Here is a 72089-nt window from a genome sequence, read left to right as displayed (position 1 = left end):
TACTGTGCATTTGATCTCTAGGACTTATTTGTCTACTAGTTGCAAGTTTGTACCCTTAAACATTTCTCCTATTGCCCTTACTCCCCACCTTCCCCACCCCATGCTAAAGCTTTACAGTAATCCTAGGGCAGCAAGAACAAGATGAAAGGGGAAGCGAGGCAGGAAAGGAGGGAGAACAGATACAAAGTGGTACCTCACCAAGAAAACATGGCTTAGTCACTTAGGACAGGGGACTTGGGGTATCTTCCAGATAGGTCTTGTAGAACCACTGTGCCTTGGAACAAAGTTTGGGAGAGTGTGCTGGAAAGGGGAGAAGGGAGAGGTATTTACTTTTACTTCCCATCATTCTCTAGATTCTTGGGGATCAAAGATCACCCCGTGGGGCATCAAGTTCCCCCACATTTTCAGGTTGTGTTACCTAGGTTTTCTAGAAAGTCAGATCCGAAACCTAGAAGTGTACATTGTTTGAGGGGGAGGGTGGAGGTAGCGGCCTCAGCTTTTGTGGATTGGATTGGTCTGGAATTGTGTGCTAACATTGCCATGGATCATTTGGGTTGCATCCTGGAGGCTCTGCAGAAGCCCAAAGTCAGGGCAAGCAGGAAGAGAGGCGCGGCGGTGCTGGACTGTCCCAGCGGCGGGGTGTCTGGGGCAGATGGCGGAAATCACCTGGGACTGAGCAGGTCTGGGGAGATTCTTAAACTGCATGAAAAGAAAACAAAATCGCCAATAATTATACTCGAAAAGAGAACAAAAGTACAGGAGGAAAAGCAAAATCAAACAAGCTGTTTTGTTGTTGCTGTTTTGACCTGTCGAATAAAAACCAAATCTGGACTTAGTAAGAGACTTTCTTTGGAAGTTATTGCAATGGAGGGAAAAGGACAGTTGCAATGCGGAGAGCTCTTGGATCATAAGGTCTGCAAAGGTGTCAGGAGTTAGGCAATAGGCTTTTCCTTTTATAGAGAGTGGGGGGAGGGTGGAACTAGGCTAGGAAGAATTGGGTGTGTGGACTTGGAATGAAAGGGAGCCACAAGATCAGAGTGTTTTATCCTGTGGCCAGTCTATTCTCAGGAGAAGCTGTTAAGGAGCGGCTGGCCGTTTGTTGGATGAGGCTGAGGATGGACCAAAGTTCAGGCACCTGGGGGAAAGATAGAATCTTAACCAACATTTGAACAAAACAAGCATTTCGTTCTGATTGATTCGTAGAGACTAGAAGTTCAGTTAATCATTTATGAGGCTAAGAATGGCCTTGTCATAGGTAAACAAGGGGGGGGGGCATCTATGAGTCTTATCTGTGTAAAAAACGGCTCAGGTAAAATTCAACATTGTCAGACATAAAAGACTGGGAATACGAGAAAGAATGATACTACACAGTGCTGACCAGGTAGGTATGTGGGAAAATGGATATTCTCTTACAGTGTGGCAGCTCTATAAATTGACACAGCCTTTCTGCAAACTTTTAAATGCAATGCACTAACTCTTCAGCCCATCAACTTCACCCTTAGAAATCTACAGTGAGGAAATGCTTGAACAAGTGTGCTGAAATGACTTATATCACAATATGATTTTAAATATCAAGCACTTGGGGGACTTCCCTGGTGGTCCAGTGGGTAAGACTCTGTGCTCCCAATGCAGGGGGTCCAGGTTCAATCACTGGTCAGGGAACTAGATCCTGCATGTATGCTGCAACTAAGAAGTCTGCATGCTGCAACTGAGACCTGGCGCAGCCTTAATTAATTAAAAAATTAAATATCAAGCACTTGGGAACAACATAAATATCTGTCAGTGGGATTCACTAAGGATATTTGCACACACACAACAGTGTTGCTTTATTAAAGATAATGGAGAGGCAGAACGTAGTGTGGTGATTAAGAGTATGCTCTTTGGAGTGAGGCTGCCTGGGTTCAAACCCCAGATCTTGCACTTATAGATGTGTAATCTTGGGCAACTCATTTACACTCTCTATGCCTCTGTTTTCTCACCTGGAAAATAAAGATGTATCCACCTCAAAGGATTGTTGGGAGGATGAAATGAATTAATACATGATAGCATGTAGTGCTCATATTGTAATATAAATATAATAGTATAGCTAGTATTACTAGGTTTATATTAGTGACATCAAAAGGTGTCTGCCATTTATTAAATACAAAAATCCATCTACAAAACGAAATATGTGTTATGATACCACTCTTGAAATACAGATATAGAGAGAAAAGGAGAGAAAGAAACAATAATATCTGGAAGAATATACATGCAGGTTTTAACTTTTTATTTCATATACTTCTGAGCTGTTCAGTTTTTTCTTTTATAAAAGTCCATTTCTCTAGAATGCAGTCTTTTTAAGTTTAAGTGTCAAACTATATTACAAAGTTACATTAATCAAAACAGAATGGTATTGCCATAAAAACAGACACATAACAGAATAGAGCCCAGAAATAAACTCATCCATATACGGTCAATTAATTTACAACAAAGGAATCAAGAATATACAATGAGGAAAGGATAGTCTCTTTAATAAATAGTGCTGGGAAAACTGCACAGCCACATGCAAAAGATTTAGTGTAAGACTTGAAACCATACAACATCTAGAAGAAAACATAGGGAGGCAAGTTCCTTGACATTAGCCTTGGCAATGACATTTTGGTCTTGACACACAAAACAAAGGCACCAAAAGCAAAAACAAACAAGCGGGACCACATCAAACAAAAAAAGCTTCCGTACAGCAAAGGAAACCGTCAATCAATACAACGAAAGGCAACTTATGGAATGGGAGAAAATACTTGCAAATCACGTATCTGATAAGGGGTTAATAACCAAAACATATAAAGAACTCATACAGCTCAATAGCAAGAAAATAATCCAATTAAAATATGGGCAGAAAACCTGAATACACATTTTTTTGATGAAGACATAAAGGTAATGATGCAGGTGCATGAAAAGGTGTTCACTACTCATCAGGGAAATGAAAATCACAATGAGATATCACCTCATACCTGTCAGAATGGCTATTATCAAAAAGACAAAAAAATAAGAAGTTTTGGGAAGGAGGTGGAGAAAAGGGAACTCGTGTGCATGGTTGGAGGGAATGTAAATGGGTGCATCCACTGTGGAAAACCATAGAGAGGTTTCTCAAAAAGATATCTGCACCCCCATGTTCATTGCAGCATTCTTTACAGTAACCTAAGTTTCTACCCACAGATGAATAGATAAGGAAACTGTGGTATATGTAGAGGATGGGATATTATTCAGCCATGAAAAAGAAGGAAACCCTGCCATTTGCGACAACATCCATGGACCTTGAGAGCATTATGCTAGGTAACATAAATCAGACAGAGAAAGACAAATACACTGTGATCTCACTTATATGTGGAATTCAAAAACAACAACAACCACGAAGCTCATAGTACAGAGAACAGATTGGTGGTTGCCAGAGGCAGGGCCAGGGGTGGCATGGCAGTTGGGCAAAGTGGGTGAAGGTGTCAAAAGGTACAAACTTCCAGTTGTAAAATAAAGTGCTAGAAATGTAATGTACAGTATGGTGACTATAGTTAACAATACTGTAATGCATATTTGAAAGTTCCTAAGAGACTAGATCTTAAAAGTTCTCATCACAGGAAAAAAAATTGTAACTTTGTGTGGTGATGGATGTTAACTAAACTTATTCTGGTAATTACTTTGCAATATATGCATACATCAAATCATTATGTTGTACACTTAAAACTAATAAAATAGTATATGTCAATTATATCTCAAGTTTAAAAATCTGGTGTTAGGCCTTCCCTGGTGGCACAGTGGTTGAGAGTACACCTGCCGATGCAGGGGACGCGGGTTCGTGCCCAGGTCCGGGAGGATCCCACATGCCGCAGAGCGGCTGGGCCCGTGAGCCATGGCCGCTGAGCCTGCGCGTCCGGAGCCTGTGCTCCGCAGCGGGAGAGGCCACAACAGTGAGAGGCCCGCGTACCAAAAAAAAAAAAAACTGGTGTTAATTAGAATGAAAGATTATTGAAGATTGTTAAAGAAAAAGTGTAAATGTTAAAAATATTGAAGAAATTCTTACAACAGTTAATCGGCTAATGTACAGTTTAGGAAATAATCAGCTGAGCCTTGGCTTCAAATATTCCTGGTCATGACCTTCAATTAGTATTCTCCTCAAAACTTGCTAAACCACTCCCCCTCCACGTTCTTTTTTCCTTCTTGAAGTCATCAATATAATTTTGGTGCCTCACTTTTCTCAAGCCAGTGAATTAAGGAGGTAGAGAAAAGGAGGGACTAAAAATCTGTCTTCGGATAGCTTACAGAAAGAGTAGAAGACAAAGACACAGGTTTGTCTGAATCCTACTTCTGCCACTTATTTTTCTGTGAATTTGGGTAAATTACTCGAAGTCTGTGTGCCTCAGTTTTCACATGTCAAGCAGAAATTATAATATTACCTCATACAGTTGCGATGATTAAATGAATTAACAATGTAAAACATTTGTGAGAGTACCTAGCACAGGGTAAGTGCTCAGCAAGTGTTAGCTCTCACTGTTGTCATGGCCAAGATATTCAGGAAGCATCTTGGGAGGAGGGGGTTTTTGTGACGCTGGGCTGTGAAAGAGGATGAGTTACTGAAATGTGGTGGTGGGATTAGGGAATCACTTGTCTTTCTCAGTCTCCCTCCATCTTTTCCTTTGTCTTTCTATCCTTTGCCTTTCACTCTATCTGTCTGTTGATCCCATCTCCTCTCATCTCACGTTATCTCATCCTATTTTTCCCTTTGGACCTTTCTTGGGTTTCACTAAAATGCCATGATCAATGATAAGATTAAACAAAAATGCGTTATAGATCTCTGTCTGATAGTTTATTGTGAATTATTAATGAAATACAATGAGCGGTTAGAACCTTACCTGTTTTGGGTGAAAGAGTAGCCAACTGTTCTTCCTAAGACATCTGGATCACATATATAAATAACACTGTAAAACACTGGGTGGGAGCTATTTGGAGTCAGTGAATGACATCTTGTGGTCAGTCATTCCACCTATTACAAACGCTGTCACGAGTGTAAAGTGTAAGCACACTGTCAAGTAAAAGTGAAAAACAGCCCCAGAAAGAGTCAAACATGTAGGTAACCACATGTATAAATCCACATTATATATACCCTGTCTTTTTCTCGTACAAATAACAAATTGAAACCCAGAGAGTTTGAAGATGTGTTCAGGGTCAGAGAAGTTAGAAACTTGAATGCAATCTGTCCTTACTAACTCACTTCAGAGTCTCTTTGACTGGAGAACTTTCTACAATAAATACCATCAACCTGGCTCTCCCAGGGTCCTTCCCTCACCTACTCCTTGTCCCCCTGAATACTCTTCTCTCTTTCCAGAGTTCTTATCTCAGGGTGCTGTAATTGTTTACTTGGCCTCTCCCAAACTAGACTATGAATAGGCTAGGGGTTGCGGCTTTTATCTGCACTCTTAGCACCTGGCATGGATGCCTGGCTCTAGAAGGATCTTAGCAAGTATGACTGGAATGTATGGGCTTGATTTTTCTGACTGAGTTTAGAGCACTTTCCTTTCTAACAGTGCTACTTCCCCTGTGGCAGTGTTTCTCAAAAAGTGTTCTGTGGAATGGCAGAATCATTTGGGGTGCTTGATTTAAAAAAGCACATTTCACCTCAGTCCTAGAGGTCGGAACTTCTGGGTGTAGGGCCTGGAAATCTTAAGCACCTCATGTGATTCTAATGAAGACAAGTTCAAAAACCTTTCTTTGACTTGTTTGTATAGAGGGGTAGCTTGGAAGGGAGAAAGTGGTTGGTCCCTAACTGGCATGCTTTCAAGGGGCTCGGCCTGGGCCTCATTTTGGGGAGGTGGTAGGGTGGTGACTCATTTCTGAACAGACACTTCCCTTCTGGGCTTTTACTTATCTTTTGTTTGGTCAGCCCAATATTGCTCAGAGTGACCGCTAAGGGGCAGCAAAGTACAGGGGAAAAATGAGAGGGTCATTAAAACAATGGAGACCTTTGAAATAGATCAGTAAGAAGGACCTGCCTAGAAAAAATGAGTTAAGATGCCCCGATCCCCTTCATACTTTTACTTACTATTTTAGGGATTTAATTTTCAAGCATCATCATTTATATTTTGTTAAGTAAATGATTACTCGATTATGGATAAAATTCCCTCAAAACCAAGAAAATAGTGTTTAGAAACAGTTTTTCTTAAAACCAAAGAGACTATCCCAAATGAAGATATGTTCTAACACTGATAAGAAGCGGAAATTTTAAAAATAGTTGTAAAAAACGTATTATATCATTTGAACTATGTGATGGAGCATATTGTATCCTAAGATTTTGATCAAGAAAGAATAATGGAAATTTCAGAACCATTATTATACCTAACTTGTTCCATGCATTATAAAACAAATCTAGCATCTTGGACAATTTTATTCATAGTCTGGAATTGTAAAGTCATTAATAACTCACATGTGATCTGAGAAAAGCAATTTTATCATGTTATAGTGGCACTTACTGGGTGCCTGACACACAGTGGATTTGTAATGAAGAATCATTCCCTCAACATTGTTAGTTCCCTGGGGGATTGATTATGATATATGATGATGGCCCCAAATAACTCCCTCTAGTCTTTTGAGTTCTACACAGATGTATCCATTAGTCCACTGGACAGTTCCCAACTTAACTGTCCTTAAACATCTCAGCTTCATCATGTCCCAACTGGAAATCCTCTCCCTTCTCCATGCCCTACCCACACTTTCTCCTCCATCTGGTATCTCAGCCTGAAAGCAAGTAATCATCCTGGAATCCTCATTGTTTCTCATTCACAACATTGAATCCATTTGTAGATTGTTTTATGAAGAAATTTAACTCACTAGAAAGATTTAGGGTAGGTCCCCAAACCTACAGAAAGGCAGGAGAACCATAATTGGGACATGCTTGAAGGACATGGGTTGGCAGGGAACTTGTGGGAAAACACGGTCTTTCTGGCCTGGAGATCCAGGGTAACTGTGGTGACTGGGAAGAGTGTGGGACTCTCAGAAAGAAAAGAGCCAGATTGGAGGATCCCTAAATTCTGTCCACCTACAGCTCTGGTTGACGCCTGAATGACACATGTGCCAAGCAGATTAAAACAGGTTAGATAAAGACAATGGGTCTGACATAAGAGGAGCTACCCCCCAGGAAACAGAGTCTACTAAAACCAAAGAGGTAATACTCACCAGAGAAAATAGCTCAGAGGGTTAAAGCCAAAAATAAATGGAGACCAGCCTTGAAAATTCCCCGAGCAGACAAAACCAGTTTAGTCATAGGAACAAAGCTTAATTTAGCTTAATTTGCAGCACTAACTTGACCTGGATCTTTCTTTCTTATGCCTCTAGGAAATCATAAGCAAGCAAAACTTGAACTATTTCCAAAATTCATATGAGGTAACCACTAACCAATTCCCCATCATTTAAGAAAATTCTAATACTATAACCAATCACTGTGAAGAATGAAGTCACTGCCTTCTGGACAGATAACTTTTGTTCTTTTTTTTTTTTTTTTTTTTTTGGTACGTGGGCCTCTCACTGTTGTGGCCTCTCCCATTGCGGAGCACAGGCTCCGGACGTGCAGGCTCAGCGGCCATGGCTCGCGGGCCCAGCCGCTCCGCGGCATGTGGGATCCTCCCGGACCGGGGCACGAACCTGTGTCCCCTGCATCGCGCGGGCGGACTCTCAACCACTGCGCCACCAGGGAAGCCCTGGATAGACAAGCTTTGTAACAATATACTCCTGAGCCTTATTCCAAGTTTTGGTTTGAGTGCTCCTGGCTCACAAACTGTCTTTTGACGTGGGCACAATAAACTTTTATTAATCACTACTTTCGTGATTTGTTGTTGCTTTTATTGATACTCCTGCTATTTCTGAACGTTTGAGGAGAGGCTCCAAAAGTTAATATTCACAGCGTCTGGAATACAACCCCAAATTATCCAACATACAAAAAACTAGGAAAATGGGACACATTGTTAAGAAAGAAGAAAATCAGTTGAGACCAACCCTGAGATGACAAACATGAACTAGGAGATAAGGAGGTCAAGGCAGTTGCTATAACTACCCTCAATGAAGTAAAACAAAATATGCTACCTATGAATGAAACACGGGAAATCTCAGCAGAGAACTGAAAGCAATAAAACACCAAATGAAAATTCTAGAACTGACAAAAATAAGTATTTGAAATAAAAGATTGCTAGAGGGGTTTAGCCAAAGGGAAGTTACAGAGAAAATAGTAGTGAAGTTGGAGATAGTTCATGAGATATTATCCAATATTAAGAAGAGAGAGGGAAAAAAAGATTGGAAAAAAGAATGTGGCTTCAGAGAATTGTTAGATAATATCCAGTGGTTTAACGTAGTGTTAACTGCAGCCCTAGAAAGACAGGAGCAAGATTACTGTCAGACAGGAGCAGAAACAAGTATGTGAAAAAATAACAGCCAAGTATTTCTCCCCATGCCACATTTAGGATTTCTGAATTTCTAAAAATTGAGGTTCTGAAAAATTAAGTACTACTATTTGAGTATGAGTTTTTCTAAACCTGAGGTCTGTGTTCTCCCCCCGCAGCCCCACCGAGGACTGTGTCCTTAATTACCCCACTATTCTGCCTTAATCATAGGTGCTCACTAAATTAAAAAATAAACTTTGAAAAGCAAAACAAAATAATCAATACTATTTTCAGGACAAAAAGTCCAGTTTTGCTAGACAAAATGACCTAAATAAAGTTTGTATGGTGAAACAGCTCTCGAAATTAAAGTGCTGTGATAGGTCTTTTTTGTTTTGTCCCTTTAGCATAGGCCTAATCTGCCCGATACAGTTGTAACTAGCCACATGTGGCTATTTTAACTTAAGTTCTTTAAAATTAAATTGAATTTAAAAAATCAGTTTCTCAATCGAGAAACCACATTTCAAGTGTTCAATAACCACATGTGAATAGTGGCTGTCATATTGGACAGTGCAGATTATAGAATGTTTCTTTCATCACAGAAAGTTTTATTGGATAGCTAGCTCTGGGCTAGACTATATGTGGTTCAACTCAATTAACTAACAAGAGCATTGAATCAACAAGGACATTAAACCTTGTTTCCTCTGATCTAAAGCCTCAAAACTTGTCCAAGAATATTTTAGGGAATCATTAAGACTCTTAAGCAAATGTTAAAAATCTAGGGTAACAATATGGACCTGATACTTGGCATATATTTTCTTTGGCATCCCTCCTTTTAGGGAAGCACTGTGTTCCTGTGTTGTCCTCTGACTGCTTTATGTTTTAGGGCCACCCAACAAACACTTCTTTTCTGAACCTTCTGTTGTACAATAAACATGTCCCGTTTCTCAGTCTCTATGCTAGGCAAGAATGGATTGTCTATGGATATAATGTGATACTAGATATGAAAAATGTTCTACTACATTGCCCCTCACAGTAAAATACACTTTCCAGAGAGCTCTTAAAGATGATGCTTTGCTAAGAATTTCCAGCACCATGGAGAGACAAAAAGACTTTAAAGGAGCTATTTATCACATCTCGCCGAGGAGGACTGGGGGTATTGCTGTGTCTGTGCTCTTCCTAATTAATCATTTATATCTGTAGAAAATAGTTCTGTTGCATCGGTTAAACTCTATTTCAAAATGCTTTTTCTAGACTCTCATCAAAATTCCCCTCCCCTCCCACCAGATTTAGCATCCATTGATGATTCTCTCTGAATCAATATTATTGTGATGGCTCCAAAATTATGATGCTCCAACTCCAGCACCCTCTCCATATGTATCAGTTGCACTTGGTATTCTACTATAATAAAGAGCCCTTCTTTATCTACCTGTGATCTATCTATCTGTCTACAATCATCTCTCTCTTTCTTTTTCTCTCTAATTAATATGGCGTCACAGTTTCTCATTTTTTTTAATGGTTTATAATTTGTTTTTACTCTCCCTAATTATTTTAGCACTCAAATTGTCCCTTATTTGGCCAGTGGGAACCCGTTCATGCTGTAACAGCGTCTTTATGAAAGTGCTCCAACATTAAAAAAGAAAAGTGATATAAAAATATGTTCCAGTTTCTTCATGTACTTTCCCGGTCCCATGGCTTGGATGAATCATTTCTTTGAGAAGCTCTAGTTCCTTTTACGGGCGTAAAATATTAAGCACCATGATGTGGGTCTGAGGAGTGCTCATCACTCCTCAAGTGTCTGCTTCTAGGGAAGGGTAAGATTTAAGACACTTTATAAGACTGAAGGCTGCTATTTTAGGGCCCAAGTGTAAAGACCTGAGGAAGGGGTCTCTCTCCTTTTGCACTACAGCAGCATTGCCAGTGAAGTGGGGAGCCTAAAGCTTGGGGAGATAGCAGCCTTTACGTAGACACTCAGACTCTAAGGCAGGACACCATCTATGGTGGCAGTGATGACATTTCTTTAGCCAGCTCTAGAATAAAACAAGAGATGTGGTGAACTTTATCTGGAGAGCTGGGACAGAAGAAGAAAATATGGGGGTGTCAAATGGTCTTTTTATGGGGTAAACTGACTTGTGAGCACATGCATGCACCCACCTTGGGAATCCCAGGAGTAACTGGGAGGTGCTCTCTAAGGAGGAGACTTAGACTTATGCCATTAAACCAGTGAGGGCTTAAGTAAGTATAAACTTGAAGAATAAAAGTAAAAATGAGGGTCTTCCCTGGTGGCGCAGTGGTTGAGAATCTACCTGCTAACGCAGGGGACACGAGTTCGAGCCCTAGTCTGGGAAGATTCCACATGCCGCTAGAGCAACTAGGCCCGTGCGCCACAGCTACTGAACCTGCGCGCGTCTGGAGCCCATGCTCCGCAACAAGAGAGGCCGCGACAATGAGAGGCCCACGCACCGCGATGAAGAGTGGCCCCTGCTCGCGGCAACTAGAGAAAGCCCTCGCACAGAAACGAAGACCCAACACAGCCAAAAATAAATTAATTAATTAATTAAAAAAAAAAAAGTAAAAATGAGTTGATTTAAAATTCATGGACTAGTAAATCCTGAAAGTACCACAGGTGTATATACACACATACCACACATACACAAACATATAAAATTCACAGATTAACAAAGCCTACTTACTAGAGAGTATAGATATATAGATAAAAGATACACGGGTGTGTTCACATAGCCTTTTTTTAAGAACCTGCAGTTTCAACAGAGGACAGAGCTCTGGTACGGGATAATGGCAATACAAGTAGTTTAGTCTCTAGTTCAGTTAAGATATAGATTCAAGGTTGTACATTTTCATGGTTAAATGAAGTAAAAAAATAATTAGTCACTATTGTTTGGTGAGCTCTGTAAAGTGTTTGAAGACTGTTTTCCTCAGTATAAAAACAAACAAAAACAAACACCAGGAGAAACCAACTTGGTCACTACTTGAATTTTAGAGGACTTAGCATGAATCCATTCCCACCAGAGACATGGCTAATCTAGAACCTCCCTACCCACCCTGCCCCAAGACCATTCCAGGTGTTGCCTACTCCTCTGTGGTAGGTTTAAAAATATACTGTTTTTTAAGGATGGGAAGGTAAGGGGCTAGGTGAGTTATTGCTTATTTTAATCAATCTTACTGATTTTAGACATCTAAAACTGGCTAGTAGCAGGGAAAATACTTACACACTGGTTATATATTAGTATCAATCTGGTAAGAATAGTTCTCCAAATCATCTTAAGCTATCAGACCATGAAGGAATACAAAAAGAAAAGAAAACCCCATAAACTCTGAAAATATAAGAAGAAATCTATTCCCCAAATAAGTTTAACAAGCTATTATGAGTAAATGTTTCCTCCGTCTTTACAGTCTATACTACAGGGATTTTTGAGGCTATAATTTGAAGAAGATGTAATTTATTTCTTCCTTCTTGAAAGAATGAAGTACAGTTTATCATTACTGCTGAAATGACTACTTAAGGGAGATAGCTTAGTAAATAAAACAGCCTTTGGTAGCTTAATTACTTCTCAGGTGGTCACAGGCAAGATTTCAAAAGGTAAAGTAACACAAAAAAGGGATTTTCTAGTGATTAGCTAATTACATTTTATAAAACATATCATTGGACTAAGTATGTTGACTATAATTTTAATGACTTTCTGCAACAAGTTTTCACTCTAAATATATTAAAAACTTGGGAATACTTTTTGGAAAGACCAAGAGGTTATAGTTAATATGCCCCTCAAAATGGGAGAAAAGTTACTAGCTTTCATTTTAACTAGAAATTTTTTCCTCTTACAGAAGCTTTTGAAATTGCCATCTCCTTCTTGTTTTAAACGGCTGAAATAGGGAAGTTGAGAACCTTGAAATCATTCAAACAAGAAGGCAATGGTGAACAATTTCTCCCAAGCTGAAGCTGTGGAACTCTGCTACAAGAACGTGAACAGGTCCTGTCGTAAGACTCCTTACTCACCAGGTCCTCGGGCAATTCTGTATGCAGTCCTCAGTTTTGGGGCCCTGCTGGCTGTGTTTGGAAACTTACTGGTCATTACTGCTATTCTTCACTTCAAACAGCTGCACACATCTACAAAGTTTCTGATCGCATCCCTGGCCTGTGCGGACTTCTTGGTGGGAGTGACTGTGATGCCCTTTAGCACAGTGAGGTCTCTGGAGAGCTGCTGGTACTTTGGGGAGAGTTACTGTAAATTTCATACATGTTTTGATAATTCTTTCTGTTTTGCTTCTTTATTTCATTTATGCTGTATCTCTGTTGACAGATATATTGCTTTACTGATCCTCTGACCTACCCAACCAAGTTTACTGACTTGGTTTCAGGAATATGCATTGTTCTCTCTTGGTTCTTTTCTGTCACATATAGTTTTTCTATCTTTCACACAGGGGTCAATGAGGAAGGGGTTGAGGACCTAGTAGTTGCTCTCACCTGTGTAGGAGGCTGTCCAGCTTCAATGAATCAAAATTGGGTTCTAATTTATTTTCTTCTATTCTTTATACCCACTGTTGCCATGGTGTTTGTTTATATACGGTAAGGTATTTTTGGTGGCTAAATATCAGGCCAGGAAGATGGAAAGTACAGCCAGCCAAGTTCAGTCCTCCTCAGAGAGTTATAAGGAAAGAGTGGCAAAGAGAGAGAGAAAAGCTGCTGAAACATTGGGTATTGCTATGGCAGCTTTTCTGGTCTCTTGGCTTCCATACATTATTGATGCTATAATTGACGCTCATATGAATTTTATAACTCCTCCTTATGTTTATGAGATTTTAGTGTGGTGTGTTTATTATAATTCAGCTATGAACCCCTTGATATACGCTTTCTTTTATCCATGGTTTCAGAAGGCAATAAAACTTATTGCAAGTAGCAAAGTCTTAAGAAGCGATTCATCAACAATTAATTTACTCTCTGAGGAAACAGACGGATATTGTTAAGATTACTGCAGGGACTTTAAAACTAATGTGAGGGCTTCCCTGGTGGCGCAGTGGTTGAGAGTCCGCCTGCCGACGCAGGGGACGTGGGTTCATGCTCCGGTCCGGGAAGATCCCACATGCCGCGGAGCCGCTGGGCCCGTGAGCCATGGCCTCTGAGCCTGCGGCTCCAGAGCCTGTGCTCCGCAACAGGAGAGGCCACAACAGTGAGAGGCTCGCGTACTGCAAAAAAAAAAAAAAAACTAATGTGGATTAAGGTCAAGTGCAAAATTAAACACTTGTATCTAGAGAGGCAAGTGTAATCATTTGCCGACTAGGAGGATATTAACATTCAACGGTTAGTTGTTCTAAAACATTTGTTCTCTTCATACATTTTGACATTTTTTAGCATTTAGAAATAAATGAATAGGATTTGCTGATTATTTTCCACTTCGTATTCTTTTATCCTTTTCTGATTCTCTACCTTTGCATCTGAAATTTCTCATTGTTTCTTCAAATAATTTGAATTTTGTAGATCCTTCTATCCTTGTTACCAATGTTTATTTGTCCAAAATGTATATAGGGGAAAAAAAAACTCTTGCCTAACTTGAAGGTAGATTTCGGGGGGACAAAAATCTTCCAAAGTATACTCTGAGAAGTAAATACAAGATTATAAATTGCTGAAACTTTTGTTAATCTACAAGGACTTTAGAAAAAGCTGCAATGGAAATTTCCCAGTGAATTAAACATTGAAAAACACTGAAGCTCTTGTGTTTTCCAAACCCTGGTGATGCCTCCTCTCCATTTTACAGACGCTGTGTTCATAGAACATGTACAGTGATTATATGATTAGACTGCATTTTACTTTTGGAGGACATAATTTATTATGGTCAAATGAGTATGTGGACAAAGAGATGGTTTCTGTGCTGCTTTTCTTTAGCAATTTGAAGTAAAATAAGAATTTTATTAAAAAGCTAATTCAAATTAACATTTGTTTCACTTTTGAGTTCGTTCTTTGTACTAGACACTGTATTTGGCATTGGAAATATAAAACCGAATGACCCGAATATAACCAAGAATTATTTCAAATTAGCAAGTACCCAAACTGGTATTGTAGACTCTAGGAAGAGCTTCGGTTTTCTCATCTGATAATTTCTTAGTCACATGAATTTTAATTCATTTTAATTAAACATATACATTGCGTGTTTAAGATAGAGTAAAAATTTGAAAAAAACTAAAAATAGGGTGATCTGCCTTTTCAAGTCTTTGAATCACAGCCTTAAATCTTTGTTTATGTAGCTAGCTGATTTTCACAGACTATTCTGTAGCAAACTTGTTTTTTTTTTTGGCCATGCTGCATGGCTTGTGGGATCTTAGATCCCTGACCAGGGATCAAACCCAGCCCATGGCAGCGAAAGCACCAAGTCCTAACCACTGGACCGCCAGGGAATTCCCTGTAACAAACTTGTTTTATGAAATGAGAAGAAGAGATAACTAAGTAAATAGAGTTACATAAACATTATGTGTTATATGTTTTATTAATGAACCAGTTTGGAAATACTTTACACAAGATTAAGCTGTTTCACATTTGTGCATTAATACCTTTCAAATAGAGCTGACAGTATTTAGGAGAAGAAAAGGTAAAGGTGAAGAGGATGAAAGGTATTTGCAGCAGAATACCTGTGTGGTTCACACCATAACGTCATGGAACAGGTCTACTGGTCACCTTTTTAAAAATTTTTTTGCGGTACGCAGGCCTCTCACTGTTGTGACCTCTCCCGTTGCGGAGCACAGGCTCCAGACGCGCCGCCTCAGCGACCATGGTTCACGGATCCAGCCGCTCCGCGGCATGTGGGATCCTCCCGGACCAAGGCACGAACCCGTGTCCCCTGTATCGGCAGGCGGACTCTCAACCACTGTGCCACTAGGGAAGCCCTAGATAAGTTTTTTTTCACTTCCCCCTTTGTGTTCTCAAGCGTGTTGCTGATAACTCGAGCGTGTCATTTGGAAACAATAAAGATTTTGCCATAAATACCAACCATAATAGAGCCAGGAGTAAAAAAAACATGTAGTGAACAGTACTGTCCCCCCAAATTTGTTGAAAGTAAGTGCACAGAAATTGAAGCAAGCAACGAGAATCTCATAGCTCTGCATACCAGAAGCATTGACCTTAGATAGAACTAAACCAAAAGAAGAAAACGTAGGGGCTGATCAACAAAGTGTCAACAGCTGCTTTATCATGGAGGTGGTCATTTTGGTTGTGTAGTGTAGGGGGTAACACACAGCATAAAATCGATCAATTGCCATGGAACAGAGGAGGAAAATGGAGGCCAGACTTAGCATCATGTCAAAGCTCGTGTGGAATTTGCAAAACCACCCCCAAAATACCAGCAGCTCTCCACTGATCACGCCATATTGCATGGCATAATGACCAAACCCAGCAGAAAGTCAGTGGTTGCCATGGAGAGGATCAGAAAATTTGTGGGAGAGTGAAGTTGCTTGAAATGCGATATGGAAATGATTATAACCGAGTTTCCAAAGATAGTGATAAACATGGCCCCAATCATAATTGAGTACATTATTCCTCGGACATGAAAATGGCAGCTGGTGGGAGGACAGCATTTATTTCCAAATTTTGGACAACTGGATAAGTCTTCAGGAATATAAGTTAGATCCATGGTGCTTTATGACTTCAAATTACTTTCAAGGAGGATAAGTTGGTGTTTCTTCTCTTCTTAAAATGATTCCAGTAAATTTCAGCCCCTGAGAGTACAATAAAGTCCCGTTATTAATTCATTTCAATTATATCTAAATATTTAAAATTATATCACTGGTGTTTACTTTCTGAGTTATTTGCTACATTTGAAAATGAAAAATCTCAACTGCTCACTCTTTCCTGTTTTAGTCTATTTTATTTCATCCATCTATATATTCATTCAAAATGGGTTTATCTATTGGTTGTTCTATTCCCTGTAATGTATTGGAAGCTTTTCAGTGGTTTGCTCCACTTATATGAGGCATCTAAAATAGTCAAACTTGTCCTGTGTACCGCAAAAAAAAAAAAAAAAAAAAAAAAGTCAAACTTATGAAGCAGAGAATACTATAGTGGTTATTGGGGGAACTGGGTAGTTGCTCAGTGTGTATAAAGTTTCAGTTATGCTAGATGAATACGTTCTGGAAGTCTGCTGTACAACATAATGCCTATAATTAATAAGATGGTGTTGTGCACTTCAAAATTCATTAAGATGGTAGACCTCATGTTAAGTGTTTGTACCACAAAGAAACAAACAAAACAAAGGGACAGAAGGAAAACCTGGGAGGTGTTGGATATGCCTAGTACCTTGATTTTGGTGATGGTATCACAGGTGTTTGCATATTTCCAAACTCATCAAATCCTGCAGCTCACGGTATATCAATTATACCTCAATAAAGCTGTTTTTTTAGAAAAAGGAGGTCAGTTTTCACGTTAAACTGACACTTCCCTAGAAACTCCTTTGAACTACAACATAAAAATACTTAATCCACAAAAGCTAAGTGAAATCACAATGTTTTCCTTCCGCATTCTTTCGATAATTTGAAATCTTCGTTTGTAAAAAGTCTGTGGGTGTTTTAAGAGTTATAAATGGCATGCGGCTATTGAAATACACAGAAAGCCATGTACCTACCGGCTAAACCACAGCTTCTGTACTGTCTATTCCCTTCCTCTCCTCTCCCCTTTCCTCCTCTCCTGTCTTCTACTCTTCATTTCCCTTCCCTGTATTTCTTGAGTCTTCTTCCTTATCTGAGATTCTAACTAGTGGAACCATGTCACATACTCCATTGCTGACTGACTCATTACAGTCACAAATTTCCCACTCACAGACTCATGTGACTCCTATTGGTCACAGGCATGCCTTTCTGATATACGACCAGGAGGCAAAGACCTAGTCTATCTTGCTCACCCCTGGATTCTCAGTACTTAGGTTAATGTTTGTAGCAGGCACTAGATACATATTTCTGAATGAATAAATTTATACATAAATGGTAAGTTACAGTTGTTTTTTTAAATACCTGCATTGTTCCAGTAAAAGCAATTGATTCAATATGTTTGAAACTTTGATGAAAATGAATGGACTAGATTCAGGAGCTCAATTCATGACAGTATCCTCCTGTATTAAATTGCTTCTGTTGCTGCTATAAAAGAATCCCTCCCAGAGTAGCATTTAGACAGGCAGAGCCGAGAGATTTTCTACGAATGTATTTTACTGATCCCTTAGGCTAGTGAGACAAGAACTAAGGATCTTGAGTCCAGATAGATACGAAGGTATTAGTAAAAGAAAGAAAAAAAAAAAAGCTGCTGAGTGTTTCAGCTAAATGCACTTGGGAGATGGTGGCAGTAGTGGGATAAGAGCCCACTCAGTGGTCCATGGTTATGTTAGGATGGGGTTTTACTGGCTCATTAATGTCCCTTATGCAATACTTGGCGCCTTACCTACCTCTTTGCAGAGTTGGGAGTGTTCTTCCCACTGAAGCTCACATACTCCCAATAATTAAAGAAAATACTGCGTTGGAGAGCACATATTTAATTAAACTTGTACACATTTAAGTCCATGAATATGTAGGCAGTTAAAGTATGTTATTACCCAGAAAACCATGTGTCACACCTCAATTGCCCATATGATTTCAATGATCACAGCCATGACATTGAACCAACTTCACCTGGGTGTTGCATACAAGTAACTGCTCCATTTTTTAAAGATTGAGAGGATTCTAGAAGGTGTTTCAATGTGAGACCAAATCTTCCACTATGCCCACTTACTATTTATAAAAGGGAAAATTCAAATACTTTCAGAACTGGAGAAGCCCTCAAATGGAATGTTTACAAAGATTTATTATGTGATGCAGTTTCCAGCCTCCTTTCTCCCTTACATTCCACAGTATGGCTTTGAAATCAAGCAGCCCTGTGGTTGATTTTTGGTTGCACCACTTATTAACCATATTATTTTGGACAACTTTCTCAGGGCTCCTGAACCTCAGTCTCCTCCTTTATAGAATAGGGAGAATAGACCCTATTTAACATTTTATTTTAAACATCGTTAGAAGCATGACATCTATCTAGTAAACACTTAATGAAGCCCATGTTAACCAGTTTTAACGAATAATGACCTTTTGGAAAACTGTATTCTGATTTCTAAATCGCTGATTTTCAAAGAAACTTTTGTTTCCTAACTTGCTTATAAGTTTAACAGTTGTCTATGAAGGTATTTAAGGCCATTAGCATTATTCCTACCTTCCTTCTTGCTTTTCCTCATGAGGATTATGACATTTCTTTCAATTTTATACTTTTCTTTTTTGAGTCTTCCATGTAAACTATTTTATTAAACCCTGTAACCTTGATGAAATTGCCATTTTTGTATGTAAAAAATGTCCAAATATGAATAATTTCCCATGGGGATCTTTTCCTTTTTCCCCTCAAGTTTTAGTTTCAAGCGCTGACAGATAATAGGGTTGGCACATCTCCAGTCATGTACATTTACAAGGAGTCAGATTATCAGTGCTAGACTCTATCATGGAACTAAAGCTTATTGAAGAGAATCTTCAATGGGCTGGACACATTCATTTCAGTAGAAGAAAAAGTTTGGTTCACTGCTATCAGAATATATCTAATAAGCTGAAATATACCATCTTAATATACACCAGATTAATGAACTAACCTAATATAGCAGCTGGCAAGAGAGCACACTAGGGCTTTCCTGAGCAGGACTGACCATGGGAGAGGTTAGATGGACGACTAACCCTTGAAAACTCTTCTGAACAAGCCTCTTTAATCCCATTGGAAAGATGTGAAAGTGAGGGCTCTTTGGTGAATGTATGTGTCGTGAGTGCCAGCTCAGTCTTCTTTCTAAGCCCTTGGAAACCGTATGGTCGCCTGACAGCCCCATATCTCTACATCATCGCAGATGGAACGGCATCTTCGGACTGGGTGGCCTCTTACTTTCAACAGTGACACCTTGTGGCAGCTTGGGAGAACTGACTCTTCAGATTCAGTCCTTAGAGAATGTATCAAGAGAGCAGAAGGGAAATGGGAAAGATGGCTAATTAATTTAATTAAAACAGAGATATGGTCTTATTTTGTACTTAAAGCTGGAGAAAATGGATATATCACTAATATAACTGTTCACATTTTTAAATGAAACTCAGGTATGCAGAATTTGAATTAATCACAATTAATCATGCCATACGTCTTACTTGCTTTATTCATTTGTAGCATAATGAATACCCATGACTGTGAACTAGCTTGACAATAGTGTACATACCCTTATATTCTGCTTTCTGCCTGTCACCTCAGGTAACTACTATATTGAATTTTTGTGTTTATCAGTTTTTGTATTCTTTTAATAGCTTTATTGTGTATGTTTGTATGATTAAATCAAAATATTGTTGGGTTTGTCTTTTGAATTATTTATAAAATGAGTATCATGCAATTTGTTGTCTTTTAGAATTTGTTTTGCTCTTATTTTTCCACTCAATTTTACACTATACGTAACTGTAGTTCATTCATTTTCACTGCTATATAATCTTTTCTCCTATCAATAGATACTTGAATTACTTCTAGTTTTTTGCTATTATGAATGGTGCTATTTTGAATATTCTCGCGCAAGTTTCCTGATGCTTATATTCAAGAGACTTTCTTTTTTTTTCTTTTTTTTTTTTGCGGTACGTGGGCCTCTCACTGTTGTGGCCTCTCCCATTGCGGAGCACAGGCTCCAGACGCGCTGGCTCAGCGGCCATGGCTCACGGGCCCAGCCGCTCCGCGGCATGTGGGATCTTCCTGGACCGGGGCACGAACCCGTGTCCCCTGCATCGGCAGGCGGACTCTCAACCACTGCGCCACCAGGGAAGCCCAAGAAAACTCTTAGTTAAATACTCATTTTGTTTGTCCCTTGATGATTAATTTCAAATTTTAGAGTTATGAGTAAATTACATACATAGAATAAATTAAGATTCTGTGTCAACAGAGGGTATAATACTGGACGAAGCCAACTTTTTTCTTAGCAGCAAGAATTCTTTTGCTTGTGTTTGTTTGTGGCCTTTGTCACCTATTTTCACTGCATTGTGAGCATATGTTATAAACAGTCCTTATGACTTTAATTTCTTCAATGATTGGAGCTGACCTGATGCCTCCCTGGTATGTTGCAGGCTCACCATAAAACCTTACTGCCAAAAACACCTTTCTTGCTATAGGTGTTACTAACAGCATACAATAGTGGATTCAGGGATTTCATAAAAAGAAAATTTTTTAACCATGGGGGCAAACATAGGTTTGTCAAATAAGATCCTTGTTAAAATCTTCTGTCTATTATTAACATATTTTCATAAAAAAAAAGAACATCTTAAATCTGGAAATTTAGTAAGGACATGATCTTAGACAAAAGACAGTCTATTAAATTGAATAAGTATTCCATAATGAAAAACTCACTACATTGTGTTTATTTTCTCACTTTATAATGATCTGTAAAAAGTTTGTCACAGACAACACAAATCCTCAGACTGGGAGGATTTGGGAATCCCTAAGTTAGATGGTCAAGGTACCATTAGTTTGAGAAAATAATGTTAAAATGCTTAAATTTTAAGACATAACTTTAGAAATAGTTTTTCCCTTGCTGGTTTTAAAATGTTGCATTCAAGTCAGTTATCTTTCCTCTCTCCCTTCCTTGAACAAATGTTCCTAGAGCAACTATTCTGGCCCAGGTCCTACGGCAGGTGCTGGAGATAAGTGAGGCCCTGCCCATAGAAGCTCACAGCCAGGGCTTCTGAGCTCATTTCTCAATTTCAAATACGTTATTCTCCTAAAATTTCACTGTACTATATGAACTTAAAATTTTTTAATTCCTTTTTCTTAAAGATCTAAGGCAATGGTTCTTAGAAGAAATGTAATCCAAGGAACCTGGGTTGCTGTTTGAAATTGCAGATTTCTGAGTCTCAGTCCAATCAACCCCAAATAATTCGAAGGCAGTTACATCAGCCTGGGTAGTAGCCCATAAGCTAAGTCTAGTTAGCAGTTTCAGAACAAATTTTTAAATAACTTAGCTGTTAAAATATATTTCTATTCATAAAGAATACATATTTAATGCCAGAATTAAACCTGTACAGGCACATCTGCTTCAACTTGGCTGGGGATAAAATTATGAGTCCCCATGGTTGCTTCATATCCCGCCCCCCCGCCACTTCCTGAAATAAGAAAGAGAGTGGAGTATGTAGCCAGAACAGATTTGGACTAAAATCTCTCTCTAACTGTCAATAGCTCTAGCCCCTTGGGTACCTTTTTATCCCTGATTCATCTATTCCCCTAAAGAAACGTGCATTGAATGACTTCTCTGTGCCAGGTGTACCCTGAGTACAGGGTACAATGATGAATAAGACACAGTCTCTTAACTTCTGCAATCTACACTCCATTGTGAACACAGCCAGGGAGTGTACTGATGGGAAGGGCAAGACATATTTGGAGAGTGCAGAGAAGACCCCTATCTGGTCTTAGGGGATTTAGATAGCTTCCTGGAGAGGTAACCCTCAAGATAAGTCTTTTAAAATGAGTAAATGTCAGCCAGTTAAGGGAGGTGGGGTTGCAGGGAAGGGGGCTTTTCAGGCATGGAGGCTGCAGGAGCAAAGACACAAGGAGGGAAAGCACAGGAACCACGAGGAAAGCTGGGACTTGAACCCAGGCTTGTCTGGTTCCAAAGCCTGAAGACGTCCCTCTGTGCAGGGAGCTTCAGAACTTTGGCTCTACACCAGCATGCCTCAGAGCTTACACAAGGTGCTAGTCCAAGTTCATTAGCTAGGTAGACAATAAATAGTTACTTTGCAGATAGATATCAATAGTATATATGTAGAATTGTAGAATATAATATGTAATTACTTTATGTATATGTATCTTTATAGAAATTATCTTTAAGGAAATAAAAATTCCCACACTCTTTCAAATATACTAAATGCCAAATATTGCACATCACAGACTAATGCAGAAAGGTATCACCAGGTTAGCTTCTTTCCTCATAGACCTTGGAATAAATCTTCTCCTATTCTTTTGTATAATTTTAATTGTAGAATTTATTTTCTTGACATAGGGCCTTCGTGTCCATGTTATTTCTATTTCTATTACAGCTCCCCCTCAGCAATCAAGGTTGAGAAACGCTACTTTAACACACTGCATTTTAAAAATATTGACCAATAAACAAATTTTAGAGCTTTTCGTCGCAGTTAATGCTTATCTGACTGGTATATTTATGAAGAGGAAAGTTTGCCATTGATAAGCCATTGTGAGTGGCTGAATTTAAGCTTCTAAATCACTTTAATTGATAAATACGCTGAGAACTTTTAATTTGTGTGATTTCTTCCTCCTGAAAAAAAAATCAAAGGCTAAAACAAATTAGATGCTGAGGTTGATATGACTTTACAGTAGAACTAGCCTCAATGGAACACTCTAACCAAATTAGAATGTTGGAGCAACATAAATTGACTGGGAGCTTAGAGACTTGGGAAAGAGGTTTTAGGAGAAGGAGGAATGTGGGACAGAAGGTCAGGACCTGGCAAAGACAAATTTACTTTCTCTGAATACCTGTTTACAGTTGACCATGTGCTCAATGACCTGTGTTGAAACACTTTGGGAAATGCACATATATTTTATCTTTAAAAAAAATCTTCAGTCTGATTCTTACATCACCTAGCTTATTTGAGTGCAACATTCAAAGTATCTCTCTGAATAATTCTTTCTTTGGCACACTTTATAGTCTGCTAAATTTCAAAACATAAATCATTCTTTAAACACTTAAGTTAATGTTCACACTCTGGTTGACAATGTACGATTAACCAGACTGATTCACCAGAATCCACCAATTTACAGGAGTTTATATGGCTTGCTTTACTTTTTTGGCCAAAATTATTTATGACTCTCCAAAGATTGAATTATTGACTTCAATAACCAAGCTGAAAATCAGGATGGAACTTCCATTTCACTGATCTCTTAAGATGGAAATATTATTATTATAAAAAAATCAGTTCCAACAAGCTCCTTGCTAATACATTTATTTTTATCTCTTCTTGAGTGGAAACTTATATGAATACTTCTCTTTGAGAGGACAGTGGAATATGAGACTGCTTCAAATGAATGTTGTCTGGACTAGGAAAGGAGAGTCATGTCGTGTTGTTGCAATTGCTTTTTTGGTGTTTAGTGTAATATTGTATGTCAAGTTAAAGTTCTTTTCGTGCATGCAACCAAAAACTACTCCTACAGAGAATTCATTAGAAGACTATCTGGGACTCATGGAATCCATAAGAGAACGGATAAGTCAGTTTGGAAATGAATACTTGGGTATCTCTGTAGTCTGGGAAGCAAGAATTCCAACAACACCAAGAGCAGTCAGGTCACAATCTTACCACACGGATAGGATGAAAACCCACAGTTTTCATTAGTTTGTTTTCTGCTAAAAATCAGTCTTTTTCCCTTCGTTTAAGATTCAATTTCCAAAGAAAGACCTTCTGAAAGTTTTAGTGTAGGTTATCCACCCATCTGTTTAGTTAAGGGGAAAGGCAGAAAGCCAGTCTCTTCATTACAGTCCCAACAGTTTATCCCTAGTTGGGATGGGAAAGTTCTCAAAAGCTAATTGGATTCCAGTTGGGAAATGGATTCTGGGCAACCAAAATACCTTCTGCATGAGGGAATGGTAGCTAGAATAAAGCTAGGAATAGGGAAAGACAAAGTTGTTTCTTCTTGTTTTGCTGAGAGGATGGGTTATGGGTTGTCTTTTATTATGAGTATTAAAAACAGAGGTTACAAAGAGAAATAAGCTATAGGGGACTTAGTACTAAGTAAAAAAGGTAGAATTATCTGAGTCATGAACTTGTCCCGAGAAAAATGTGGGCTCAATATTAAAACCTAAATAGTAATTTAAAATAGATATGACAAGGATGACTCTTATCAACACTATCAATATCAATGTTGCTCTAGAAATTCTGACTAATGAAGTATGCAAAGAATGTAAATAAGAATAACTATTGGAAAGGAGATAAAATTTAGCATTATTTGAGGATAATATGACTATAGAGTGAAAACCCAAACAGGTCAACTAAAAAACTGAAATAAATTTTACTGTACACCAGCAATAATAATTACATAGAAAATATAATGACCTAAAAAAGATATATTCATAATAGGCAAAGCACACACACACATACACACACACACACACACACACAAGAGTACAAAACATCTAAGAATGTGTGGGAGCAAATGAAGAAAACCACAGAAACTTACTCTAAGGTACAGAAAACTGTCTAAATGCTTTTGTTCTTTTTAAAAATTTAACAAAATGGTTTCACAAGTAGAAAAAGCCAAGGTAGTTTTTGAAACTAGGAGTGATTAGGGGCAACTTGTCTTACCATGTACTAAATGAAAAGGTTTTAAAAATGTTTTTAAAATCTACTAGAACAAAAGTCTAGCCAGTTCAATGGAACTAAATATACAGTCCTGAAACAGACTCTAAAAGGTGGAAGGGTTTGTGAACAGAAATGTATATACAGGAACATGCATTTTAGTTTCATTTAAAATTAGCTGCCTTACCCTAACTTACCCATGAGCATAAGTCACAGTTATTAAATAGATAAATTCAAATCCCTGGTGCTACTCAACGTAATAAAAACGACATGAAGTCTGGGTGAGAAACAGCTCAAATGGGTACTTATGATTAAGAATGCTGGCCCACTTCTATAAGATCTTACTTGAAACCACTATTTTCCCTCTTTTTTCTCTTGTATATGACACCTTAATAGACATGGCATACTCCGTGTCCGATTATACCTCTTCTTATCCTTCATGTTTAGCTGCTTTGATGGATAGCTGCTTCTCTTTCAGTGTAGACTGGAGCCCAACAAGTGAATTTGTTTTATTTCCTATGGCTTGTCTTTTGAGTCTTACCACACCTGCCACGACCTTGAAATATGGTGAAATCTTCCAGACATTTTCATGAGCTTCAGTAACAGGTAACAGGAATTAATTTCTATTGTTTGAAAAAAAGGAATCAAAATGAACTAAGTGGTCAACAATGGGAAAACGGTTTAAAAAAAGTTTTGTGCATCCATACAATGTAGCCTTATACAGTCACCAAAAATTAAGTTTTTAAGAAGCGGTACGCGGGCCTCTCACTGTTGTGGCCTCTCCCGTTGCGGAGCCCAGGCTCCGGACGCGCAGGCTTAGCGGCCATGGCTCACGGGCTCAGCCGCTCCGCGGCATGTGGGATCTTCCCGGACCGGGGCACAAACCCTGTCCCCTGCATCGGCAGGTGGACTCTCAACCACTGCGCCACCAGGGAAGCCCCAAGTTTTTAAGGATTTTGAATGATATGATTCTCTCAGGAAATGAGCTCTGAGTGATATTTTAATTTCATTTTGTTTCTATGTGATATATTATTTTTATTTTTTACTTTATTTTCTAAATTTCCTACAAGTATGAAAATCAGAAAAAAACATACTTTTTAAAATATAAAAATTGAGATTTAAGAATTAGAATATATAAATAAGAATTAATGATAAATAGCAAATTATGTGTAAACAATTACTTAATAGTAACATTTAATGTGTACTTTCAGTTGATTTTACAAAAAGGCATATATATTCAAGCAAAGGAATGACAAATCTCTTCTAATTTGCATCCCCAAATGTAGCCTCTTAGTTTCCACCACTGAACAACTGAGTAAGGTACCACTGTCAATTTCATGGCAGTTCATGTAAGGTCAGGAGAAGTTCTTTAAAATACAAGCCCCTAAATTCTGGGCTTGTAAAGCTTCAATATGTATAATAAGAATGGCAAATAGGAAGCAAGATATAAGCATCACATCTAACTACACAATCTTTGACCCTAATACTTGATAAAAGCCCCTGTAGCTGGTGCATGTGGTTGATACTATGTTGTGTTCATAAATATGATCACCAACTGTTGGCCAAACAGTAAAGTCTAATAATTCTATGGATTTAATTCTAAAAATAATTTACATCTAGATGAATCTTTTTGGAAAATTTTATCGAATAGAATCATCTTCAGTGCTCTTCTGAACCAGGGATAGAAAAATGCATAAACCATTGGATTTAAAGTGGAATTCAAGTAGCCAAACCAAATCAATGCATCGTTCAGGATGGGTGGAATAGTATAGTCCAGGAAAGGATCCATGACTGTGCAGACAAAGAAAGGACACCAGCATGTTAAGAAAACTCCCATCACAGTCCCTAAAGTCTTCGTAGCTTTCCTTTCTTTGCTTTGTGAAATTCCATTTTTCTCTTCCAACCCAATTCGAAATTTCTGATTTGCATCATGAATTGATCTTGCCTGCCCTTTCGCTATGAAATATATTCTACAATAGATGCATATCATAATAGAGCCAGGTATATAGAAAGAAGTCAGAAAGGCCAGAACCCCAGATGTTTTGCTGAAGAAGACAGAGCAACTCCCTATGCAGTGAATGTGTTTGTAATACATCTCTTCAGCTCCTTTGAGGTTTAGCTCCAGAAAGATCATTCCAAATGCAAAAAGAGCAGGAATACTCCAACTAATGAAGATCATCACAAAAATAACCAAGATGTTGATCTTAGTTTTGTATCTCAATGGGTCACACACAGCATAGTAGCGGTCAATGGAAATGAAGGACAAATGAAAAATTGATGCTGAGCTCAGCATAATATCAGTGCTGGTGTGAATTTTACAGAAGACTTCTCCAAAATACCAGCAGTGCTCAACGGATCTCACCATACTATAAGGCATGACCAGACACCCCAGCAGAAAGTCCACAGTGGCCATGGAATGAATGAGCCAATTAGTTGGCGTATGAAGTTGCTTGAAGTGTGATATAGAAATAATAACTATTAGATTGCCAACCACTGTGGTTAGAATTATGAGCACCATTAAACTGTACAGGGAAGCACGGACGTCATTTGACCAGCTGCTTTTCACACAGGAGATATTAATTATATTGTGGCAAAAGGACGTCATTCCTGAGGGTTATGCACTAGTTATTATCTTTTCCTTTGTGTGTTGAGGAGTCTTTCTTCGAAATCCATGATCAGGTTAGAGTTCCTTCTTTTATTTCCATATATGTATCCCAGAAACCTGGGAGGATAAAAGAAAGGAAGTCATCAGCAATTTGATTCTTCTCACTTTTAACACATTTACCTATTACTTCTTGCTGAAAAATGATTATTTTGGAAAGAGCTTTTATTTCCAAGTTTAGTTCAGTAGTTCAGTTCTACAATTATTATTATTATTATATATATATTTTTTTTGTGTTACGCGGGCCTCTCACTGTTGTGGCCTCTCCCGTTGCGGAGCCCAGGCTCCAGACGCGCAGGCCCAGCGGCCATGGCTCATGGGCCCAGCTGCTCCACGGCATGTGGGATCTTCCTGGACCGGGGCACGAGCCCGTGTCCCCTGCATCGGCAGGCGGACTCTCAACCACTGCGCCACCAGAGAAGCCCCAGCAATTATTTTTAACATCTACTTGATGCTGCTCACTGTGCTGGAAATGCAAAGTTGAATTATTCGTTTGAAATATATGATTCTGTAATTCTGTAATACTCAGCTAAATTCTCGAATTTGCAATACATTTTTCAATACACGTACAATACATATTATGTGTAATATATAATACATTATATAATTATGTATTATAAATATAAAAAGAGGGGGAGAGAGAGAATTTGGAGGAAGAATGTAAATTCTGGCTATCAATGAACAACCTGTCACTATATTGTGAAAATGCTGGAAAATAACAACAAGTCTTAGCATTCCAGGAGTACCCCCTCCTCTTTGGCTCTTATTCCCTCTGGGCTGACAGTTTAGGTCAAGACCACATAGAAATCGAAACTTATCCAAAACTAGAATTGGAGGAATAAGATATTTAGGAACTAAAATGCATATTTTAGTAAATTTGAAGTATCTCTCCCCCTAATCCCTTTCTGCCTTCTCTTCTCAGGAGGAAACATATTCATATCAAGTACATCTGTAAGATTTATTTCAATAAACACCCAGACCCACTTTATGACAGAACAAATTGCAGACGAAATCTATTTATATTATCTGAGCTCTGTAATATTTGAAATATAATTAAAATTTTGCTAAAAGAACGATGGAGTTTTTACTATGAAATTTGTGTTCACTCAACTAAACTATCATTTAGAGTTATAAATCTTCTACTTGGACCTTTTTTTTTTTTTCTATTTCCCCCCTTTTCTTCTTTCTCTTACTTTTGCTGTTGACATTAAAGGAACCAAGCAACACACCTGTAATCAGTGTTTAGAACTGTTTGCTAATAATTACTACCAGTCAAGAAAACATTCCTACCTGATATCACATTGACTAGCTTTACTCAGCGGGAACTAGGGTCCAAAAATAAGTAAGGGAAGATGAAAAGGGGAAAAAAACTGGTTGTTCAGTTTTAGAAGACTACCTTCATAGATGATGAAAAAGTCATCTGACAACTTTGTATGCCATGTTCTTCATTCCCAGATAAAAACCAAATGGCTTCCTCCTCATAATGGTAACATCCTGGTTTTAGAGAATAGAGCCTGAAGCATGGTATCTGGGAAATTATTGATAATACCAATGACATTTCAGAAGAGTAAGTTGTCTGACCAACTTTAAGAACATTACACATAATTTTTGTGCAAGTAATTTTTGTTATGATTTATTTTTAAAAAGATTGACTTGTTTAAATAAATGCCCTATGATGATATTGAGTTGAGTGCTTACCTAAAAACATGACATAATAGTGTTTTTGTTTCTTTTCTTCCAGCTCTAAAAATTTAGCTAGCTAGAAATGCTTACTCTCTGTATGTAAAAATTGCCAAGTTGGGACTTCCCTGGTGGCGCAGTGGTTGAGAGACCACCTGCCTATGCAGGGGACACGGGTTCATGCCCGGGTCTGGGAAGATCCCACATGCCGCGGGGCGGCTAGGCCCGTGAGCCGTGGCCGCTGAGCCTGCGCGTCCGGAGCCTGTGCTCCGCAACGGGAGAGGCCACAACAGTGAGAGGCCCGCGTACCGCAAAAAATAAAATAAAATAAAATAAAAATTACCAAGTTGAATATACAGTAGTAATAAGGAAAGTTAATAAATCTCTCTTTAATTACCTAGCTAAGCAAACAGTTCTGTGCAAATGATCTAATCACCTAATGTTTGAAAACGATGTACGATTTAAAAATATATTGGTAAGCATTACAGTTTAAAGTAGATCTGTCTAGCAGGACAGGAACTCACTGGTTGAGTGGCCCCAACTTCCCAATAATGGGCCATCAGCACTAAGTTCACCATGCCCTTTGTCTCTGGCTCCTTCAACCACCCATCTCTAATGGTTCAGACTCTCAATCCCAAACTTCTCTATACAATTCCTAATGTGAACCCATCTCCCAATCTACCTACCCGTTACCCGCCCTCCCCAAAACCATTCCAAGTGTGCCCTCCAGAACTCATGGTCATCACCCAACTTCCTCAAGCTCTTTATTAAATGCTTCCCTCTCTTTGTTCTAACTAAAACCATCTTTCCCCTGAGGATATCTCATCCCCTACAGACTTGTCAAAGGCAGCTGTTTTCTCACCTGTATCCCTAGCTACCCTTTATATTACAGGACTTAGAGGAAAACTAAGCATCCTCTTGTACTCATTGACATTGCGGATACTTTTCCGTCTTTCCTTCCTAACCTCCACCCCTTGCAAACTCTGAAGTTCTGTGTTCAAACTATACCTCTTCTTGCTGCAGACCTCAGACTTCCAAGTCATGTCTCTCTGTCTTGAAGATGTTAACTCCTAGTCTACCGTCACTTTCTCCAAGGCTACTCTTGCCAAAATTCTTGATAATTTTCTTGTCCACATAAATGATCCAATAATGGACTTTCAGCTCTTTAACCCTCTGTCTTCCAACAAGCATGTCCTCCACTCCATATTATCTCACACTTTCATAGCCATCCCCAGAATCTGCCATTATCGATAATGAAGCCATTCCAAATGATTAATTTCAAGTTCCACCCTTTGTCTTCCCAGGCCATGCCACTAATGCTCTACTTCCAACACTTGTTCAACCTGCTTGAAGCCCATAATTCATTTATCTTATCACCTTTTCACTGTTCCTCATTTACTTACACTCATCTCTTTACCTAGTGTAGATTCCAAATTTTTTAAACATTATTTTAAACTCTCTCCCATTAATACACTTTTCTGGCTAAACTTGACCCCTTGTTAAATCGAGTTTGCCTCTTACTGTACTACACATGTGCAACTGAACATGATGGAGAAAAACAGACAATCGGCCTCAGATTAAATTCATGACAGGTATGAACCATTCGAACTGCTGAAGAATCCTACCCAGTTCCCTATTACATTCATTCTCCCACTGTTCGAGCTGACTATTTCATACCACCTCCCTCCTTCAATCTCAAATACTTTCCTCATCCTCATTCTCAGTTAATGACTTGTATCTTGTTTCACTGAGAAAATAGATGCAATCAGAAGAGAATGTCCATATTCCCACCTCTACCCCTACACCAGCTTACATCTGTTCATATACTCAACCTTCCCTCTTATTACTACAAATGAACTAACCATCTCCCATCAGAGCCGCCCCTTCATATGTGTCCTATAGGCACCCTTTCATGCCTGTTCAAGAATATACCCTCCAATTCTCCTCTATCCCCTGAATCTTCAGGAGTTCTCTTCTAAATAATTAACTCTAGTGTTCAAAAAATGTAGTAATATTCCATCTTAAAAAGAATTATTTTAAACCCACATCTTTCAATTATCACCTTATTTCTCCCCTTTATGAAAAAAGAAAACATCTTTGAAAGAGTCATGTAGACTCCTTGTCTTCAGTTATTCTCTTCCTAACCTTTTGAATCCACTCTAATGAGACTTTTGTCATTAACACTTCACCAAAACAATCTTAACCATATTGTTCTATATTACTAAACCCAATGGTAAACTCTCAGTCTTCATCTTGATGACCCCTCAGTTACTTCTTGAAACAATTTCTTCCTTGGCTCCAACTCACCTCCCTCTTGGAGCTCTGTTAACTCACTAGCTCTTCTTTATAGTCTCATTACTGGTTCTTCCTCAAGTCACCAGCCCTAAGGCTAGTCCTTGGTTCTCTTCTCTATTTACAGCTTCTCCCTAAGTTATTTCTTATAGTCTCATGACTTTAAAAAAGAGTCTCAAATGAGTATCTCCAGCCTTAACTTCCCCCCTGAACTCTGAACTAAAATTTCCTGCTGCCTGGAGAATATCACCACTTATCATGTCTAAAGCCAAGTCTCTAATCTCCCCCATAATATGTGTTAAACCCCTCTTCCTCCCTAACATCTAGAAATGGCAACTCCATTCTTGAAAATCTTCAGTCCCAAACACTGAAGTAATTCTTTACTTCTCTCTCTCACACTCAACAATATAGCCAACTTTCAGTAAATACCTTGACTCTTCATTGAAAGTATGTCCAGAATCAGACCATTTCTCATCACTTGTACCATAGCCATAAACTTATCACTAACCACTGTCAAATTAGTAGCCTCCCAACTGGTTTCCTGGCTTCTCCTCCTTTTTTCCCCTTCCTTTTTGATTTACTTTTAGTGTCTTGACTTAACATATAGCTTCTAAGCCAAGAAGGGGTGAATTGTTTCCCTCCTCACTACTCTTTCATAAAACGTAAAGAATGTGAACAAATTCTGTGGAAGGTGTGGAGAGTATGTTCAATAGAAGATGTTGACAGAGGAGAAGATTATTCTGTTTACAACCAGGTGTGAGAATTCATTATAAAGCAAAAGGAAAGGAGGTCCACAGTGTCCTTTGAAAAAAGGCAATCATAGAGTCAGGAGAGGAAAGTCATAGCCTTTTAAAAACCCAGCTGCAATCACTGGGGTCCAGGGGAATAGAGCCTGGGAGAGGCAGAAGCTGTATAGGCTTAGATGAGGAATTCCGCAGCATGCCCAACCCTTACAGGAGAATGTCACCTGAGTTCCCAAGCGGTTTTACAGAGAAGTCAAGATCTCCTGCCCCTTACCACGAGGAAACGGGAAGCCATTCAAGGAAATGCCAGCAGAATGGCCTGGAGTTGCAAAAATGTAGAACCTTCCACCAGGTATAGGTACTTGTATGTCCTTACCCGAATGCACAAGCTAAATAGACATACAAAAGTAGTCTCCAAACAGAAAATGTGGAGCAGTTAATTTCCTGGGGAGTTCAAGGCAGAGGCCACTTGATACCTTAAAGGAAACTAAGAATAAACAACTGTTTATCTGGGAGAAGACCAATCCAGGTAGAGGGGTCGGCAAGTGCAAAGGCCCTGAGGTGGGAGCATGCCTAGTATGCTTGCAAAATAGCAGATGTCAATGTGGTTGGAGCAGAGCAATGAAAGCAGAGAGAAATTGATGGAGAGGCCAGAGAAGCTGCACAGGGCTACATTGAATAGGTCCCACAGTAAGAATTTCAGCTTTGCCTTTGAGTGAGAAAAGAAAACATTGGAGGGTTTTGAATCCAGTAACATGCTCTGACAGATTTTAACAGATTCACTCTGGCTGCTGTGTCGAGAACAGGGGCAGAGGGCAAGGACAAAGTGAGATGATTAGGAAGCCGCTAAAATAACCTGGTGAAAGAATATGGTGGTTTAGAGAAGGGCAGTGGTCAAGTTTGGATATGTTCTGAAAGTACAGCAGGCAGGATTTACAGATAGACTGAATATGTGTTGGGAGAAAGTTATCAAGGGAAATAGCAAGGCTTCTGGTCTGGGCAGCTTGAAGGGTGGAGGTCCCATTTACTGAGATGGGAAGATGGCAGTTAGAGGAGGGTAAGAAGCAGGAGGAAGTCAAGAGTTCAGTTTTGAACTTGGAGGCTGGGGCTGTGTGCTGAATAGCATGGCCTTTAGTACCTAGCTGCCTTTGTTTAAGTCTGGGGTGGGCCATTCACTAGTTCTGTGGCCTTGGACATTCTACCCAACCTCTTGGGGCCGTAGTTTGATAATGTGGAAAAACAATCTATTTCCTGGGCTTCTATGAGGCTGAAATAAGTTAATATTTGCAAAGTGCTTATAATAGTATCTTGTACATAGTGTTTATCCAATAAATAAACATCCAAGGGGAACGTTAAGGGTGTGTTGAGGGAAGGTATAAGAACCATCGCGAGGCTTTTTGAAGACTACATGTATATTTAAATCAATATAAAAAAGATATACTCTAGACTGTCACTATGGGCAGAGGGAGGAGGGGGGTGAAGGGTGAACAAAAAATAAGATGAAATGGAACAAACAGAAATAGTGTGTCATAAGGGAATAGACGGCTTTATTCACTGCTATGGCCCCAGGGCCTGGAAAATGAGCACAAAATGAGCATGAAATGAACACGAAAATGAATAAAGGATTGAATGAATGAACAAATAAACTGAGGGGTTCATTAGCTCAATTCTGTGCTCCCTGGGGCCAATAAAAATTAAGGCACATACGCATAGCATGGATCTGATTCCAAAGATAAAGGAAAAATATTATAGGCATTCAGATAGAAGTTCCTTGATTGCAGTGATGGTATCACAGGTGTTTTGATAAGTCCAAACTCATCAAATTGTACACATAAATTATGTGCAGTTCTTTGAATATCAATTATAACTCAATAATGCTGTTTTTAAAAAATAAGAAAAGGAGGATCAGTCTAACATAGGGATTCTCATCTGTAATTTTGGAAGCCAGAGGGCAGTGGAATGAGCTTAGAAACTATTAAGGAAATAGGATGGCAACTCAACAATCCTATATTCAGCCAAAATAGTAATCATATGAAGGCAGAAAAAGGACAGCAAATATATGTCTCTGACCACCTTCTGAAAGTCTCTAGAACATATTCTAACAATATAAAAATTAAATCAAAACAAAAATTTCTAAATAGCAAAAGATGAAGAGTAAAAGCAACAATAGTGAGTAATATTATCTAAATTGGGATTTAGTTTATATCAAAAAGAATCATGATAATATGACGCCATACAATACTGTTAAAAAAGGATTTTTGAAATGGAAAAAACAAATTTCAAGAAAACACATAATATTAACCTGGAATTTAAATTTTCAACTGTGTATAAAATAGATAACTAGTAAGAACCTTCTGTATAAAAAAAAATGAAATTAAATTAAAAAAATTTTTTCAACTATGTCAATAACCCCTAGTTGTTAACAGCACTGGTGAATAGCTGGCAAGTTAATCTTCTTGACCAGATTGTAAGATGCATAACTAATAATGTAATTTTGGAAAAATTCTCCAGCTGTATTTTTTGAAGTTCAAAATGCCAAATTGTTTGATCTAGCAAATGTTTGGTGCAATGATTTTCATTACAGCAACAAAAGTAAAAAGTAAAATTGTCTGAACTTATATCATGAACCTCAGTAGATATATGTTCAACAAGATGTCAAATTGGAAGAGTTGGTTCTTTTTATAAGACATAGAAAGAGGTCAATCAGATCCTGTCAAGTAAAGAAAAAAAATTGCAGTGTTTTAAAATACCATGTACAGGGACACACACACCTACACACACACAGAGGCACACACATTAAAGCAGGAAGTCATTCAGAAATGTGCCAGGATTTTTCCCACCAAATATTTGTGCAAGTAAGATTTTAGTTCTGTAGTTTAGTATATAGGAACAATAAGATACAGTTTAATTTTAAAACCTGAAAAATCTCCATGAAGACTCCTCTATTATATCAAAACCAGCCAACAAACACAACATGTCATTTCCTTCTTCATTTACAAGGAAAGGAGATTTTTAAAAATCATGTTTCAACTTTTCAAATTTTCTAGCTTCACACAGGTGAATTTTTAATAAAAGTGAAATATTTTTAAAAGCACATGTAAAGCAAGCTATTTAAAAATATGTAACTCTTTTTATCCTCTCCCACTAATATGACAGAAGCCTTGTGAATCTTCCCAATAAATAATCCTAAATTTTAATGTAGGAATAAGTACGAAACCATTGATAAGTCTTATTCTCTTGAGCACTCTCGCTGTAAAAGATTACCTGGGCCTCCAGGCTAGTCTGTGTGATTTGGCGAGGCCGTTCATCGCCTTCAGACCTACCTTTTCAGGAAAGGGTTACAGAGCGAGTGGATGAGCAGAAACACAACCTTTGGGAGGAAGCTGTCTGCACGTGTCTCCCGTACACCTGCTGCAGGTGGAGCCACTGCGGCTCTATGATAGACCGCAGTTAACGCAGACAGAATGACGCAGATATTAAAATCTGAAAAAGATAAGCTGATAATAAATCTTTCTGAAGCAAGGTAACAGTATACTATTGAGAAAGATAAGTGGAAGGTGCTTTTACTCTAAACCAGCATCAGGAAGCTAGCAGTGAGCAAACTAGAGAAGGTAAATATTACCATTATTTTAAAAATAGTCTCAAGCATGAGCCACCAGGAGCCACAGTCATGGGTGTTAACAGCATATAAATGAAACCACATGTCCATTAAAACTGCCTTAATTGTTGATTAATTTGAATAAAAGTACTCCTGTATTAGACATCTGTACAATGCAGATAATAGCACTAAAAAAAAAACAATAAAAAACCCCACCTCACTTCCAAAATAGATGATTTGTACCTGACAAAGGAATATTTTTAAAAATCAGACTGTATTTAAACCCAATAACATCTTATAGTTAGAAAATAATTTAAGGCATTGGCTTTCAAAATTTTTTAACCACGATAGGAAAAAAATGCATTTTAGATAATGACTCAACACACATGTAAGTACACATTTGTAACAGAAGCAGATGTTTTCATTAAAAATATCCTTAGCTCATTCAATTCACTAACACTCTCTATTTTATGCTATTTCATTTTTTTCAAACGAGTAGGGTTCCCACCTCAATAATGTTACTAATCACAATTAGAAAAACATGACTTTAGAGATTATATGATCACACATATTTAGCCCACCAATTTTTAAATTCCTATATATAAAACTTCCAAAATGACCCTCTTTTTAGACAAGTGCCTTCAGTATAGCAAAATAAATAGCTGAACAAGTGTAGTTTCTCATCTATTTCTATCTCTCTGTTATTCTGCCAAAGGAAATCATAGGATCATTATGACAGATTGATTATCAGTTCCAATTCTTACTCTCCTAGCATCTACACCTTTGTCTTTGCTTCACTGGGAGTGGAAGGTACTACCCTGTCCTTTGAGCCCGAGCTTTGCCACTTGGCTTGTTTGGGCCAAAAGAGTGTAGACAGAAATAAAAGTGTGCCAGTTCCAGCCTAGTTGTCAGGAGGGCTCAAGTGTTTGTGAATGTCCTCTGTGCCATCCCCATGAGGAGAACACGCCCTGGAGAAGCCCACTTGTCCAGGGAGGCTGAGAGGCATGCAGAGCAGACTAGGGCATGGAGATATGCAGTATATGGCAGAGCCACCCTAGCTGACCCTACAGATTCATGAACTTAAGTGGCTATTATCTTAAGCCACTGAGTTTTGGGCTGGTTTGTTACACAACATTGTCATGGGAATAACTAACTGAGTTAATTCTATTTCTGAAAGAAGCCACTGAAATCTATTACCCATTCTCTTGCCTTGGAGAAATACTGACACCAGAGAAGTACTGACACCACACGATGGGCCACCTGTGATCTAAACAGCCATTGACAAAAACTGCAACAGCACAAAGAAAGAAAGCAAAAAATAAAAATTACCCCATACTAGGTGAAGTTGACCTTTTACAAAGTAAATGTAACTCCATCTTCAGAAATTCCTAGATATTAAAGGTCAGTTCAAGAAATAACTCCAAGTTCACTTCTTATTAACAGTACATAGAAAATATCATTCATCTTTCCAAAAATTAGTTCAATGTGTGCCTGACTCATGTGTATACCTGTCATTTTGTGAATGACTGAGAAAGCATAATGCCTCACATATTGGAGTTTATTAAGCTCCAGGAAATCAAAGATCTTATCTGCTTTGTTCACTACTGTCTCTCCATCACCTAAAATAGTGCCTGCAAACCATAAACACCCAATACACATTTGCTCATTGAACGATATTGATTTACTGATTAATGATCCTCCCAGACCGGGGCACGAACCCGTGTCCCCTGCATCGGCAGGCGGACTCGCAACCACTGCGCCACCAGGGAAGCCCTAAACTTATTATTTTTAAAAATCAAAGTATTACATTGATATGGAACTCTTATAGCTCCACTTGTGTTAATTACTAAACTTCACCACCAGTCAATCTTTTCATTTTAAGTCTAGTTATTTTTTTCACCTGAAAATTTCTTTAACCAACAATGACTGAGTGCTAGGCTTGTGAGATGAAAGATAATTATGATTCTTTCTGCCAGGAATAGATAGCTAATGGTGAGACAGACATGCAAACTGTTGGTCATATTACAATAGAGAGAATGCTAAACGGAAATATAAAGGCCGTGTATGGGAGCACATAAGAGAGATCTTGAAAACACCTGTGGTACCCAGGAAAGGCTTCACATAGAAGCTGAATCTAGAAAGAGGGTCTCAGAAAATTTCTCAAAAAGACTAAATTTAAAATGGCAAATACGCACAAAATCTTTTTATTTAGTCTTAATAAACTAATTTCATAGTGGAAAATTAAAGTCCTTTAATCAGTAAGGATCATGTTTTACATTTTTATTATCTTATTCCAGCATTCTTTTTATCAACAGAATTGTATTGAGTGTGTACTTCAAGTGTTCAAAGTAAAGTTTCTCCATTTTGTCAAACACACACACACTTAAAAAATATTTAAGCTAGCAAATGACTTTTTTGCCATTCTGTAATGCATTTATTTTGAATTTTTTATTGAAATATATCTGATATATAACATTGTGTAAATTTAAGGTGTAGAACATGTTGATTTGATACTCATATACTGTAATATGATTTCCATTATAGCAATAATTGTCTTAATTCCCACAGTCCAAACAGAAAGCTAATTTTTCCTTTATCCCTTTTGTTGCCTTGGCAAGGAACAAAACTGAGCATCTCAATTTGTATTTTGAATAGCTTAATATCATTTTTATGACTGGCATGTTTCTATGGGTATGTTGAGATTTTCAAAATATGTCTCTAAAATTATTTCTATTATATGTGAATAGTACTACTTGAGCACTTATTATGAATGGAGTTATGCTAAATGCTTAAGTAATATTTTTACTTAATCCTCACAATAACCAAATGAAGTAGGTGTCATTATTCCCACTTTACAGGTTATGATGAATCTGAGAGAGATCCAGTGGCTTTTCCAACATCATATTACCAAGAATGGCAAAACCAGAAATCTAACCAAAGCCATGCTCTTCAAGAGGATTCTACGCTGCCTCCAGAGACAAGCTTTATGATATCAGTAGCAGTTCGTTATTGAAGATATCACAATCTCACATACCACTTAAAGAAGAGAAGAAAAATGTAATGAAACGAACTGAGTAAAGGGAAAAAGGAGTAAGTAGAGAGAATTATTCTCAGTAACATGACTGCTTTCTCTCTATCCACATATATCTTAGATATGAAAAAAAAGATCTTTAAGAGAGATGCGAGTGTCTCCACTGAGATAGGCTTGAGCAGTGGGTCTTGATGATGGTGGAGGGGAAGATCTGCCCCCAGGGGACATTAGGCAATATCTGGAGACATTATTTATTACAGCTGGGGGAGGGGGGTGGGAAGAGTGCCATGAGCATCTTGTGGGTAGAGGCCAGGGATGCTACTAAACATCCAACTGTGCACACAGGACAGTCCCCACAATAGTTATCTAACGAAAAATGGCAATGGTGCCAAGGTTAAGAAATCCTGGGTTAAAATGATACCCTCAGTTTTTATGAGTTTTAAGACTGTCTTAACTAATATTTGCAGAAAAAATAACTTCAAATTGCCTTTTTCCAGAAAAAGTGATACTTCAAGGAAAAGAGAGACTGCCTGAAATAATGGGCATGGGATAGGACTAGAAATAAAAGATAATAGAAGGCCTGAGATTGGTTCAAGATGTCAGAGTAGGACATGCTCTCACACCCTCTGGTGAGAGTACCGGAATCACAACTAACTGCTGAACAGTCATTGACAGGAAGACACTGGAACTCACCAAAAAAGATACCCCGCATCCAAAGACAAAGGAGAAGCCACAGTGAGATGATAGGAGGGGCACAATCACAGTAAGATCAAATCCCATAACTGCCGGGTGGGTGACTCACAAACTGAGAACACTTATACCACAGAAGTCCACCCACTGGAGTGAAGGCTCTGAGTCCCACATCAGGCTTCCCAACCTGGGGGTCTGGCAACGGGAGGAGGAATTCCTAGAGAATCAGACTTTGAAGGCTAGCAGGATTTCATTGCGGGACTTCGACAAGACTGGGGGAAACAGAGACTCCACTCTTTGAGGGCACACACAAAGTTGTGTGAGCATCGGGACCCAGGGGAACGAGCAGTGACCCCATAGGAGACTGAACCAGACCTACCTGCTAGTGTTGGCGGGTCTCCTGTAGAGGTGGGGGGTGGCTGTGTCTCACCATGAAGACAAGGACACTGGCAGCAGAAGTTCTGGGAAGTACTACTTGGCGTGAGACTCCCAGAGTCTGCCACTAGCCCCCAAAAAGAGCCTGGGTAGGCTCCAGTGTTCGGTCGCCTCAGGCGCCTCAGACAACTAACAGGGAGGGAACCCAGCCCCAGCCATCAACAGTCAAGCAGAATAAAGTTTACTGAGCTCTGCCCACCAGAGCAACAGTCAGCTCTACCCACCACCAGTCCCCCCCCATCAGGAAACTTGCACGAGCCTCTTAGACAGCCTCATCCACCAGAGGGCAGAGAGCAGAAGCAAGAACAACAATCCTGCAGCCTGTGGAACAAAACCCACATACACAGAAAGATGACAAGATGAAAAGGCAGAGGGCTATGTACCAGATGAAGGAACAAGATAAAACCCCAGAAAAACAACTAAATGAAGTGGAGATAGGCAACCTTACAGAAAAAGAATTCAGAATAATGATAGTGAAGATGATCCAGGACCTTGGAAAAAGAATGCAAGTAAAGATCAAGAAGATGCAAGAAATGTTTAACAAAGACCTAGAAGAATTAAAGAACAAACAAAGATGAACAATACAATAACTGAAATGAAAACTACACTAGAAGGAATCAATAGCAGAACAACTGAGGCAGAAGAATGGATAAGTATCCTGGAAGACAATGGTGGAATTCACTGCTGTGGAACAGAACAAAGAAAAAAGAATGAAAAGAAATGAAACAGCCTAAGAGACCTCTGGGACAACATTAAACGAAACAACATTCGCATTATAGGGGTCCCAGAAGGAGAAGAGAGAGAGAAAGGACCCAATAAAATATTTGAAGAGATTATAGTCGAAAACTTCCCTAACATGGGAAAGGAAATAGCCACCCAAGTCCAGGAAGTGCACAGAGTCCCATACAGGATAAACCCAAGGGGAAACACGCCGAGACACATAGTAATCAAATTGGCAAAAATTAAAGACAAAGAAAAATTATTCAAAGCAGCAAGGGAAAAACGACAAATAACATACAAGGGAACTCCCATAAAGTTAACAGCTGATTTCTCAGCAGAAAATCTACAAGCCAGAAGGAAGCGGCATGATATACTTAAAGTGATGAAAGGGAGGAACCTACAACCAAGATTACTCTACCCAGCAAGGATCTCATTCAGATTCGATGGAGAAATCAAAAGCTTTACAGACAAGCAAAAGCTAAGAGAATTCAGCACCACCAAACCAGCTCTACAATAAATGCTAAAGGAACTTCTCTAAGTGGGGAAACAAGAGCAGAAAACGACCTACAAAAATGAACCCAAAACAATTAAGAAAATGGTCTTAGGAACATACATATCGATGATTACCTTAAACGAGAATGGATTAAATGCTCCAACTAAAAGACACAGGCTTGCTGAATGGATACAAAAACAAGACCCATATATATGCTGTCTACAAGAGACCCACTTCAGACCTACGGACACATACAGGCTAAAAGTGAGGGGGTGGAAAGAGATATTCCATGCAAATGGAAATCAAAAGAAAGCTGGAGTAGCAATACTCATATCAGATAAAATAGACTTTAAAATAAAGAATGTTATGAGACAAGGAAGGAAACTACATAATGATCAAGGAATCAATCCAAGAAGAAGTTATAACAAGTATAAATATATATGCAGGGCTTCCCTGGTGGCACAGTTGTTGAGAATCTGCCTGCCAATGCAGGGGACACGGGTTCGAGTCCTAGTCTGGGAAGATCCCACATGCCACGGAGCAAATAGGCCCATGAGCCACAACTACTGAGCCTGTGCATTTGAAGCTTGTGCTCTGCAAAAAGAGAGGCCGCAACAGTGAGCGGTCTGCGCACCATGATGAAGAGTGGCCTCTGCTCGCCACAATTAAAGAAAGCCCTTGCACAGAAATGAAGACCCAACACAGCCAAATAAATAAAGAAATAAATAGCGTTTCCTTTAAAAAGAAAGAAAGAAAGAAATATTTGTTGAATTCATGAATTAATCTGTTTTAAAATATATATATATATAAACAAACAACATAGGAGCACCTCAATACATAAGGCAAGAGCTAACAGCTAAAAAAGAGGAAATTGACAGTAATACAATAATAGTGGGGACTTTAACACCTCACTCACACCAATGGACAGATCATCCAAACAGAAAATTAATAAGGAAACATAAGCTTTAAATGACACAATAGACCAGATAGATTTAATTGATATTTATAGGACGTTCCATTCAGAAACAGCAGATTACACTTTCTTCTCAACTGTGCATGGAACGTTCTCCAGGATAGATCACATCTTAGGTCACAAATCAAGCCTCAGTAAATTTAGGAAAACTGAAATCATATCAAGCATCTTTTCTGACCACAACGCTATGAGATTAGAAATCAATTCCAGCGAAAAAAACGTAAAAAACACAAACACATGGAGTCTAAACAATACGTTACTAAATAACCAAGAGATCACTGAAGAAATCAAACAGGGAATCCAAAAATACATTGAGACAAATGACAATGAAAACACGACGATCCAAAACCTATGGGATGAAGCAAAAGCAGTTCTAAGAGGGAAGTTTATAGCAATACAATCCTACCTCAAGAAACAACAAACATCTCAAGTAAGCAATCTACCCTTACACCTAAAGGAACTAGAGAAACAAGAACAAACAAAACCCAAAGTTAATAGAAGGAAAGAAATCATAAAAATCAGATCAGAAATAAATGAAATAGAAACAAAGAAAACAATAGCAAAGATCAATAAAACTAAAAGCTGGTTCTTTGAGAAGGTAAACAAAATTGATAAACCATTAGCGAGACTCATCAAGAAAAAGAGGGAGTGGACTCAAATCAATAAAATTGGAAATGAAAAAGGAGAAGTTACCACACCACAGAAATACAAAGCATCCTAAGAGATTACTACAAGCAACTCTATGCCAACAAAATGGACAACCTGGAAGAAAGAAATTCTTAGAAAGGTATAACCTTCCAAGACTGAACCAGGAAGAAATATAAAATATGAACAGACTAATCACAAGTAATGAAATTGAAACTGGGATTAAAAATCTTCCAACAAACAAAAGTCCAGGACCAGATGGCTTCAGAGGTGAATTCTATTAAACATTTAGAGCAGAGCTAACACCCATCCTTCTCAAACTCTTCCAAGAATTGCAGAGCAAGGAACACTCCCAAACTCATTCTGTGAGGCCACCATCACCCTGCTACCAAAACCAGACAAAGATACTACAAACAAACAAACAAAAAAATTACAGACCAATATCACTGATGAATATAGATGCAAAAATCCTCAACGAAATACTATTAAGATCAGGAAGAAGACAAAGATGTCCACTCTCACCACTATTATTATTATTTTTTTATTTTCGGTACGCGGGCCTCTCACTGTTGTGGGCTCTCCTGTTGCGGAGGACAGGCTCCGGATACGCAGGCTCAGCGGCCATGGCTTATGGGGCCAGCTGCTCCACGGTATGTGGGATCTTTCCAGACCGGGGCACGAACCCATGTCCCCTGCATCGTATACTATACATTGAGAATCCTAAAGATGCCATCAGAAAACTACTAGAGCTAATCAATGAATCTGGTAATGTTGCAGGACACAAAATTAATGCACAGAGATCTCTTGCATTCCTATACACTAATGATGAGAAATTTCTGTCATACAGAGTGAAGTAAGTCAGAAAGAGAAAAACAAATATCTTATATGAATGCATATCTGTGGAACCTAGAAAAATGGTACAGATGAACCAGTTTGCAGGGCAGAAATTGAGACACAGATGCAGAAAACAAACAGATGCAGGAAACAAACCAAGGCGGGACAGTGGTAGGGGGGCGGTGGTGGTGTGATGAACTGGGAAATTGGGATCGACATATATACACTAATATGTATAAAATGGGTAACTAATAAGAACCTACTGTATAAAAAAATAAATAAAATTAAACTTAAAAAAAGATAATAAAAATAAAAGGATAAATACTCACTTCCCAGTTCTATTGATAACTTTATACATGGGCACATGACCAAACTTCTGTGAACATCAGCTTCCTAATTATAAAATGAAAGATTGATTATTTTCAGTTCCACCATCCAATGGCTGTTAGTGAAGACACGATCCACGTCTCTGGATGTGCAGGCTCTCTGCTGATCTCTTCGGTTGGGGCACTTCTGTAGAATTCGTGAGCTCCTGGAAGACAGGGAGCTCTATTCACTGCTATATCCTTAGGACCTCGAACATAGTAGGTGCTCAAAAACTACCGATCAGTTGACTGTCTGAGATTTCTAGCAGATTAGATGAATATTCACGCCTATAGCACAAGAGCAGTCGGAGCTTGTGGTATAGATTCGGAAGGCATCAACTTGGTGGTAATAGTTGAAGCTGTCTGTGGTGGAGGATAAAAAGAGAGAGAGAGAGAGAAAGAAAGAGTGAGGAAATGGACTGAAAATAAGGTCATAAGTTAAAGAAGCCATCATTAGTGATTTTGAAGCAATGTCAATGGATTATTGTAGACTAGGGGGAGGAGGTCAGAGGAAAGCTAGATTCACGACACTAGAAAGATAGTGCATAGTGAAAAAATAGAAGTATCTGCGTTCAATCAATTTTTTGAGACATGTGACAGTGAAAGGAAGCTGAAAATGGAATATTAGTGAAGAGATGAAAAGTTCAGGGAATTATAAGGGCAAATACAAATTCAAAATAAAAGGCTTAATTCTCCTTTTTGAAAATAAGGGAAGAGACTCCTTCTCTCCCTTTTCTTAGAGCATTTATTTAAAAGAAAAAAAGTGTAAGTTCTTTCTCTGTCTCTTTGAAATATAGGTAAATCTTTTGTAAAAGCTCAGTAAGCTGGCTCTTGCTAGCTTTACGACCCAGGAGGGCCTTGCTCAAGGACCTGGGAACTATCTCTGAAATATAATTATTAAGGAAGATGATGCCCCTAGCTCCCAGTTTCTGTGGGTTGGTAGGAGCTTAAGCTCAGCAGACACTTCACTCCTAGGATGCAAAACTATCTTTTGTCATAAAGAGGAGTTTATATTTCCTTTGGATAAAGCCAATTAGCACAGATGGTCAGCCCAACTACCAAGAGAATTTAGGATAAACTACGTGTGACAAATGGTGTGCTGTCGGTCCTTTTTCTTGAGGACTAGTTATTGTTTACCTTGAGAACATGTATGTATTAGTCAGGGTTCTCCAGAAAAACAGAGCCAGTAGGTTGTATATGTATATATGGAGAGATTTATTATAGGGAATTGGCTCGCGTGATTATGGGCACCGACAAGTCTCAGGATCTGCAGGGTGAGATGGCAATTTGGAGATGGAGGAGAACCAATGGTGTAGTTTCAGTCCAAAGGCCGACAGGCTCGGGACCTAAGAGTCGTCAATGCTGCAGTTTGAATCCAAAGGCAGAAAAAAGCCAATGTCCTCGTTCAAAAACAATCAGGCAGAAGGAATTCTCTTTTACTTGGCAAAGGTCAGCTTTTTGGTTCTGTTCAGTCCCTCGACAGATTTGTGTTTACCAGAGTGGGGCGAGGGGGAATTGGATGAAGGTAGTCAAAAGGTATAAACTTACAGTTATAAGATAAATAAGTACTTGGGATATAATGTACAACAGGATAAATATATTAACATTGCTGTATGTTATATATGAAAATTAAGAGAGAAAATCCTGAGTTCTTATCACAAGAAAAAATTTTTCTGTTTCTTTAATTTTGTATCTATATGAGGTGATGGATGTTCACTAAACTTGTGAAAATCACTTCATAATGTATGTAAGTCAAATCATTATGTTGTACACCTTAAATTTATACAGTGCTGTATGTCAATTATATCTCAATAAAACTGGAGTTAAAAAATAAAGTCAGTTCATCACACACACACACACACACACACACACACACACAAATAGTGTGGAGGCTGAAAAGCAAAGTGGTACTTCAAAAATTGTAATCAGTTCAGAGCCCTGAGGATAGACCAAATGTTAGCAGGTCTCATAAATCTCTTAAAACTCCATTCAGACAATAGACTGGCTCATAAATAAAATCATCCTGATGCCACTAACTCTGAATATTTTCATGAACGTTATAGGGAGGATCTTTGGAGGATTGTTTGTATATCTATTCTTTGGCTACGACAAATAGAAGAATGGAAATGTAATGAGGCATTCGGCTTACACACTTTAGGAAGGATATTTTCTCTTTCTTAACTGACCATAAGACACTACAACTTGAGTCTTAATTTCTTATTGAACTTGAATCTTTGACCCAGATATTATATTCATATGGACCTATAGAGGACAGCCTTCTGCAAACTTTTGTAGGATGTAGGTTTTTTTTTTTTTTACGCAGGCCTCTCACTGTTGTGGCCTCTCCCGTTGTGGAGCACAGGCTCCGGACGCACAGGCTCAGCGGCCATGGCTCACGGGCCCAGCCGCTCCGCGGCATGGGGGATCTTCCCGGACCGGGGCACGAACCCGTGTCCCCTGCATCGGCAGGCGGACTCTCAACCATTGCGCCACCAGGGAAGCCCAGGATGTAGGTTTTTATACTGGATCCTTCCTCCTATCTCCTAAGGACCTTAGAATGGAGTGACCCAGTATGAAGTAAATCCATCCTTCTCACTTTCCCCCCAACCCAGGGGAGAGGGGAGGAGGAATAAACTAGGACAATGATTTATGATAGTGAATTTCCCACCGTGTCCAGCTCTGGATCTTCCCTTGCATCTTAGGAATTCTTGAAGACAAGCCCGAAACATAATGCTCATGTGGACACAGCCTAAGCTTGGTTACTCTCAATAATAATTTTTAAAAAAGGGAAATAAGAAGGAAGAAGAGGAGGGGCAAGAGGAGAGGTGAAGAAGAAAGAGGAGGAAGAGGAGGAAACCTGGGAGGAAGCGGGGGGAAAAGGAGGAGTAAGAGGGAGAGAAGGAAGAAAAGGGACGAGAAACAACCTTTACTGAACCTGTATCAGTCACTGGACTAAGGGCATTATGTGAAATCTCTAGTTTATTTCCATAACAACTCTAAAGTAATAGATACTATCATTATCATTGTTTTATAAAGGAAGGGACTGAGAATTAGATATTTTAAGTTAAGTTAATACTGAGGGGCAGCAGTGAAGTTTGATTCCAGATTTGTCTGACTCCGGAGTTCCAACTACTAACCACTACCAAAAATTTGAAAGAAAAAAAGTTTGAGTGAAGGGTTTTCTTCTCTAGAGGTGATTTTTCCCGCAGACCCTCCAAACAGCTAGAGAGTGAAAACTGAGATAACTACACTGTTGTGAACTTTGCTTAACATCCATGGATGGATAGGTGGGCAGGGGAATCTTATTAATTACAAGCTAGGCAAGTGAGATAATAACATACTAACAGTAATTTCAAAACATTTTCAAAATAGTATTTGTTTTTGTCTCTAAAATTATTACAGTATATTTTTATCAGCAGTCTCTAAAAATAACTTTCACATATTTATTTCAGTTAAAATTGAATTATAAATATTTTCAGGCTAACAGATTTTATTTTCTTGCTATAATGTTTTTATAATCAATCTTTACAACAACTAGTTTTTTTGTACTAAGTACACACAATGTCAATTAATTTTCACTCATATTGCTATAGCAAGTAAACCCTCAGTTAGTTGTCTTTGATAAAGCAAGATGAAATTTTACCATAGACAGGAAGAAATCAGCAAGTTCACAATTTCAGTTAAGTCAACATCATAATCTGTTAAAACAGTATTTTGTGATACTAATATTTTCATAACTCAATTCAAAATTTATCCATTCATCCTGTCTACAAAGCATATTGCCCAAATATTAACTATTTATCAGATAATCTACTACTGTGCTGACAGGTGGCCTTTATTTCCTTTGGCAGCAGTTCAAAGTTTCTAGAATGTATTGATGGCTAAATAGCTATTAACACTGATAAGAGCTCTTGCTGTGTTTCTGTGACTGGACCACCATATGGAGCCGATTTCAAAACAGAAAGATTAAAAGAGCTCACTCTTAACACATATAAGGGAACACGAAGAGCACATTGTCATTGATCCTTCTAAACTTACCTCCCAAGTCTGAAAACTTTCTACTCTTTCTGTTGACAGTCTTCTCTCAGTGTCTAAGGAAAATTTATATTCTCCATGCCACGTATACAGATATGATTAATTAAGTTCAATCTTTTTTCAGGGTGTATATATATATTTAATATTAATTTTGTTCTCTCACCTAAGCCTTCACCCTGCATTCTATCAAAGTCTGTGACTATTAAAGCTACAAGATTGACTATGAGGAATGTGGTGTATTTAAGGTAAGGATGCAATTAAAACATAACTTTAATAATCACTAAGCAGAATTTCAGTGTCCAGCCCTTCAATCAAACAGGATTAACACTGAGTCCCTCAGGAAGCCACAGTCTAGCATGGCCATGTAAGAAAACACGAGTAACCTAGACTGCTAAAGAACACGTTGGACACGAAGTTCAAAGATTCTGGTTTGAGGATCTGATACACCTAAATTAAGAGAGATGAGCACAACACTTTGCTCTCTAAGATAAAATAGAGAAAAATATACCTACTTTGTGAAATAAAAGAAAATACATGTTAAAATATTTTGTAAATTATAAAATGCTATATATAAAACATCAGTGATACCTTTACATACTCCTGGCAAGAAGATACAGATAAAATTGCCCTCAGATCAATGAAAAGGGCAGGGAAAGTTTGAGCAAATGTTGGTATTGGCTTGCAATTAGCAGGTACATGGTACTGACAACAAAGTAATGGGGCAAAAGGCAAAGAGTATAACATAACTATTGGTTTAGAATAAAAGAAGGATAAGTGGCAACCTTGGTGACTCATGGCAGACATTAATCATTTATTGAGTGATTTCTATATGCTAAAGTTAAAGAAGAATGTAAGATACACGCTTTTGAGGACCTTACATTCAGTGATAGACATTACTGTGTTAGCCAATATTTGTGAATTGTTTCCCTTTCCTGGACATGCAGAATTACACTTCCTACTTATTTAAATTTGGCATGGGCATGTGACTTTCTTTGGCCAATAGAATGAGTGGAAATGGCAGGTATCACTCTGGGTGAAAGCATTTAAAAGGCAGTGTGCAATTTCTCCATATTCTTTTCTCATGCTCTAGAAATTATGGGAGCAGTGTTGATAAGGAGATGACACAAGATGAAAAAGCCTGGAGTCTGAGCCTTGACATATAGGCTAGCTGCCCTAGAATAGATTCTGAATGAATAAGAAATAAACTTTTATTTTAATAAACCATGATATTTTTTATATCATTTATTACTGCACCGTTACCTAGCCTATCCTGACTAAAACACATTCTACAGAGAAAGTATAGCATGGTGAAAGAGTGCATTCATCCTTCAGTAGCCAAAGGGGATTGATTTTAGGACCTCCTGTGGATATCAAAATTCTCAGATATTCAAGTCCCTTATACAAAATGGTATAGTATTTGTATATAACCTATGTACATCCTCCGGTACACTTTAAACTATCTCTAGATTACTTATAATACCTAATAAAATGTAAATGCTATGTAAATAGTTGCCAACACACAGAAAATTCAAATTTTGCTTTTTGGAACTTTCTGGAATTTTTTTTCAAATACTTTCAATCTACAGTTGGTTGAATCTGTGGACGCACTAACCACAGATATGGAGGCCCGATCGTACATACATCTGAGGCAAAAGGAGCTGAGTGTTTTACCTCATCCTAACTATTTATTATTGGTTGACTTTGAATATATTACTTAGTCCCTCCGAGCCTCAATGTTATCCTTGTAAAATAACAATGCTTGCTTAAAGAATTGTTTCATGTGAGAAAGTGTCTATTTTTAGTAGTAAATTAGTTAAACAAGGAAGCCATTAGACTAGGAGGTTCTAATAGCTTAGCAACCTATGTAAGCAAACCAAAACCTAAGCCTGTAAATGCCTGGAAGTTAAGAAACCAAAACCTAAGGACAACTAATCACAAACAGCCAACTAGGCTTTCCCAAATAGTTCAATAATTTTATTGAACTATTGCCAATAAAATTATTTCTTGCTTTGCTTTTTCATCTTCTCTATAAAAGCCTTGCCCCTAACTCTTGTCAGTGGAGCTCTCCTAACCACTTCTGGTTTGGTGCTGCCCCATTCAAATTGATTTTTGCTCCAATAAACTCTTAGAACATTTACTATGCCTCATTTTATCTTTTAATAGTTAATCCTTGAAATGCTCATTATTATTATACCTCAGCAATAATGAAATACAGTTGAAATATCTTAAAAATAAACACAACTCTTGTTGGTGCCACTACACATGGATGTCCCAAAGCAATGGGTGCTAAAGAGCTATCAAGGGTTGGAAAATAGGAACCGTCCTTTGAGGGTGTGAGGGGTGGGATATTCCCTTGTTCCAGGAAATAAGGGTGAGGGGGCCATGCGTTCCTGCTGGGACATTTTTTGCATTTTGCAGTTGTTTAATTTTTTCTTTCTTTTTTGTAATTTTGAATTTTTTGTGAGACCCGGGTCTCAAGACAAGTGGAAACATCCTTACCACAGTGAGCAGACCACAGGTACTTTGAAACCTTTCCAAGGATTGACGATTCTTGGAATCTGGAAGTTCTGTTTTGTTTATGTTTTTATTTCTTTTAATTTTTATACAGATATATTCAGAGATCTAAGCAACTTTTTCCATTCCCTGTCTCCTCCACCAACTTGAAAGTGAATACTTTTAGCAAAGGAAGGAGGAAAATATTACAGCAACATTTTGAGAGGTTTGGGATTTTTTATGAAAAAAAAAAAGTAATGAACTGAGATGGAGAAAGTGTTCCCATCTTAAGCCCACATGAATCCCTCTCTCCCACCTCTACTGTCTTCCTAAGTTTCTATTAAAGAAGCCATTGAAGCAGCTCTACTATCATCACAAAGATGCATTGAGTGAGGAATAAAGAAAAAGACAGAGCTGGATAAAGAGTCACAGTCCATCGGTTCCCCAGTCGGTGTTCTACAGTACTCAGAATGTGAGAACTTGCATCGTGGCCATAACCTCCACATTCTGGAGTTGTGGCCAGCTGCTCAGTTGGCCCTTCTATCCTGGTCCTGGCATCTGGGCTCTCTTCACCCATCATCCTGCCTCAAAAGTGCATGAAGAACCCGATCAGTCCAGGTCAGCTGTTGTCAAAAAACCACCAGACGTGGAGTCCCCTTGATCCTGACACAAATCATGTCCCTGTGGGGTATGAACAAGATCGTTGAGATCTTGGCTTCTCCAGCATCCATACCCGGGAAGTGTTTGACTGTAGGAAACCCAGGTTCTCTAAGGTTGTACTGAAACCACAGTCCATGACTAGGGAAGCTCACAAAGTCTTTATCCTTGGCCGTTGAAATTTACCAAGTCCTGAGCTATGAGTAGAAAGAACAGCACGGCAGCCAAGTGCTCCTGCCATGCCCGTAGGCTGAAAGAAAATGAGATTGTGGCACAGGAGACCTCAGCCCTCCGAGTGCAAGCCAAGCACATTTCCCTGTAGGGTGCATTTTTGATTGTTCTCTTTTGAAGAGACTCGTTTGTCTCCTGTCAGAGAGCACCATACCTGAACAAACCTTTCTGTCATAAACACTTTTCTAGTAGTACAGACACACTGACTCACATTTTAATCTACACCTGTGTCCAGCTATGTGCTCCCACACATGCTATGGCCTGTGTGTGTGGTCACCAAGGTGTGTCTGTGTGTGTGTGTGCACGCCCACATATGTATGAGTGAACATGTGTTCTTTTGCATTACTCTCCATTTTAAAAACCTTCATCTTTAGTTCAAAAAAAAAAGTACCATATTTTTATTAGACTATGGAGAACTCGGACGGTTTTCCTCCCCTGCTATTCTCTTTCCTCCCTCCCATTCAGTGTTGTTTCACGTTAGACCTTATTTACTTTTCCATGCTGCTGGCTTTGGAGTCACTAAGAACAACTTTGGTGAAATAGCAGATCTCAGTTTTCAAAAGTACAAGCTCTTATTTGTTTAATCTTTAAATTACCATGATAAAATGCTATACAAAATAATAGCACGACACTGCAGCACTGTTAACATATAGGTTGTTTTCCTCACATTTTAAGTTTTGGTGATAATTGTCTTCATATTTAAAGTGCTATTTAGATTTATGAAGTCCCATATTTACTTATTATTTTATCTACTACGTTTCACTTTAATAATGCCAACCACGACCAGGTAAGAATAGAATTATTAGAACACAGATTTGGTTTTGCACCATCTGTACCTAAATCACTAATCCCATTGTACACAAAAGCATGTTGCCTAAGTATTACTAGTGGATGTGAGGTATTTTCCCCATTTAAAAATTTTATGTTCTTCTCAGAAACAAAAATTAAACTGATGCATTTGGAACATGCCTAGAACATCCACAAGACAGAGGATCAAAGGAAATGTGAGGAATGAACAGTTATTTTCCATGTAGGAGTCAAATGCTGTATTTCAGAACAGCATTTTTTTTTTTCTGCTGTACGTGGGCCTTTCACTGTTGTGGCCTCTCCTGTTGCGGAGCACAGGCTCCGGACGCACAGGCTCAGAGGCCATGGCTCACAGGCCCAGCCGCTCTGCGGCATGTGGGATCTTCCCGGACCGGGGCACGAACCCGTGTGCCCTGCATCGGCAGGCGGACTCTCAACCACTGGGCCACCAGGGAAGCCCCAGAACAGCTTTTGATATTGATATGATTTCCTATTTGACCTTTTCCATGTTCCTCTTGATATCCAAAACACTTCAACTATTTAAGTGGATTTTTCCATTTTTAATACATAGTTTTATAAATTATTAGGAGAAAAAGACCTTGATGATTAAAAAAACATTGGCTCATTAAGTAAACAGGTAGCTTTTTAAAGACCCTTTTCCCTAGTAGTGTCAAGTCCTGAAGTAATCCTCACTCTAAGAAATTGTATAAGATAGTGTTTATTGTTTTAAGGTGTTAGGTTTGGTGTAACTTGTTATGTCACAATGGATAACATGTCACAATGTATAACAAATACATTTGTTAAGATTGAAGAGAAAAAGAAACATTTAGGGTTTTTTGAAGGCTTCAGTATTTTAAACCTATTACTGATATGCATCAGCATGTTTTCTGTTTTAAACTAAAATTGTAGGACGGTATTGAGGCTTATCACGCTGATTCCTATTCCTAAATACATAAGGATCTTCCTTATTTTCAAATAGGTTTCTTTTTTTTAACTCAGTTAATGTTGTCCAAAAGCACAAGATGAATTTTACTTATATATTTATTGGATTATATAGTATTTTTTAGGAAAAGCATCTGCCACAAGAATGTCTATTTCAAAAGGGTGCACTGCTGGCATGGATCACTGCTGCCAGTGTCCTGCTTTCCCTTGTAGAAGGTCATGTTTTGTACATTGTGAGGTTTGTATCTGGGCTATGTGGATATTCTATCAGGTGAGAGATGATTTGACTTCAAAGACGTTCTTTGTTTCACTAAGTTGTATAATGTCAAGAGATTCTGCTGTTACTAAAAGAGAACGTGTTTGATGCCAGATTGACTGCATAATTTCATCAGTATGACTTTCTGGTTTCCTAACTCCAGAAGATCTCCAATAAGATGGTGACTTCACTATCATTTCATCAGCAATGCTTCTCTAAGAATATCTAGTGGAGTCTTGGGGAGCCAGGCTAGCTGGATATTCTTACTAGGTAAACATTTTGTTCAAGGTTCAATTAATGGTGAAAAATCAAGGTGGAGGGAGGGTGTTGGAATATGTATAAGTTTGCTAGGGCTGCCATAATAAAGTACCACAGACAGGCTTAAACAACAGAAATTTATTTTCTCATTCTGGAGGCTAGAAGTGTCAGCATGATTGATTTCTTCTGAGGGCCTCTCTCCTTGGCTTGTAGATAGCCATCTTCCTCTGTGTCTTCACATGGTCTCCCCCCTGTACATGTCTGTGTCCTAATCTGCTTTTCTTATAAGAACACCAGTCACATTGGATTAGGGCCCACCCTAATGGCCTCATTTTACTTCTTTAAAACCCTATCTCCAAATACAGTCACATTCTCAGGTATGGAGTTAGGACTTCAATGTATGAATTTCAGGGACACATAATTCAGCTCATAAGAGAACTGAAATGTATTGTTTAGGAAAATAACTAACATATTACATAAATAAAATTGTTGGGAGTCTTAAGCAGAACAGAGTAAAAGATACGTGTTATAATAAAAGTGGTAATGAGTTCAGACTTATTGTAGGTGATAAGGCTCAGAAACTGTATAAGAAATAAGAGCAGAAGAGTTAATCATGGAGAATCTCTCCATGGAGACTGGAGGTGAGGACCATTGGGGGCATCTTGGAATGGGCTGCCACAGTGAGAGTGTGTGTGTGTGTGTGTGTGTGTATTTGTCTAAACAAAAGAAAAAGTGTATTAGTAATTCACTGATATGATAGACCATGACCACTATTATCAAAATCCCAGACCCATTCTTCTTCTCACATCCACTTAATGATCTGAAGTAAAAGAGAGAAAATGTAAATATTCTACCAACCTAATGAGTACACAAGAGGTATGACAACTATGAGCATTACTCTCAGTGCCTGAGGTCTGAGAAAGCATTTGGTGTACTATCCTTCTCATATAACCTTCCAAACAGAGTTACTGTCAAGATAGGTCCAGATAGTGGCTTCTGGCTGCACAAGCGTCCGTCACTTGACACCTATTCAAAACACAGGGAAGTTGACTGAGAGTAACTTTCAGTTACACAACCTCACAACATACTCTTAAAATTCAGTACAACTGGATGAAGAAACAGTAAAAATAATGGCCAGATTCTATTCCATCTGAAATATGTGAAATTGTACAGAGTACCAGAAAAATTGGAGCTATGGAATTGGCACTGATCCATTTATTATTGAAATGCCCATAATATATATCTTATAATTTACTCTGAGAGAGCATCTGATGAGTTAATAAACATAAAACAATGGATCTGAGAATAAATAAGAGAGAAATCTTGTTCTCTCCTACAAGAAAAAGACTCCTCCGAAGGGTCAGGCGGGCTTGACTAAGGGGGTTATGGGCTGAGCCTCTATCATCCCTGACACTCACTCACCACAGCCTCCCTACCTGCCTATTGTCCCCAACTCCCCACAGCAACTGTTTGGAAGAGGAGAGGGGAGTGAGAGCAGGACCTGCAGGAAAAGTCAGTAGGGGAATGTGGCTGGACAGAGCAGTAATAAATTATTTCTTGCATATTAACAGAAAAAAAAGCTTTTGCTTTCTTGCCAATTCAGCGACTGTCCAATTCTCTCTAAGCTTTTCCTTCTTTCCTTTTCTCTGATGGTCACACGGTGCCCTAGGCCATCCCTCCCCAGTGACACAAAGAGGGTTCCTCTGGTGGGACTGGTCCTGAAACTCTTCTTGAGTCTTCTTTCTATTTGACCGACCTCAAACACCCCAGCCCACTCCCTGAAGTCCCCACAATAAGATATATTTCTTCATTCTCAAGGACATGCTCATTTTTCTCTAAGGGAATTTTAGACAAGAGATCCCATGTCCTCAGTGTCCTTGGTGAGACCTAAGGACAATTTTACCCTTTCCAAATGAAGGTTTTCATGATATCTGTAAGCACTTGGGCAGGTTTTCTACTCAAAAGATGCTTCCTCTTACATAAAATGAGTTGGCAATATTAAGCAAAAAATCGTACCTGAAATTCTCCAGGTGCAAGCTGATTTCCACTCAGCAACACCTCGGGGAAGACATACTGGGTTTCAAAAGTGCCACTGAGGGAGAACATTTCAAACCTGGTGGAAGCAGTTTCAACTGAATCACCACAAGTGTGTAAGTCCATTGTTTTACACTTCAACAGAGTACAAATCTAGGAACGTAAAAACAAAACAATAAGTCTTAGGAAAGCCAGTTGAAACATTCTCTTGACATAGAAAAAAGTGCCTACGCCCCTTTGTTTATAATGTTTGTTATAGTATTACTTCCTCATTAGATTAATCTGGTTCATTGCTGAATGCTATTGCAACTAGTAATAAAAATAAAGGACTTCAGACCCTAGTGCTTTCTGTAGTTCACTGTAAACAGATTAAACCACATAAAGAAATAATCAGATCCTTGGTCTACAGTCATGAACAATTATACCCTAATTGTTTTCAAGTTAGCCATGTTTTTAATAATCAAAAGTGTTTGATTATTTTTAAAAAGTTTAGACACTAGTTTAATTTCTACCTTAGTGCCTATTTCTAACAATGAAGGAACTTTAAATCTGTACTGAGTCCTAGAGTTGATCTAGAGACAACTCTTGTGATCTGGAAAAGTCACATAACTTATACCTGAGCAGGATAATGATAACAGCTCTTGTTATCCTACATAGTTATACTATACTACACTACAATACATAGCTATTTGCATGTAAATTTAAGTGTATGAATCACCTCACCATGCAGATGCAAAGTCCCCAAAAGGAAGATCCATCTTCATTTAACTCCATCTGTACTGCATCTTCAAAGCTTTACTCCAAGCCACCTTTATTTCTTACGTGACTAAAGCAATAGCCCTTAACTGGTCTCCCTGCTTCCACTTTTGAAGTTGGAGAGCAAGCGTTTTAGGGCAAGTGTGTCAAGATGGGATATAAATAACTTTCAGATAAAGGTAGAATGAACACATGCTTCAATTTTGTTCCCTTGCAATCCTACTAAAACCAACTTTATTATTATTATTATTTTTGGAAGCTATAAACCCACAAGGTTAGGAGAACAGGAGGATAGATTATGGCACAAGTTTAGAAGTTGGGGTGTTGATGCAAAAATGGTAACTGAGGAAGCAGCCCAAGTGCCCATCAACAGAGTATTGGATTAAGAAGATGAGGTACAGGGCTTCCCTGGTGGTGCAGTGGTTGAGAATCTGCCTGCCAATGCAGAGGACATGGGTTCGAGCCCTGGTCTGGGAAGATCCCACATGCTGCGGAGCAACTAGGCCCATGAGCCATAACTACTGAGCCTGCGCGTCTGGAGCCTGTGCTCCGCAAAAAGAGAGGCCATGATAGTGAGAGTCCTGCGTACCGCGATGAAGAGTGGCCCCCGCTTGCCGCAACTAGAGAAAGCCCTCGCACAGAAATGAAGACCCAACACAGCCAAAAATAAATAAATAAATAAATTTAAAAAGAAAAAAAAAGATGAGGTACATATATACAAAGGAATATTACTAAGCCATAAAAAAGAATGAAATATTATTACAAATGAATGTGTAAAAAAAAAAACTGAAACAGACTCATAGATATAGAAAACAAACTTGTGGTTACCAAAGGGAAGAAGGAAGGTGTGAGGGACAAATTAGGTTATGGGATTAACAGATACACGTTACTATACATAAAATAGATAAGCAACAAAGGTATACTGTATAGCACAGGCAATTACACCTATTATCTTTAACAACCTATAATGGAATTTAATCTGCAAAAATACTGAATCACTACGTCGTACACCTGAAACTAACACTATATTATAAATCAACTAAAGTTCAATTTAAAAAATGGTAACTGATTTAACAGACCTAAGAAAGCCAAGTTCTGAACTAGCTGTGGGGAAAGCTAAGAATCAACCAATCTAAACTTTTGAGAATACTCAAAAGTTTCCATCTCTGGAAGCACTAGGTACCTCAGGAGCTGGGAGTAAACTGGGGTGCTTGAAGAAAGGAAAATTTGTGGGAAGTTGTTAAGAATGTCTCAGTACTGAGTCCCCACCAATGGATGGGCAGCTACACTTTCCCTGTTCCAGTAAAAGATGGACTACTTATTTCCAGAGAGGGTAAAGCAGACGATGTTTAGATGGAGGTTTTGAAAGACATGTTTGAAGGGGATTCCTTGAATGAATCAAACTGAATGGTAAAACCATGTCCCTCCACCCTGCAAGGTCATTTCCCTCACTTGACTCTCTAAATGCTGTCAAAAAAGGCATTTATCCTTCAGGAATAGGGTTGCCAGATAAATTACAGGACAGAAGTCCCAGTTAAATCTGAAGTTCAGATAAACTAAAAAAATTAAACCCAGTTTTTGGTATAAATATGTCCCAACTATTGCATGGACATACTTATTTTTTTTTAAGTTGCTGTTTATCTGAACTCTGAATTTACCTAGGCATCCTGTGTTTTTATTTGTTAAATTATTCAGGAAGGGAAATAGAAGATTTTTTTTTTTTTTTTTTTTGCGGTACGCGGGCCTCTCACTGCTGTGGCCCTTCCCACCGCGGAGCACAGGCTCTGGACGCGGAGGCCCAGCAGCCATGGCTCACGGGCCCAGCCGCTCCATGGTACGTGGGATCCTACTGGTCCGGGACACGAACCCGTGTTCCCTGTATCGGCAGGTGTACTCTCAACCACTGCGCCACCAGGGAAGCCGGGAAATAGAAGAATTTTGAAACCTGGAAAACGTAATCATCCCAAAGGGAAGTCTTTAAAGACACTTACCTCAGGGATTCCCCTAATCAAAAGCCCAGCTAGACCGTCCCTCTGTGAAGCTTAAAATTGGCAAGTATCACCCACGGGCTCAGAGCTTTTAGTCAGTTCTGGTAACCCTAAAAAGTCACCATATCCATGAAGAAAGCTTCTAAATTTAGAATTTTAAATTCGAAAACCTGTCTGGTACCAGTGGCTTAGCTAGGGGATCACTGTCCAGCAATAATAACAGAGGACTTCGTTTCATTTGACAGCACTAACCAACCTCCCAACACCAAGAAGAGACCTACCACCAATCCCCTCAAGTGAAACCAAGACTCTGGGGCAGGCAGAGAAGCAGACAAGACTGAGAGGGAAGGATGGAAAAGAGGGAGGAAGAGCTGAGAGACTGCTGTCTTGTGTTTTAACCAGCTTTTGAAACCTAAAACTAAATCACAAAATAATAATAAAAAAAAATAAGCACAATTTTTTAATTTTAAAAATATGGCAGTATAATACCATATATATACCACATATATAATGCAATATATGTCAATATGCTGAATAATATATGATAATATTTATATGGCAATAAATATTCTTCTACAGCATAATTTTTTAAACTAATTTCCAATCATTGCACATTTTCTACCTGTGTTTTTTATACCATTTTTTTCCCCTTTCTTCTAGCACCTCAGATCACTGATAAGAAATATTGATTCCGCCGATATTTTCATCCTTTCCTTTCTTGTTGCTCTTTCCCTTAGGCCTATAAAGATAATCGTGTTTCTCTCATCTGTTGGGAGAACACAAAACAAAAAAAGCATGGGCCTCTCTGTCTAGCTTCTACCTTGTTTCCTTTCTTCCTGTATCAGACAAGATTTTTGCAGAATAAATATTGACTCGCTCTTTCAATATGTCACTTCCCTTTGACTTTTCAACCCACTGTAATCTGTCTTTCACTCTATCATTATGAGCCCAGGAGATTCCACCAAAATTATACTCATTCATTCAATAATGGTAAACATATTGCACAAATACACTTCATAATTTCCTCCCTCTGAGAGTCTCTGCTTCCTTTCCTTCCATGAGAGTACTCTCTAAGTTCTCCTTTATTTCTCAAACATATTTGCATGTTCCTATTCTTCTGTTTATTTCCTGCCCAAACACAAGAGTTTCAAAAGCTTCCACCTTTAGCTCACTGTTCACTGTCTTAGTCAGCTTTTGCAATTCACTCTTGTGGGTTTACCACCACCTTTTTCCTGCTGGTTTTCAAAACAATATTTCTAAATCTCGTATCTTCCTAGAGTATCAGACCCATATATTCAACAGCCTATTGGATGGCTCCAACTGAATGTCCCCAGAGTAATTAAAAACCAGCACATCCAAAGCTGGATTGAACATCTTCCCCACTCCCATCCAATTTGCTCCTCCTCTTGAATCCTGATCTGTCAAAGCATCACATTTCATCCAGCCACTCTTGCCAGAAACCTGGTACATTCTAGATCCTTCTTTCTGCTTTCCTGTTCCATGTCAAATTAGTTACTAAGTTTAGTTTTCTAAATATTTCTTGACTCCATACCCTGCTTTTATTCCTATGAACATAATCTTGGTTCAGGTCCCAATAGGACTATTTTCATAATCTAACTAGTCATTTTGTCCTATGTTCCATGATCCGTAGAGCAACCAGAACAATCTACTCAAAAACAGATGTGATCACATCATTCCCCTGCTGAACACCTTCCAACAGAAACCCATCACTGATGGAATGAAGTCCACATCTTAGAAATGAGAGGTAAGATCCTGCAGGATGTGATCCTGCCTCTATGCTCATCTTCCACCCATCCTTGCTTCTTATGCTACATTTCAGTGACAGTCAGCTGCTTGCTTGTCCCAGCATACCCTGCTTTTTGACATATCCACCCCCTTGCTCAGGCTCTTAACCCCACCTAGAATTCCCTCCCACTTTTTTTCACCTGGATAAAATAGCATAAGTTCAAGCAGCATGCCTTCAGAAACTTCCCTGGATCCCCAAATTAGGCTAAGTGAAGCTCCTTAGTATTTCTATAGCAAAATATGCCTTTGTTCTATCACATGCCAACCTGTACTGAAATTATGTTCATCTGTCTTTCTCCCCTACTAAATTCCTCAAGAGGAGGGTCCATACTTATTCATCTTCATCACATTAGCACCAAATATACACCTGATGTGTATTTGGCACTCGATAAATGTTTGCCAAAATGAACAAGCTTTGGTAGAGGTGCTTATCATACAGCAAACAAAACGCTACACAGTGTGCATGGTTCCAGCACTCAAAAGGCTTTCAGTCTCAAACAAGTATGTACATAATTTGACATGATATGTCTTTGAAAAAGTTAACCATAGGATATTTGGGAGTATATAAAGGAGTTACCTAACCCAGCTTGGGGAGTGGGAGTGTCAGAGAAGCCACCTTGGTGAAGATAACACCTGTAAAGCACTATGAGTGCTGAGTAGCTGGGGGCCATCAAAACAACAACAACAAAAAAAAACTGTTCAAACATCTGGAGGTTCTACAGATGCTGACACACTGTAGATGGGAAATGTCTCAATATGATAGAAGCCCAGGGTACATAGGGGAAGAAGTGACAGATGAGGACAGAGAGTAGGAAAAAGCACGTTAAGACTTCCTGAGTCTTTTATGTTAAGGAATTTGATTTGCCAATTAGAAAACAGTGAGGAATTTTAAGCAAGTGAGGGAAATAATCAGAAATGGTGTTCCATGATTTTTGTAATTATAGTGTAAAGAATGAACTGGATGGAACTGAAACTATCAATGGGAAGCCCTCTTAGGAGGACACTGCAATAATCTGGGTGAGACAGGATGGGGGCCAGATCAAGGAAAAGAAGAGCAGAATGAGAGAAACATGGAAGCAGCTTGTTCTTAAGGGTTCCACCTCAACTGGCTATAATAGCTCCCCCTTTATGCTGAGGGCTGTGAGATGTCTGAATCTTTGCAGCTATTCTACTGCACATCACAGAGGTCAGCTCTATATGTCTCCGGGACATACTCAGCCTGAAGCTTCTTATAAAACAAGAGAGGCATTAGTGACCGTAAATGGGAAATGCCTTGATAAGTTCAGGCAGGAAATATTAGACGTTAAGTATTCATTAAAATTATCTGTAATTTGATTAATAGATCATTTTAAACACTGGGACTGTAAGTGAATGTTCTGCCTTTTCCCAACCAGTTTAAAATTGGACTGACATCTAAGATTGCAAGTTTTAGCAAGTAAAAATTCAGGATACCCAATAAATTGGAATTTCAAATAAACAACCAATTTTCGGTATACACATGTCCCCCAAAGTGGGACATACTTATAATAATAAAAGTAATCCATTGTTTATCTGAAATTCAAATTTAACTGAGTGTCTTGTTTTATCCAGTAATTCCCCTGCCACCAAAAGAATCATTACCTGTAAGTAATAGCTCCCTTCCACAGTATGTAGTCCATCAAATGCCCCTAGTACATAAACTTCATCTGACCTCTTCTCAGACATCTTGTAACTTAGATGACAGCAGAGATCTTTCTGACAAACTGTGTAATTTCCTGTGACTCCTTTGAGCTCCAAGAAGGTGAACTCGTCAAAAAAGATGATGCCCTTAAATTCCTGGTTTCCCATTGAGGGGGCTTCTATACCACTCGCATAAGAAGTCCAATTCACTACTGCTGTGGGGTGTGGGTGGGAGGCCAGTTGTGAGAGAAGGAGTTTTCCCTTCTCTGTCTTCATATCATAATGAAATGCTCTTGGAGAATCAGGTGCGTAGATGCCACTTCCTGGAAATTGGAAATGACATTTAAAACAGTAAAGCAAAAAGGGGTTGCATAGTTGTTATTGTTATTCTAAACTCACGTTAACATTTTACTTTCTCTAAGCTATATATTTCATTAATTTCATTAAAATATGTTGATAAGGACAGATAGGTGAGATGAAATCCAATAGAGTATGTCACCAAGAAGCCAAGAAGAGAGAGTTTCATGCAAGAAGTCGTAAATTTTGAAAAAAACAAAAAGAGAGTACATTCAAGTTGAATAAAACTAAATCAATTTATGAAACAATTTAGGTTGAGATTGATCCTACAGCGTGTCACCAGCTAGATGTGCAACCATTAAGGGTTGGAAAACATTGTATTGAGGAGTACATGTTAGCTAGAAAGAACATGATTTGTTTTTTCCTTTTTTGATTATACCAAAACCTTAAAGATGACACGTTACCTGTCATTTTCTTTGAGGGGTAATGTAAATTGGATGCAAGGAAGTTGACTCCCATGCCCATAGCCCAAGCTGAGTGGAATTCAATAGCTGACAAATGTGGCAAAACATTCATCCAAGCTGTCGGGAAGAGTATGGTGTCCACGTGGAAATCTTTCACCAGGGTCACAGCAGGATCATGGAAGAGAATATCAAAGCACGTGAAAATGCCAAACTTTCCAAACGTGGTGTTGAAAGTCACGACCTCAGCTTCCTTGGGTGCATTGAACTGATCTTCACCCAAGAAAAGATTTTGCTGCAATAAACAGAAGATGATGGGAGGGGGAATCTCTTTTAAGAAGTTGGCCTGAATATCACTGCATCTAAAAGAGTGCAAGCTCGCATCTACTAAACAGTGCCAATCTCATCTATCACCACTGTCTCTGCAGGGAAAGAGCGTTAGAAAATCAAAGATCGCTATGCTGATAGGATTACTATGGCCTTTGGTTTAATTTCCACATTTGATAGATCTGTAGAAGAGAATCCTTATCTATTAAGACCTTCTCGAATATTAGAGACATAGGAGTGAAACAGATAACTTCTATTTGCCAAGAACACATAACGATTTTCTGCAGACAAAGAACTTTCTTTCCTCCTTTCTCCTTAAAACCAAGTCTATCTGGTAAGGGGTTTTTCATTTTAGCCTTGACCCTTTGCCAGGGCATGTCATTAAAAGGACAAAGTCCAAAAGGCAACATTTTATTTCAAAACAGGGAGCTTCTACTGATTATCACATATTCGTAATGACACTTTTTCCTGTGTTCTTAAATGTACAGGATACCTCCCTTTTCTAGAACCTTATCACAAATAATCATTACTTTCTATGCTTTGTCTCTCCTCTGCTTTTAAAATAAGCTTGTTATTATCAACAATGGTGATTTTTTTCCCTTCTTGTCCACTTTATTTTGGTAAGCAATTCAGTAGTTGAATTATCTGCAAATGAATTCTACCTTATGGTAGCGGGCCACCAATTTCCCCTTAGAATCAAACACCACATCAGTGTTGTATTGGTAACGACCATCAGGGGGACAGTGAGGGTCACTGGCATTGCATGGCTTCTTGTCTCCAATGTTTGCCACGACGTAGATGGAGTTGTCCTTGGCCAGACAGCTGAGCCTTTCTTGCACTGGGGTGCGGCCAAATCTGATATGTGTTCATTGGAAGAGGAAAAAAAAATCAAACTTAGCGTTTAATTAAATTCAGAATGATAGTTGCCTGAACTTATGTGATATACACAGAAATAACTTCTAAACAGCATAGATAGAAGGGAAGGATTAAAACAAGAAGAGACTTCAGAGGAAGTCCATGCTTGTGGGAATTTGGTTCTAGGAAATTATTCTAGGGTAAGACTCCAGGCCATGTATATTCTTATGACATTTATCATCATCTATAATCATATATTCATTTATGTGCTCATCTTGTATGTCACATCTTATAGATATTTGGGGGCAAAGACACACATCTCCTGTTCACCGAACACATGTCTGAAAGAAAAGAGGTATTAAAAAATATTTTGAATGAAAGAACAACATTTTGGAAGTAGGATGATTGCAGAAAGATGGCAGAGTAGGAAGCGCCAGGAATCCATCTCTCTACCTAGATAAAACTTGCCCTACAGGAATCTAGCTGACATAATTATTTTGGAAATCTGGAGTCTATTAAAAGACATGAAACTTCCAGGGAAACGCTTGGAAGATAAATTGCAGTCTGGTTGAGTCAATTTAAGCTCTTAGCTCAGCAGGGGCTATCCATGCCCCAGCCCCTGCAACCCACACCATTGCAGGCAGCCATGCAGGTGTTCTTGGAGCAACTTGCCGGCAGTTTGTAGGAGCAGGGTGGGCCATAAGGACCCTGTCTTCCAGATATCAAGGGTCTGGTTCTGATCACTGCTAACTGCTCTGTTCATGGAGGTACACACACAGAGACAGGCCATTATTACATATACTGTTGCAAGCACTTCCCCCACTGGCTGAAACGACTTCTAGGGGATTTAAAGCACCAGTACCTTCTTTTTTACCCCTTTTTGGAGCCAGACATTAAAGGACTAGGACATGGAAAAGCAACAACTATACAGAATTCAGAAAATCACTGCATATGCCCAGGGAAAGTCATAGACTAAGAAAAGACCTGAGAAGACTTTAAGCTTACTCCCAGCACGGAGACAGCCTACAACAATCAAAACAAACAAACAAAAGACATAAAACCCTGAAAAAGGCGGAGAATTTGATTTCCAGAGTTATCACATTATAAGATTCAGATGCCCACTTATCAAGAAAAAATCGTAAGGCATGCAAACAGGAAAATATGACCCATTCAAAGGGAAAAAATAAACCAATAAAAACTATCCTGGAGAAAGACCATATGGCATACCTGCTGGACAAAGACTTTAAGACAACTGTCTTAACGATGTTCAAAGAACTAAAGAAAGACATGGAGAAAGTCAAGATAATGATGTGTGAACAAAATGGAAATATCAATAAAGAGATAGAAACCCCGCCCCCTCCCCAAATTCTGGGGCTGAAAATGACAGTAACTGAAACAGAAAATTTACGAAAGAGATTCAAAGACAGACTCAAACAGGCAATGATCTCTAAAAAGGATGAACTCAAAGAGACCCATATTAAGACACATTATAATCAAACTTTCAAAAGACAAAGACAAAATCATAATTTTGAAAGCAGCAAGAGAGAAGTGATTTATAATGTACAAGGGATCTCCACTAAGATTATCAGCAGTTTTGAATCAGACAATTTGGAGGCCAGGAAACAATGGGCTGATATATTTAAAGTGTTGAAAGAATAATACAGTTACTAAAAACCCTGTCTCTGGCAAAACCATCCTTCAAAAGTGAGGGAGAAATTAAGATATTCTATGTTAATATGAGACCAGATAGACTTTAAATCAAAAAAGGTTATGAGAAACAAAGGACATTATATATTAATATCCAGAGTACAAAGGGAACTCTTAAAAATCAACAACAGCAACACAAACCTGATTCAAAAATAGGCAAAAAACACAAAAAAAGAAAAAAAAATAAAAAAAATAAATAAAAAAAAAAATTAAATAAAAAAAAAAAAAGGGACTTCTCTGGTAGTCCAGTGGTAAAGAATCTGCCTTTCAATGCAGGGAATACAGGATCAATCCCTGGTTACCGCAACTGGGACCCAACGCAGCCAAAAAAATTAAATAAATAGGCAAAAGATTTGAACAAAATTTTCTCCAAAGATACACAAATGGCCAATAAGCACATGAAAATATGCTCAACTTCATTAATTATAGGGAAATGCTAATCAAAATCATGACAAGATACCTCAAACCCATTAAGATAGCAACTATTAAAAAAAAATAGAAGAACAGCTGCTGGTGAGGATTTGAAGAAACTGGAACACTTGAGCACTGTTGATGAGAATGTAAATGGTGCAGCCACTGTGGAAACCAGTCTAGCAGTTCCTCAAAAAATTAAAAATAGAACTACCATATGATCCAGCAATTACATGTTTGTGTATATATCCAAAAAGTTGAAAGCAGGGTCTCAAAGACATGTTTGTACACTCATGCTTATAGCAGCATTATTCACAATAGTTAAAAGGTAGAAGAAACCCAAATATCCATCGATGGATAAATGGACAAGCAAAATGTTGTACGATATACATAAAATAGAGTATTATTCATACACATATTCATACTTTCCTTAAAAGGAAAGGAAGTTCTGAACATGCTACATTGTAGATGAACCTTAAGAGCATTATGCTAAGTGAAACAAGCCAATCACAAAAAGATAAATAAGGTACAATTCCACTTATATGAAGTAGCTAGAGTGGTTAATTATAGAGAAAGAAAGTTGAATGATGGCTGCCAAGGGCTGAAGGGAGGGGGAAGTCAGGAGTTATTGTGTTTTTTCCCCAGTTGCATTGAGATAGAAGTGGTATATAACACTGTATAAGGTTAAGATGGAAAATGTGATGATTTGATACATGTATATATTGATAAGTGCTTACCACAATGTGATTATCCTTCACCTCACAGAATTACAATTTTATTGTTGTTATGGTGAGAACATTTAAAATCTACTCCCAAAGCAACTTTCAAATATACAATACAGTATTGTTAACTATAGTCACCATGCTGTACATTAGATCTGAGAACTTACTATAAGAAAATTTGGTGTCATCTGCTGGCAATATAAGAAAAACCACAGCAATCATACACAAAACATATCACTGAAAAAGACCAACAAGGATAGGAAACTGCATCTTAAAAAATTATTATCTCAGTGCATTTATATAAAAAATAACCATTTGATAGTTTTCCCCCCTTGTGTGCTTCAAGTCATATCTGAAATGCAGATATAAATACAATACGTTGGACCACTTGAAGTATATTTATCCCATGTCTTTTCAAATCACCTGAAGTGGTAGAATAGATACATGAAATAGAAGCTTACTGTTCTGAATTTCTAAAACAGTCCCGATTACATATTTTCCTCCTGTCTATATTAATCTTGAAAGTGCACCATGTATTTTAATACATTTCGATTTAAACTACATTTTTCTGACTGTTTGCTATACCCAGAAAAGCTCCAAAATTCTTTGTTAGATTTGGAGTTTAAAAAATGCATTTTGCTTATGTGAGCCTGAAATCTGCTTCTCACTTAATCCTTAATATCTGCTGAGCCCTTAAGGTATGCAGAGCTCTGTCCTAGGGCTACTGGGAACAGAAAAAGGAGGTGAAACAGAAGAATTAAAATATATTTTCTAAGACTGCTTTCAAAGTGTTCAATCTCAAAATATAATACAAGTCATCAATTATTGAAGAAGACATTTATTAACCTTAAAAATGTTATGAAATATTCAAAAAAATTTGTTGGGTCCTAGCACTACACAGAGCACCATGTTAGATATGTAGGCATCTGGGGAAAGGACATTCTGGGCAGAGCTGTCCAAGTGCACAGTGTGGGAGATACAGTGTAAAATAAGGCTGGTGCACTTCAAAATCCTCTAATCTTACTGGAGAAAATGTGTATGCACACAAAACCCTGAAACAACAGTACAAAATAATATGCAATCAAGTATCAAAATGCTTTTTCATTCAAGCTAGCTAATTAGGCAAGTTTTTTTTTTAACTTATTGAACTAATGACTGACTCTTTAATCTGTAGGCCACATCACCTTTATCAGAGGTGCAGACATTCGCTGTATTAAAGGATGTCCCTTGTTCAAGAATTCCTACTCATTCCCACAGTGGAGTACCCAGTACATAGGAAATAGTCAAGGAAAAAAAAGCTGAATAAGTAAATTCATCTTTGAGTTAGGCTCCTAGACACAGTTTGTCTCTCAAGAAATCTACAAGGTTTCTTCTGTGAGGCAATGAAAGCTTGTAAGTCATATTCTTCCTCTCAGCCTCCCAGAACTGTATTGTATGTTCATTTGTAATTGTCAGCCCACTACCATGCTGCCTTGTAACAACTACTTCCTCTACTTTATTCAGGTAGCTTCTCCTTTGTTTTTACATGTAAACTGTTGTGTTTTTTAATTATATAAGATTCTGTAAGAAGCCTCAGATCTTTCTGGAAGCATGTGAAGTATAAATGCTAAATAAATAAATAAAATTAAAAAGAGAAATAACGAGGGTCTGTTCCCATAACACCCAGGCTAAGTGGTGATGCAGACCGCCCCCCTCCAAAAGGTTGGTGACTTTGAGAAAAGAAAGTAATCAACTCTGGATATGTCAAACATACTCAACAAGGCATGATATCTGGTTGTATGCGAGGGGTAAAGGAGCTGGACTCCTCTCTTCCTTTCTCATCTTACATTCAATCTTTGAGCAAAACCTGTCAGAGCTACCTTCAGACTTTATTCGGAATCTGGTCATTTCTTAATATCCAAACTTCTACCATCTTCATCCAAACACCATAATCCCTCTGCCTAGATTATCGCCATAGCTTTTTTTTTTTTTTGCGGTACGTGGGCCTCTCACTGTCATGGCCTCTCCCGTTGTGGTACACAGCCTCCGGACGCGCAGTCTCAGCGGCCATGGCTCACGGGCCCAACCGCTCCGCGGCATGTGGGATCTTCCCGGACCGGGGCACGAACCCGCGTCCCCTGCATCGACAGGCGGACTCTCAACCACTGTGCCACCAGGGAAGCCCCAATAGTGCTACTTTTATCAGACTTCATATTTCTTATTCTAGACTTGATGTAAAACACTTACACAGTTCTGCTATATCACCTCCTAGGTTATCACATTAAGCTTTAAGAATTTCATATATATTAAACTCATCCAGCTATCTTATTAATGTGAAAGGAAAAATTTTAATCTTAAACTGACATGTGACTCTGTTTCACTATTTTCTCACTTAGTTTTAAAAGTACAGACCTACATAGGGAAACAATTTTCTGTTCACTGGCAAGGAGTCAGAAGAGGTGAGTTTGGATATGGTTCTTCCTCTAGCCAACCACCCTGTGGCCCTAAGTTATGCTATCATCTCCAGATCATTCCCCCAGTGGAAATTCACATTGAATTTGATCATTTCTATGTTATGTTACAGCACTGACTTTTGTGATATCATAATGCGTATTCATTTTCCTAATACACATGTCTGTAGGAGATGAAAAATTATAAAACTATCTTGAAACTTAGAGTCAATAGTAAATCTTATACAGTGATCTTCTACAAAGTTTTCCCAGGTAAAGTAATTTCATGTTCATGATTAAATTTTCCACAATATGTTTCTTTACCTGTCGGGATTATTACAAGGGATCCAGTTCACTTGAGGGTCTGGGATATCCTCCAAGTATGGGTAGATAGATTCCCTGTTGAAGTTAAAGCCGTAAATACCATCTTCTGGAGTCACAATAATATGTGCACCCTGTTAAAAACGGAGCTGAATCAAAATATTTCTCAAATAAGCAAACAGTCAAAAATGGGGCCTGCAAGAGGACCTGAGTGGCTGAAGAACAAACATTCAGGGTTTTCTTTTACCACCTTATTCTTTTGCTTTCTACATTTTTATAATTTATTTTCTTTGTCCAACCAATTTCATTTTCTAATCCCACAGTAATCATTTCTATGTAACTTTTTCATCCTTTCATGGCTGTTAATATTTTTCCAGGCTATTCTCAGGCTCTACCATTCACTGTGGTTGTTAACTATAAACCTAACTCTTCCCTGGATAAACCCTCTCCCTGACCTTTGGCCAATTATTTTGCCTGAGTGTGTCAGGATTGATTTATCACTCTCTCCTCCACCCAGCCTTTCCTGCCTCATACCCTGCAAATGTGATTCCTGCTTCTCAGAAGGGAGCTCTGACACAGTTACCTGAAGGGTGCCAGGCCTAGAGGTACAACGTGAGCTCACCTGGGCGCCTTCAGTAGGAGGGCCATCCTGGAAGCTGCTGTGTGGCCTTTAAGGAAATAGTTGGACTAAGGTGAAAAAGAACCTCAGAATTCTTAATAACTTTCTAATTAATTAATTTATTTGTTTGGTTGCACTGGGTCTTAGTTGCGGCATGCAGGCTCCTTAGTTGTAGCTCACCGGCTCCTTAGTTGTGGCATTCGAGCTCTTAGTTGCAGCATGCATGTGGGATCTAGTTCCCTGACCAGGGATCGAACCCAGGCCCCCTGCATTGGGAGCTCGGAGTCTTAACCACTGCACTACCAGGGAAGTCCCCTTAATAACCTTTTTAAATCTTTGCATGTAGAAGAATGTATGTTGATAGATATATGTCACACGTATATATCCATGATTTTCGTCAGACTTTATATATCCCTTGTTTACCTGATCTACAAATAGCTTATTTCAACTATATTCGTCCAAACCACACACTTAAACTTAACCCTTCATTGAACTCAAGGACTTACTATACATTAAAATATGTACTTTTGTCTTGTAATTAGTATGAAGTATATAATACACACTGTATATAATAAACAATGCAATTTACGTTTAATTGTCTTGGTATTATGAACTAACCTAAAAACCTACAAACTCTTAAGAGCACAAAAGTACACCAAGGCCACAAACACTCTAAGAATAGCAACTGATCCCTCACCCATCTGTCCTTCACCCTCCATCTGTAGCAGAAAAGAGCAACAAAATTGTTGAATTTACAGCAAGTTCCTCAAAAGTTTGTTGCCACTTAATAACCAGCCGTTCTTTTCAAAATGTTGCTCTCACTACAAGGGAAGCATGTAATAGTGTCTTTGCTCTAATAACTAGGAGCAGGGAGGACTCTGTAAAAGAAGGACTTGGCTACCCTGACACATATGTCATTCAAAAGTGTAATTGACCCTGACAGTGATTCCGTCTCCTAAGACCCCACCCTTTTCTCTACGTAGAAGCCAGCACATTTGAGAAATGGTACCTGCTTTGATGCTGATGCGATTGCTTTCTCCAAAAGATCCAGATTTTGGTTCATTAATAGCAAGGCCTCTTCATGGGACACCGGTATCAGGGTGGCATTAGGCAATATCACTGCATGCTCATATACAGCTGCAGTAAACGTATCCAGAGAGCTGGCTGTTAAGACACAGAGAAAGAAAATTGCCGCATAATCCAGCAACTGAGACATAGTCATGCCGAAGTCCAACGATTGCTGAAAAGCAGAGCAAGCCCTGATATTTACAGGGAGAAATCACGTGGTTCCCAGAACTTAGTACTTTAAAAATAAATTACAAAAGCTAAGTTTAAGAAAGCCTTCTGGTTTTACAGCATAGATGTAGATGTAATCAGATTTTATGTAACAAATGACCTTCTTTTTGCAAGAGATTTTGAGGATCAAATAAGAAAATGCATATGTGTTTTCCTTCGCTAGGGTTGTCATAACAAAGTACCACACACTGGGTGGCTTAAACAACAGAAATGTATTCTCTGTCATTTCTGGAGGCTAGAAGTTTCAGAGGAAGTGGGTCAGCAGAATTGGTTCCTCCTGAGGGCTGTGAGGGAAAGATCTGTTCACGCCTCTTTCCCGGTGTTTTGCTGTCTTCTCCCTGTGTGTCTTCACCCGGTATTCTCCCTGTGTGCATACCTGAGTCCCAATTTTCTCTCTTTACAAGGACACGTGTTAATGGATTTAGTGCCCACCCTACTCCAGTAAGACGTCATCTTAACGAATTACATCTGATATGATATTATTTCCAAATAAGGTCACTTTCTGGGGTACAGGGTGTTAAGACTTAAACACATGGATTTTTGGAATTCATACACTGAGAACTTCAGCACCTAGTAGTCTATGTAAATAATTTGAAAAATAACTTTTCAATTTTGAAATTGTTATTAATATCATCACGTGAATATTTGAGCTTCATACTTTGTTCACTTTAGTTTGCACAAAATGGCAAAGAGTCAGAACAAAGGGGAATATAAAAGGGCTATTCATTGTCTGTGGAGAGCCATTCTGTCCTCGCCGACTCCGTCTCCCCTCAGGCAATCCTGTTCTGCTGAGGCTGGAC

General features: G+C 38.6%; 3 protein-coding genes and 1 pseudogene across 6 annotated transcripts; 1 reads left to right on the top strand and 3 right to left on the bottom strand.

Moving 5' to 3' along the window:
* Positions 1–12231: 12231 nt before the first annotated feature.
* Positions 12232–13376, top strand: TAAR9 (trace amine associated receptor 9). The gene is given in 3 exon segments (XM_024759010.1): positions 12232–12720; positions 12723–12967; positions 12969–13376. Coding segments are annotated over 3 exon segments (1050 nt in total). The 5' UTR covers positions 12232–12323.
* Positions 13377–14889: 1513 nt separating this feature from the next.
* On the bottom strand, positions 14890–25323 carry LOC112409116 (trace amine-associated receptor 3-like; annotated as a pseudogene).
* On the bottom strand, positions 20151–35596 carry LOC112409115 (trace amine-associated receptor 1). 2 transcript variants are annotated; one of them, XM_024759035.1, is made up of 3 exons: positions 35462–35596; positions 26405–27483; positions 20151–25383 (listed from the first exon to the last, which is right to left on the bottom strand). In XM_024759035.1, the coding sequence occupies exons 2-3, from the start codon at positions 27364–27366 to the stop codon at positions 25299–25301; spliced, it is 1047 nt and encodes a 348-aa protein (XP_024614803.1). In that variant the 5' UTR covers positions 27367–27483; positions 35462–35596; the 3' UTR covers positions 20151–25298. The 2 variants fall into 2 exon arrangements, with proteins under 2 accessions (XP_024614803.1, XP_024614804.1); XM_024759036.1 differs by lacking the exon at positions 20151–25383 and having other exon boundaries at positions 25700–27483.
* VNN1 (vanin 1) lies at positions 30545–71466 on the bottom strand. Of its 3 annotated transcripts, none has more exons than XR_003005093.1 (8): positions 71003–71466; positions 69378–69508; positions 63592–63784; positions 62606–62897; positions 61806–62167; positions 55618–55788; positions 43887–44089; positions 30545–35635 (listed from the first exon to the last, which is right to left on the bottom strand). XR_003005093.1 is itself a non-coding variant. In XM_024759034.1 (7 exons), the coding sequence occupies exons 1-7, from the start codon at positions 71213–71215 to the stop codon at positions 54502–54504; spliced, it is 1488 nt and encodes a 495-aa protein (XP_024614802.1). In that variant the 5' UTR covers positions 71216–71464; the 3' UTR covers positions 53884–54501. The 3 variants fall into 3 exon arrangements, 1 of the variants encoding a protein (XP_024614802.1); XR_003005092.1 differs by having other exon boundaries at positions 30545–35621; XM_024759034.1 differs by lacking the exons at positions 30545–35635; positions 43887–44089 and adding an exon at positions 53884–54627 and having other exon boundaries at positions 71003–71464.
* Between the last annotated feature and the right edge of the window lie 623 nt (positions 71467–72089).

This window comes from Neophocaena asiaeorientalis, unplaced genomic scaffold (assembly GCF_003031525.2).
Source record: "Neophocaena asiaeorientalis asiaeorientalis breed wild unplaced genomic scaffold, Neophocaena_asiaeorientalis_V1.1 scaffold5, whole genome shotgun sequence".
NCBI lineage: Eukaryota > Metazoa > Chordata > Mammalia > Artiodactyla > Phocoenidae > Neophocaena > Neophocaena asiaeorientalis.
This window is presented reverse-complemented; position numbering and strand designations above follow the sequence as displayed.

Excerpts from the sequence above, each read along its gene's own strand:
- VNN1 (XM_024759034.1), bottom strand. The coding sequence starts at position 71,215 with ATGACTATGTCTCAGTTGCTGGATTATGCGGCAATTTTCTTTCTCTGT. Across the intron at positions 69,509-71,002 it reads TCGCATCAGCATCAAAGCAG|GGTGCACATATTATTGTGAC; the intron begins GTACCATTTCTC and ends CGTTTTTAACAG. Across the intron at positions 62,168-62,605 it reads CCCCTCAAAGAAAATGACAG|GAAGTGGCATCTACGCACCT; the intron begins GTAACGTGTCAT and ends TCCAATTTCCAG.
- LOC112409115 (XM_024759035.1), bottom strand. The coding sequence starts at position 27,366 with ATGACGTCCTTTTGCCACAATATAATTAATATCTCCTGTGTGAAAAGC. Across the intron at positions 25,384-26,404 it reads CTGAAGATGATTCTATTCGA|AATTAATTCCTGTTACCTGT; the intron begins TAAAATTTTCCA and ends TCAAACAATAGA.